The sequence below is a fragment of the Magnolia sinica genome, chromosome 8, assembly GCF_029962835.1.
Source record: "Magnolia sinica isolate HGM2019 chromosome 8, MsV1, whole genome shotgun sequence".
Taxonomy (NCBI): Eukaryota; Viridiplantae; Streptophyta; class Magnoliopsida; order Magnoliales; family Magnoliaceae; genus Magnolia; species Magnolia sinica.
The window spans coordinates 57885623-57957711 of NC_080580.1; the positions used below are offsets into that span (position 1 = coordinate 57885623).

The 72089-nt window shown below is 39.5% G+C and overlaps 1 protein-coding gene and 1 long non-coding RNA gene across 7 annotated transcripts in view; one reads left to right on the forward strand and one right to left on the reverse strand.

Annotated features, from left to right (window-relative positions):
• LOC131253344 (mitochondrial succinate-fumarate transporter 1) overlaps positions 1-4559 on the forward strand; it is a 6215-nt gene extending 1656 nt beyond the window's left edge. The window contains exon 2 of the mRNA XM_058254314.1: positions 3949-4559. Within this exon, the coding sequence (XP_058110297.1) occupies positions 3949-4485 (537 nt within the window). The 3' untranslated portion in view covers positions 4486-4559. The remainder of the gene's footprint in view (positions 1-3948) is intronic.
• A 9038-nt stretch (positions 4560-13597) lies between these two features.
• On the reverse strand, positions 13598-27486 carry LOC131253345 (uncharacterized). Of its 6 annotated transcripts, XR_009175099.1 has the most exons (8): positions 27344-27486; positions 18976-19141; positions 18293-18407; positions 18122-18181; positions 17905-17982; positions 16258-16324; positions 14685-15025; positions 13598-13977 (listed from the first exon to the last, which is right to left on the reverse strand). It is a non-coding gene; the product is annotated as an uncharacterized LOC131253345 (long non-coding RNA). The 6 variants fall into 6 exon arrangements; XR_009175098.1 differs by lacking the exon at positions 18976-19141; XR_009175102.1 differs by lacking the exon at positions 18293-18407.
• Positions 27487-72089: the final 44603 nt, after the last annotated feature.

Here is a 72089-nt window from a genome sequence, read left to right on the forward strand (position 1 = left end):
TCTTTCCAAACTTCTTCATTTGTAGTTATGAACTTATATTCCCCATTCCAACGAAATCCATTTTTATTTAATGCTTCCTTCGGAAATTGGAAATGTTTGCAATCATCTACATATACAGGGATGTGGAACATCTCTCCCACCACCTTTGCTATCACATTCATTATAGTAGCCCTAAAACCATGATTGTTCTTGGCCCCTAAATATTAACACATAGAGGCAAGATAAAACATGAGAAAGAATTACTTGCAAGCAAGAGAAGATAACATCTTATTCAAATATTGAGACGTCCCTAAAAAACTATGTATTGATATTCGAAAAATAATCACTCAATACAACATAATCAATATTCCACTCATAATGAAAAAAGATATTGGAATACAATCATTCGGCACATTGTCCAAGATCCCAGCTGTCCCATATTTGCTTTTATGATGCTTTACCTAAACTTGTTCCATCTTGGTCTCTCCTTCCTGGCTCTTGCTATTTTGCTCTCAATAGTATACTAGCTTGGTCTAGCCCTTCTTCGACACTTTCATCCAAGTCGTCATTGCCATCCTTTTTTCTTTTTTGCATGCCTATAGACATCTTCATCCTAACCACTATCCTGTTCCTCCTCATTGTCTTCATTTATTATTTCTAACTCAAGGTTAATACCTTGATTTTCGTTCACAATATGATTATATAAGATACAACATGCAAACTACTATCCTCACTTGTGTAAGTAATGGATAAGATGCGATTGTCTTCAATATATGAAATCATGCTTTCAATACTCCAAGGAAATGTTCTATAATGTTTTGTAATAACGAATGCCAAAGATTAAACAACTCCATATCCCCAAGTTAACAACCTTGCCTAAATTTCTTAAGATGACATCATACCCCACAAAAGGATGCTAGGAAACCAACGGTGTTTGGAAAGTTAACATCTACTAGGTAATATTTACCTACAAGGAGCATAGAGTAGATATTATTAAATATTAAATATTACTCATTTATTTATTACATATTAGTATTAGTCAGTAAATTCCTTTCGGAACAATGAGCTTGTTAATTTGTAGCTGACCATTCCCACCCAACATAAACGTATTGAAATTTTAAACTAAAAGAGCAACTTGGCAATACATTTTGGAAAACGAATCCTTTTTCATTACTTCTTGGCTTGCTTTTTTAAGGGGACCATTGCTGGAATGTGTGCCATCTACGACTCCAATATAGCCCTAAAAAATTTAAATCCTACAAGTTATTGTATTAGTTTATTTTTAAAAGAAGGTAATTATGAAATAGAAAAGACATGCACTAACTTGAAAATACGGTAAAAACCTCATATTGTTCATTATTTCAAGAGGCACACCAATACCTGGTGGTTTAAAAAAGTCATGATGTAGTTTGATGATTATGTCAAGTACTTTATTGAAGTGGTGGCTAATTGTTTTACCTGAATGATTGAAATGATGTTGTAGCACACGATTCTTGACCTGAATCTACATGTAGAAATATCACTCATTCTTCTTCCAAAGATACTCCAAATGTACCATGCATGTCACATTTCTCTTTTATAATGTCTTGCAGACAAAAAAAAAAAAGTCTCTTTACGCATAGAAACATAATCACAACATGTGTACCCCAGATCATAAATAATTGCATGTGCGGATTGTGTCTAACCAATCTTGTCAATGTTGTTTTGCATCTTCTACTATATAGTTTTCCTTATGCCAAGCAGTGTTTTAAATAGCAAATAGCGTATAGCATAGCGTTTACCCCTTTGAAGCGTGAGGCATAAGCTACACACTACTAGATTTTTAATTAAGGTTGTGCTTGGTTACGCCAATTCATGATATTCAACACCAAATTATAATGATTAATAATGAAAGTTAATAAAATTTCATAATATTTGGTGCAACCGAACGCAACCTAAAGTAATAGGAAAGGGCAATGATTAAGTATAAAGGTAAAGAAATAGCAATGAAATTGATTTAATATTGTTACTTATATTCTTTTACTAAAAGGCTAAAAGCATTGAAAAGATTAACTAACTTTTATTGAAAATATTAAAATGTAACAAATCATTGAACAAATTAATTAATTTTAATCTTGAAGCGAAAATAACTCATAATGTGAGCTATGTAGCATATAGCGTAGTCTATATAGCGTGTAGCATATGCAAATTATCATATAGCATAGGCTACACGTGACTTAAGCTATTCATGAGCTATGTAGCATTAAGGTTAAAATACGCTAAACAGCGTAGCTATTTAAAACATTGATACCAAGATGCTATAATCATACCAGTGACGACTGCCGCAATTAATACATTAAATCCAATATTTGCCCCATCCAAAATGTTGAAGACTTCGAGACGATGCAATTTGTGCTAGAAATGTCTTTGTCCAACTTGTTGACCTAATGTTGGAGATCTGTTATTGTGCCTTGAGATCCTAAATTACGTTAATTATTAAATAAAAGTGATGGTGATATGATCTTAAATAAAAATCATTTAGTTGTGAATTGAATCAACAACAACAATTCTGTGTAATGGCATGTAAGTAAAACCCCATGTGAGGGGTGCAACTTAAGCCCAAAAACCCATCTCTACTTGATGTCCTACCATGTCAGGTGGCTTCAAAGACTCAAATGATCTTTACCCGACTCAACTCGATGTATAAATAAATATAACTATAAATTATTTTGCTTGGTGGTTAATATTAATCTCATTGCATCTATGAAAATAAAAAATAAAAAATAAAAGCAGTTTTTAATGCAAGTGAAATGCTTGCATTCTTTATAATTTGTTGTGAATTCGATTTCTGACAGACTCGGCTCAAAATCTGGTAAAGTCTATTAACTACAAATTTTTGGTAATTTTCTTATAGGTAAGTTGATCAACGAGTGATATTTATAAGCAATGTTGTCATAATCGCTATCGTATCATAAATCATAAAGGGGTTTGAATTGTATCGTCGATTGCAAGATATTTTCATATTTAAAACAAAAGTCATAAAAATATAAAAATTGAAAATAAATAAAACACGTCAATCATCCATTTTGTCACGAATATGAAAAAAAAAGTTAATTTAATCTAAAATTGTGATAAAATGTATACTAAATGTATCATTGATTCATTGTCAATGTCTTGTATTATTAAAAGAAAGAAAAGAGGTGATATTATAATGTATGTGGGGCATAAATAATTTTTAAACATAGAAGCCCTAAACAAAAATTGTAAAAAACCGAAAAAAAATTGAAAAAACTCGAAATATACTATTTTTATTTTATTTTTCCCGAAAAATGCATATTTACATCAATATATGAAAGAAATTAGATAGAAAAGAATAAATGCATATTTTATATGTATTCTTACCTATTTTAACAAAGAAATCGAACACAACAAGCGGCTTTCGATTCTGTTGAGCGACGAAAAAGATATGTTGATTTCTTTTTTTAGGTTTCCTATGGTCCACAACCTCTAAAAGTCCTCGAAATCTCTCAAAGGTAGCAAAATATGTGTTATTCTAATGTGTTTGGGGCCTAAATAGCTTTTAAAATCAAAAGCCCTAAAAATTTTGTAAAAAATCTAAAAATAAAATCGAATTTTGGACCCGACATCGTCTTTTCTTTTTTTTTTTTGCAAAGAATATCGAATAGTACGTATCACGATAAAATCATACGATAATACCCATTTTACGATTTGTATGTACAATTCAGATCGTACATATGTACAATATGATTCAAATCGAACGATTTTAACAACATTGTTTATAGGTGATATTAATTAATGATAGTATCTGATTATTGATACAAAACAAATAGTTGTTTGGTTCAAAATAGTCATGCTTGCAACTAAAGCCAAAGCCCAACCCCAATTATAATACCCACAATACCTATGTCATTTATGCACTTGAAAGCATAATTTTCTCATGTACTCTGTGGTATGGTGCAATGATTGCAGGTGGTGAAGATTAGATTGCAACAACAGAAGGGACTAAGTACGGAGCTTTTGAAGTACAAGGGCCCCATACATTGTGCACGCGTGATTATTCGTGAAGAAGGCATCCTTGGACTCTGGGCTGGGGCGGCACCTACTGTGATGCGGAATGGTACAAACCAAGCTGCTATGTTCACAGCTAAAAATGCATTTGACGGCTTCCTATGGAAGAAACAGGAAGGTGACGGGAAAGTCCTCCAGCCATGGCAGTCAATGGTATCTGGGTTCCTGGCAGGGACTGCCGGCCCTGTGTGCACGGGCCCATTTGATGTTGTCAAGACAAGGCTGATGGCCCAGAGCCGCTCAGGTGGCGATGTTAAGTACAAGGGTATGGTCCATGCAATCAGGACGATATTTGCAGAGGAGGGCTTGGTTGCTTTGTGGAAGGGGCTGCTGCCTAGGCTCATGAGGATTCCTCCTGGCCAGGCGATCATGTGGGCTGTGGCTGATCAGGTGATGGGCTTCTATGAGAGAAGATACATTCATAACGCACTCATATAACTAACATTGATTGCTTGTGCTCATTCAAATTCAAGCACAAAACCCATATATATATATATATATTATTTTTTATTTTCTTTTCTTCATTTTTACATGCATTGGTGCCTCTAATTCTTTCATGTCAGCGATCAAAAGGGAAGGTGTAGGAAGGAAGACCCAAGCTAGTTTGGCGGTTTTTTGTTGTTGTTGTTGCCAGTACCATTGATGTGCTTTAATACACTGTTTTAAAAGCTAAGTTGTCTAATGGGGACAGGGCCTTGGAAAAAAGAACTCTCTGTCGCACGGTCAGCCCATCCACTGTGATGTGCCTTACAGTGGATGGACCATGATGTTATGATTGGCTTCTTTTTTCTTTTTCTTTTTTTGTTTTTCCAGTTGAAGGATGTGGCTATTGTTGAGCCTACCTTAAAAACCAAGGGACTGTTTTGTAAATGCTGAATTCATCTCATTTTTGTTAACAGTAATTATGTATTAGTGATCTTAATCTCTAATACATAGCTATTGTTAACATGTAACTCATTATTTATTAGAGATCAAGTACTTCAACTAAAATGAGATTTAAAAAAAAAAATTAGTTGCATACCAAACAGGGTCAAAGGTGTTTTCAATTCATGCACATACAAATAATAATACAGTGAGAAGAACATGCATCAAGATTGAAATGAGCAATATAAAGTAGGGACCAAAATGAAGTGCTCGACTCTTTTCATGCAACCTCTTAACTATGGTAACATGAATCTCGATTTGCTTGCATGATGATTTCATCATTCTTAGTTATGTAAAAGATGTTGTTTCAGCATGTCGAGTGTAAAACAACAGAGATCATTGTAACAATTCATCAAGTTCCCAAAGGGATCGGTGTTTGGGTGACTTGAATATTTCAATTACTATTGTTGGTAATAGTGATTCGTGGAAATGGTATTATTTGCATTTGCATGGCCTGTGATTAGGAAATCACAATAGGCTATTTGTTTTTTAACAAGGGTTCAAATTGAAAACACTAAGCGTGGCCTACTATTTCTCATGATCAAACCTAACTTCTAACTACAAATTATAAATTGCGGGGATCAAAATTACGAGTGGACTGGGTATTGCGCACGTGTGAAATTTGAACAAATGTAGTGAACTAGTACAAATAAACCAATGGAAGGTTATGAATCAAATCAATGGTGTCTAGATGGATAGTTATGGATGGTTATGAATTAATGGCATCCAAACCAGCTTATACGTTTATATTGTTAATTTTAGTTGTTGATCTAATGGCCCCCATCTGGCTTTGTGTACATATCTTTCATGAGTGGCCGTGGTTATTCAATTTTGGTAATTTTATGTACCATCCATGAGTGGTTTTTCCATATCCAATGGTCTTTGCTTTTTTATGTGTGGACTTGAATGGCCCCATCACACACGTATTCCATATTGGCATGTTTGTCAGCATGTGTATATACAGGTCTAACATCCATGTGAAAGGACGTGAAGATGATAAGGGAGCCCGTGCAAGAACAAGCTCAATGGAGCCCAATGTGATACGCGCGTGAAATTTGCTCGGTTCATCTATTGTGCCGGTTCATATTAAAGACATGATTTTAGAAATCAGGCAACTTCTAAGTGGGCCACACCACAAGAAACTGTTTGAACTGGGATGTTGTAGACATCTCACTGTATATGGAAAAACCTACTTCACCGGTAACTAAAAGTGACTTCTGGAGCATCCAAATCATGTCCCTAACAGAATGCCAACGGCTTGGACTATTATAACATAATTTAAATTCGTTCTTCTAATATATTTCTAATATATTGATTGGTCTTGGCTCGAGGAAGATGGTTCATAATTGGAATCCTCCAATCATCTTCATCTATCTTGGCTGAACTGATTTCTAAGGTTAGTTTTCTCTGAAAGACCAAAGGTAAAGACTTTCTTTGTATGGTAATAGTTTTCTCATCCCTTGGGCAATTTGGAATCAAGCCATTAGTTGTGTCATCTCGTTGGAATTAATAGTGTGCTCTTGAGTCACGTGCCTGATTTCGACCTCATCGAAATTGTCCATCAACTAAGTTGCCAATGCGTAGTATGTGTTGTTAACAAATGTCTTAAATCTGAGGAAATTCAACTAGCCCAAGAAAGTTTAGGTGAAAGTCCAACAACAATGTATTCTGGAATTTCCGAGAAATTCGACCAGTTGGAGGACAGGTTTGACTAGTCGAAGTGCCCTTCGACTAGCCTGAGCTTTAGTTTGACTAGTCGAAGGTCACGCAAATTGTGCGCGGACTACGTAAATTTGAGACGGTTTCCGGACTATTCCAAGTCGGTGCAAAAGCTGAGATTTCCCAATTATAAATAGGAGTCCCTGGGGCCATTTTAAGATATTCTAAGGCTTCTTAAAAGTACTCCAAGGGTTTCTAAAGTGGGTTATAGGGTTTCAAAGGGTGTAGAAAGGGATGAGATTCGAGGTTATTCGAATCGGGTAAGTCCTTTCTCTTTGTAATTTCTGCTTTCACAATAAAGATCTGTCACTTTATGTCGTGGTTTTTTCCTAAAAGGGTTTTCCACGTTAAATTATTGTGTTCTCTTTGTGTTTGCTTGGTGCTCTTGGATTGCTATCTTAGATTTACCTCTGTGTAATTCCGCAGAACAATCCCCGGCAAGTGGTATCAGAGCAATCGTTGGGAGACAGATTTGAATTTGCAGAATTAGCATCAATGGCAAGCACTAGGTATGATATTGAGAAGTATTCAGGGAAAAATAATTTTAAGTTATGGAAGTTCAAGATGATCAATTCCTTAACCAAGTAAGGTGAGGATTGTGCTCTTGAGGACAGAAAGTCTACTATGACTAATGATGAATGAAATACTCTTGATAAGAAAACCTTATCCTCGATCCGTTCATGTCTCACAGATAAGGTCCTCTATAATGTTTTGAGGGAGAAAACTGTAGCTGGTTTATGGGCGAAGTTAGAGGATATTTATACTAAAAAATTCACTGAGAATCGCCTACACTTGAATCTACAGTTGTTCACCTTCATATTAGCAGAGGGTGGAGATGTGGAGGCCCATATCAGTAATTTTAATAAACTGATTTGCAAACATGGAGGAAGTGATCAACGATGAAGATCAGGCATATATTGTTGAATACTCTACCGTCATCATATTAGTCATTCACGGACTTATTGTGCACCGAAAATAAAACCCTAAGTGTGGACACCGTTATCTCAGCCCTTCAAGGGAAGGTTATGAGAAAGATGAACGGTGGCTTGGGGTCATCTTTTGATGCACTCTTTACAATGGAAATAAATATTGAGTGAGGTACAGGATCTTCAAGACCTAGATCCAAATCCAAGGGCAAGGGCAAAGATAAACTAAAGTGCTGGAACTGTGGGATGAATAGACACATGAAGAAGGATTGCACAAATTCTAAAGTGAACAAAGAAAACTTAGAGACTTCTTCCAGGAAGGCCAATGTTGTCACATCTGATGAAGAAACAAGTGAGAGTGTTGTTCTATCTGTGTCTATGGTTCGACACTTACATGACAATCTTAGAGATGAGTGGATCCTTGACATAGGAGCATCATATCACATGACTCCTCATCGAAGTTGATTCGCCAGTTACAAGGAATGCGATGGTGGACAGGTCTTTATGAGCAATGACAATGCCTGTAATGTTGTGGCTATTGGTACGGTGAACATCAAGATGTTTGATGGGATGGAACGTACCTTGACTAATGTCAGGCACGTTCCTAATATGAAGAAAAATCTGATTTCTCTCGGTGCATTCGAGGCTGTAGGGTGCAAGTTTACTGCTATTTATGGTGTCCTTAAAGTTTCAAAAGGGGCACTTGTGGTTATGAGAGCACAAATGTATAGAAACCTTTACAGGTTGATCGGGAGCACTTCAGCAGGCAGAGCGGCAACGACTGTTGCAGATTCCACGTCTGTACGTATGTGACATGCTCATCTGGGCCACACGACTGAGCGGGGCATGAAAGTACTATCTGATCGTTGTTTAATTCCAGCTTTTAAGAATTCTAATTTAAATATATGCGAGCATTGTATATATGGTAAACAATCTAAATTATCATTTAAATTTGGAAAACATGAATGTAAGGGAGTGCTTGATTATGTGCACTCTGACGTATGGGAGCCATCGCCAGAGGTTTTCATTGGGGGGTCGTCATGATTTGTTTCATTCATTGACGACTACTCCAGGAAAGTTTGGGTTTACTTCATGAAATATAAATCCGAAGTTTTCACAATATTCAAACAATGGAAGACAATATGGAAAAACAATCAGGGCAAAAAATAAAAGTTTTAAAGACTGACAATGGTGGAGAATTCATTTCCATTGAGTTTAATGAATATTGCAAAGATGAAGGGATCATTAAGCACAACACAGTGCGTCACATGCCCGAACAAAACGGTGACTGAGCGGATAAATCGGACTCTCTTGGAGAGAGCCCGATGCATGTTAAGTAATGTTGCGTTGGGAAAAGACTTATGGACTGAGGCTGTTAATTCGACTTGCTACTTGGTAAACCAATGCCCATCTACTGCAACCAAATGTAAAATCTCAGAGGAAGTATGGAGTGGTCATAAGCTGGACTACTCAAATTTGCGCATATTTGGTTATGAGGCTTACTCTCATGTACCATCAGTTGAGAGAGATAAGATAGACTATAGAGCCAAAAAGTACATCTTTGCTGGCTATAGTATTGGTGTGAAAGGTTACAAGTTATTCGATAAGGTCACACGCAAGGTCATCACTAGCCGTGACATCAGATTTGATGAAAGCTCCCTATTTCGCAAGAATAATCAAGAGAAGCAAGAGGAACCAGAAAGGTTGATCGCAGACGTCCGGATTGACACAGATGATACTCATGCAGAGACAGATGTGCAAACAGAGGTACAGGATTAGGTGGAGCACCCACCTATGAGAAGAAACCCACCACGTGATTGCAGGTTACCGACAAGATACAGGATCGACTCTAATATCGCATATGCCCTCATTATAGATGAGGGAGACTCGTCAACTATTCAGGAGGCTCTTGATGAGCCTGATGTAAAAAAGCGGAAGGTGGTTATGGATAATGAGATGAACTCGTTGCACAAAAACCACACATGGGAGCTGGTGGAGATTCCGGTGGGTCGAAAAATAATCAAATGCAAGTGGTTATTCAAAAAGAAACAGGATAGATACAAAGCGAGGCTGGTAATGAAAATATATGCTCAGAAAGAAAGAATCGACTTCACAGAGATATTTGCACCGGTGGTTAAACAAGTATCCATCAGATTCGTGTTAGCGCTGGTTGCCCAATATGATCTCGAGCTGGAACGGATGGATGTCAAGACTGCATTCCTGCACGGGGAGTTGAAAGAGCAAATCTATATGAAGTAACTAGAGGGTTACGAAGTTAAAGGGGCAAAGAAAAAAGTTTGCGGGTTAATGAGGTCATTGTACAGCCTGAAACAGTCGCCTAGGCAGTGGTATAAGAAATTTGATTCTTTCATATTGAGTCAGAAATTTATTAAGAATGAATATGATCACTGTGTCTATTACAAGACACAAAGGGATGGCAAGTTCATCATCATAATATTATATGTTGATAATATGTTGATCGCCAGTCATGATACGTTTGAAATCAACGTACCGAAGACTCGATTATCAGGGACATTCGAGATAAAAGATCTGGGGGTTGCAAAGAGGGTTTTCGACATAGATATTCATAGAGACAGGAAAAGGAGCAGACTTTGGTTATCATAGGTAGAATACCTTGAAAATATGTTGATCAAGTATGGGATGGACTAGGCAAAGCCGGTGAGTGTTCCCCACGCGACTCACTTCAAGATTTTCTCAAAACAATGTCATAAATCAATTGAGGAAAAACAGGTTATGTCTCATGTTCCTTATTCGAATGCAGATGGCAATTTAATGTATGTTATGGTCTATAAGAGACTACATATTTCACAGGTAGTCAGTGTTATGAGCAGATACATGTCAAACCTCGACAAGCAACATTGGGAGGCGGTGAAATGGCTACTTTGATACATTCGAGGTATAAAAGATTACGTTTTAACTTTTGGGAAGACAGGGACAAAGTTTGTAGGCTATGTGGATTTAAATTATACAGGAAGTGCGGACTTCAAGAAGTTGACTTTTGGTTACTCGTTTGTACTAGTGGGTGGAGCAATTAGTTGGATGTCGAAGCTTCAATCCATGGTGGTTCTTCTACGACCGAAGCAGAATATATGTAAGTGACAGAAGCGTTTAAGGAAGGTGTTTGGTTGAGAGGCATGATAAATCAGTTGGGGCTTCAGTAGGTAGCCGTGCCGGTTAATTGTGATAGTGAAAGTGCTATAAATTTGGCTAAAATTTTCATTTATCACTCTCGTACTAAACACATTGATGTTTGTCACCACTTTATCCGATAGGTGCTTGAAGAAGGAGGTGTGACTCTAGAGAATTCGCACCAGCATGAATCCAGCAGACATGCTCACCAAGGCCGTTCTTACAGAGAAGTTCAAGTTCTGTGCAACTTCTCTAAGCTTGGCGGTGACGTAAAAGGAAGACGGAGTGTGCACGAGAAGCATTGATGAAGTTATGATGCAAGGCAGAAATAAGAGAAGAGGTTAAGAAGCTACACGTGAATAAAGATATGGTGGAGATTGTTGTTAATAGATGTCTTAAATCTGAGGAAATTCGACTAGCCCGAGAAAGTTTGGGTGAAAGTCCAGCAACAGTGTATTTTAGAACTTCCGAGAAATTCGACCAATCAGAGGACAGATTCGACTAGTCGAAGTGCCCTTCGACTAGTTGAAAGTCACGCAAATTGTGCGCGGACTCCGTAAATTTGAGGCGGTTTCCGACTATTCCAAGTCGGTGCGAAAGCTGTAATTTTTCAACTATAAATAGGAGTCCCTAGGGCCATTCTAAGATATTCTAAGGCTTCTTAAAAGTACTACAAGGGTTTCTAAAAGGGGTTCTAGGGTTTCAAAGGGTATAGCAAAGGGTGAGATTCGAGGTTGTTCGAATTAGGTAAGTCTTTTCTCTTTGTAATTTCTGCTTTCATAGTGAAGATCTGTCGCTTTGTGCCATGGTTTTTTTCCGAAAGGGTTTTACATGTTTAATTGTCGTGTTCTCTTTGTGTTTGCTTGGTGCTCTTGGATTGCTATCCTAGATCCATCTCTGTGTGATTCCGCAGAACAATCCCTAACAGTATGGTAGTTATGTAGTCCTGGTATATTTGAACAAACTCATTACTTGGTTTATTACCAATTGTGAATCACCCCTTACTAATATATTTCTAGCACCGAATTCCATTAACATTTTCAAACTGATTATTAAAGTCTCATATTCAGCTCGGTTATTAATGCATTTGAACTCTAATTGGAATGCAAATTCTTACTTCTTACCGTATGAGATAATTAGGATAATTCATGCACCTAAAGTTTTGTCGATTTTTAAATCGTCAAATATCAATCTCCAGGGTGATAGATATGCTATGTATAGGTCCAATACTTCCGGAATAAGTTGACTTTCAATGTCATAAGGATGGTCGGCCAAGAAATTTTCTATGGCATGCCCCTTTACTGCTCTTTGACACACGTACTTAAGATCAAATTCAGACGATGCTAACACCTATTTGTCAATTCGGCCATTCAAAATGAGCCAATCTAATAGCTATAATTGGAGGATTAAGATCGTCTGAGCAGTCTCATTTTTTGGGTCGTCTATGTCCACAACCAGGTCTGTGAGTTAGGCTTCCTCAATTGGCATCGATTAGCAATGAAAACTATCTCAATACTATTAAGAGATCTAACATTTGCAAACCAACGAACATTGTGACCATTCGCTTACTAATTGTTACAAAATGTAATTATCATAAATTTATAATCTAAGTCCGTTGTAGTCAAAAGACTCCACCCCCGGCAAAAAAAAAAAAAAAGGATTTTTACAAAAATGCAAGTTAGAGTCACCCAATGACAATCGATCAAAGGTCACGCATCCTGCTGAAAATGATAGGATATGGAGCTTCAAAAGAGCCCTCTTTTTTGTTTATTTGTTTTTTGAGAATTCTTCAAAAGAGCCCCTAGAATTAAAATTCCAAGATATTAGAGATAGCCAAAATCTTGTGTAATTAAGGTCCGACGTGTCCATGTCAGTCATTCACTGCATGCCCATATGCATGTCCAATGAAATCTCTGACATCCATACAGTATGGGTAGCATGCCTTATTAAGAACTGTGTATCATAGGCTAGAGAAGTACTATCGTGTTGAATTGCTATCTTCAAGTTGAGTTTACTAAGTTAAAATCTTAATTGTTCTATAGACTATCCAGCATATCTCATGCGTCGATTCTTAGACACGGCATTGCAGTTTCTTCTATGACTAAGGAAGTGCCAGTCCCACTAATAGAACATTAATGATACATGATAAGTCACACGGGACCATCACCTATCTGTCCAAACCATGGTGTGTCGTAAAGGCCATTACGTAAAGCTAACGGTCATAAAGGCTATCATGGCCATTACATAAAAAATTACCCGTAAAGGTTGTTACAACCCCTGTAATGGCCCGTTACGCTCCCCATAAAGGCTATAACAACTTCGTAATAGTCCATTACAAGGCCAATACAGATTTTTGTTTTTTTTTTTTCAATTAAATAAAAAAGAGATACCGTAACGGCTGTTATAGCCCCCGTATTGTAAAGGTAATAGTGGTGGCCGTTACAGCCATTGTTATCGTTACAGAATGCCTTGGTCTACTAGAAAAAAGTGCCAAAGGCTACGGATAAAAGCCGTAACTAAATAACTATGGCTACGGTTATAGTTCGTAGTAAGATCGTAGCCATTGCTTATGAAAAAGCGATTGGATTATTATTTTTAGTCATGATCCAATCCGTAGCCATAATTTCTGTAGCGAAATGTATATACAACTACGGATAATATTTATAACTGAGTAGAATGGTATCCTTAGCAATAGGCTTAAGTTGAAAACAGCTACGGTTGTGAGATCAACAGCTACAGGTAATAGCCGTAGTAATTTCCTATTTCAAAAAAAATTTACATGAATGGCATCTGTCACCGAAATAGTATAGATCAACTCATCTATGCTAATAAAAATAAAGACTTCATGACTTCCAAATCCATCTGCCCATCTAAACTAAAACAGATAAAGAATAATATAATAAATACATCACACTTAATTACGTGCATAACGAGAGATTATTCTGTCTTACAAGCTCTGACGAGGGCATGTCTCTCACATATGGTTACACAATTCTATTGGAAGGGTAGAAAGAACTTTAAAAAATAAAAACAAAAAACCAAAAAGAGAAACAAAAAAATAATAAAAAATATATATATATATATAAGATAAGATAGAAACAAAGAAAAGTTCATCTCTACTCCTTGCAAATCATCCCCAACCACATATGAGCAGAAAGAGCTCCATATAATTATAATTGTTCTACTCGTGAATTGCCATCAACCAACAAGCCTGTCAAAAGAAAAGTAAAAGAAGGAAACGAAAGAACTTAGAAACCTCATTTTCCAATTTGAGCAAACAAAAGTACACATCAAGAACAGAGCAAAAGAAAAAGAAAAGTAAAGAACTTCTTAGAAACCTCCTTCCAATTTGAACAAAAAACTTTACATCAAGAAGAGAGCTTTGCTAAGCGCACATACATGTGCAATAAAGCTTGTGTACACCATCAACAGTGAAAGAACTTATTGCAAAAGTAGGAAATGAAAGAACTTATAAACCTCATTTCCAATTGAAGCAAACAAAAGCATACATCAAGAACAGAGCAAAAGAAAAAGAAAGGAAAGAACTTAGAAACCTCCTTCCAATTTGAACAAAAAATTTTACATCAAGAACAGAGTTTCCAAACTCAAAACAGAATGATCAAATTTTGGATATTTGAATCTCATCTAGGACAAAAATGTAACCAGAAATGGAAAAGAATTATAAAAACTAAAAAGATAACCAATTGAAGCCGAATGACAGCATAAAAATTCATTTTTAAAATAAATGACTACAAAGAGTTTAATCAGTCAACAAAGAAAGGCATGCATGTGTATCTTAAAACAGAAAGTAAGACCCGCAAGAGGAGAACAAAGGCCATAAGCTATAAAATAGAAAAAATTTAAGCAGTGGAGGAGAATACAGAGGAAAGGTCAAAAAAACGGAATCTCCTTATTTACCTCGAAGTTCCTAGATAAATCTTTCACCTGCTCAGTCAGTTCTTGCATTTTCTTTACAGCTGCAACCAACAAGAACTATTGTTAACACTCTAGATAAGAATGCCTGTGAGAAAAGAAATAGCACAAATATCGCATTAAAGGACCAAAGCACCCTCAGCAAATGGACCTAACTTCAGGAAAAAGAAACTGCTGACCGATAATTCAGATTTCCTGGGTAATGATTGTATTCTTGTAGAACTACAAAAATGGCAACAGATATATAAGATTACCAAGCTCAAACCTTTTGCTGGATTATGATCAAACTACAGAAGAGTCAAGGCAAAGAAGCCTTAATGTCTGACCTACAAGAATACAACGGCAAGAATATTAGTTCACATGACCATCATCAGAGCCTTGTCCCACCTATTTACAAACAGCTGGAACAAAATACAAGAGAAGTGATGAATGCAGAAAAAGAAAATCATACTGTAAATGGAAGTTGCCCAAGTTCTCATCACTGCCTCTTATTTAAAAGGATCACCAAAAAATTCATCTCCTAGAATAATTGTGAAAACAAGAACCAAAACACCCTGCAAAAGTTTGCTCTCCTAGATTACCACCATTACCATTTGTGAGGCAGCAAACTGTCCAACAATACATGCAGCATGCATGTATGTCAATCCAGACCATTCAAATGGCGAACCTGCTTTCAGATGGAACATAGCCACAAAACACACTAATAGGAACAATCCCCACCTGCCAATTACTGGCCCATCAACTGGATGGTTTGGAATAAAAATGGTCTACAGCACAAATTCTATTGGGAAAAAACAATGGTTAAGAATATCCCATTCGTGTACCTCAAATGGATCCACCTGCATGAATGACACGAGCACTGTGGAATAGATTGCTATCATTTCAAAAACAGGAGCAAACTCATACCACAATGTACCTCTACCTCACATGCAAGAATCTCAAAACTTCCAAAGAACTCAAACAAAACAAACTTGGACTCCTATTTCCATTAAAAAAAAAAAAATTACAAATAAACATAAAGATTACAGCTTATAAGAGCAGATACATTCCAAATTGAGGGAAAATTAGCAACAGGGAAAAAAAAAAAACACATTTCACGCACTAACTAGCAGACAGTAAGATCCCTACCGCTTTCATTGGAAGAAACAGAAGGATCCTGCAAAAAAAATTAGCAGCACTGAGATTTACTTTCAAAGTTAACAAGACAAGTGATAATAATTGTAAACACTTAAGTGCTGGGAACATCCAAACTTGTACTGCTGATGAAAGTGTGAGATTCATTCCTATTAAGAAGACAGTCCTAGCAACATGAGGAAGTAATATACCAACCAACCCTAGTAAAGACAATGATACAAAATTCAATCATACCACTTAATCTAATGCCATTTGAGAATTGAGATTCAAAGAAGTTGCATTTTAGAATTTAGCAATACAACAGTGATTATCTCAGTAGAATCAAATTGATGCTAGTTTTAAGGGGTACCTGTTCCTGCACGAGTTCTAATGCAACAATGTTGTTGAAATCAGATGAATAAGAGAGAAACCATCATTAAGTTACCAGTAATCCAACACTAGGAATGGTTGATGTGATCTCATGTTGGATACTCCACAATTGATGAATGTTTCTGCAATGCAGAAAATGAAAAATAAAAAATAAAAAAAATCTGATGCAGGACAATTAACCACTTGCTCTAAAAGCTCGAATTGATAAAGCATGACGAATTAATACATTTATCTCATAGCCCAGGCCCCAAATCCTTAGGTTAGGTCCTCAGTCGAACACTCCCCGTGGGCCCCAAATCCATGGGTTGCACCCCCTCGTGGGCCCCAAATCCATGGGCTCTGCCTCACACGAGCCACCCGCCTCACACGGGCCCCAAATCCATTGGTTCTGCGGGCCACCCACCCCGAGTGTGCCCTTGCATCCCTCAAGCCACCCCACTCAAGCCCAGCGTGAAAATGTCCTCACATTAATCACCCCTGGTGAGGAGTCTTGAACACGAGATCTCCCGCTTTGATACCAATTTGATGCAGGACAATTAACCATTTGCTCTAAAAGCTTGAACTGATAGAGCATGGTGAATTAATCCCTTTATCTCATAGCCCAGGCCCCAAATCCATGGGTTAGGTCCTCAGCCGAACCCTCCTTGTGGGCCCCAAATCCATGGGTTCTGCCCCCTCGTAGGCCCCAAATCCACGGGCCACCCACCTCACACGGGCCCTGAATCCATGGGTTCTATAGGCCACCCATCCCGAGTGTGCCCCTGCATCCCACAGGCCACCCCACTCGAGCCCGGTGTGAAAATGCCCCTGCATTAAAATCCCAAATGAAGGCTCCTCAATTATGTTCATCAAGTCAGCAAAACCAAGAAAAACCTGCATTCCGACTTGTCACAATGTACGATTTACTCAAAATTGTCAAGATGGACAGATTCATGAAAATTAAAATCATCTAGTATAATAGACCCTGCTCCAGCTGAACTACGATAATCTATTAGAAATACATTAATTCCCTGGAGGATATACAACGCAAGTCTCGTGATGTTTGCTAAGCCCACATGCATGGACAAGGCACTCAATCTATTCACCACCAACCATGCCAGCATGGCAGACTGATGCAATATCCAAGCTGTCTATCAGGTGGGTCTGACTACCTGATAGATTTGGATTTTTGGTTGGATTTGGGTATTCTAGGGTTTTATATAAACCATGACAAGATATTTAGGGATTGGATTTGATGATGAGATGTGCCTGATTGTTCGTGTAAACAAAGGGTTGTGTATGTGGATTTTAGGGACCGTTTTCAGGGTTTGGTTAAAAGAAAAGGAAGAAGAAAATTATGCAGTTTTAGGTTTGGGGAAAAGTAAAAAAGAAAAAAAGAGAGGAAAAAAGAAGAAAGGAAAACAGAAGGAAAGAACTTGCTTTGATGTCAAATGGATGGGAAAAATTGTAGGAAACCAAACTGAATTGAAGATGAGAGCACAAGTACCACCTTTATGATATCAGTCTGTCCTCTAGTGGCCATAAAATTAATATTCAAGACAAATATGGAATGTGGGATGATGCAACAACCTTCTATTATAAACTGGAACAAAAGAAAGGTTCACTAATCTAAAAGTTATTTATTGCATGGAAGTGGCACACATGAGAGTTATTTACTGCAAATATTATATCGCAAGTAAAGATTGGAATGAGCTACACACACCGTTACAAGTTGATCCACCAGGTAATTAGCATGCAAAAGTGTATGCACGATTTCATTAATTGCTTGCACTCCAGCACTCTGCACCATCATACTCCATAATTAGCACTTGCCAAGCATGTTGTTATCAAAAACATAACCATAGGGAGTTTTCCATATATATATATATATATATATATGAGGTGGAAATAGTGGAAAAACAAAAGAAGACATAGGGAACCTATCACAGAGGGCTATTCAAGTTAAGTTCTTCAGTCTTATGGTGACCATTCTCCATATTCTGTACATAAAGAAACCTTTCATATATATATATATTTTTTTAAAAATCCCAAGATTAATATGTAGATTTTTTTATTTTTTATATTTTGCATTTTTATAGAAAGTTGGGCACCTTAGTTTTTGGAATTGCTAAATGCTCTGATATGTGTTTTACAGTTGAATTCAACAAGGCCTGCTGGCAGAGAATTTGATAGTCAGATTTCACGTCAGGGAGCTTTTCTTTAAGTCTGAGATAAAAATAAACAAGTATTTTCAAATGAAAATACAAAGACTACCAATGAAGATAAAATAGTTTTCATAAGTTAATCGAGGCAGTGGTAATGAAAAATCCCAATAAATTTATCATGATTAACTAGTAGAACTCATATAAATTTGAAGTTTTAGGCTATAAGTTAGAAACAGTGGTTCCACAAGTTAGTTGGATTAATTTGAGTTGATGCCATGTGTACCATTTAAAATGTCTGTGTATCAAGTGTCAAACGATGGCTAGAGTATCAAATAACTTGGCCAATAGCATATCAGTCTATATGAGGTCTATCAAAAGTGATAGTCTAACAATGGAGGTTTACTATTCATCCAAGTAATGTTTCGACACTGCAAACTTCTCTAATTTTGGTTTGGGCAGGTTTTGTGTGCATCTTCTTTCCATTAAGCACTAAATTCACATCATGCATTAAAATGTATGTTTAGTTAAGGACAACAATTTTAATGTTCATGTAAAATAGTTTTAATTATCATAATTTTTTCTATTTTTTTTATTCTTTTCATTTTTTTCTTGGAAGAGATAGAAAATACCTAGATGAGCACATTGAGCAAAGCAGCAAAATGTATCATATTGGATAGCCCAAGGCACTGATGTAATGCACGAAAACAATATTTGAACACTGGTTTTGTTGGTATTGGATGTTTTCTAAGATCACCTCGAATTTTCGGTCATTAACGATCTCATCTTGCTGATTACCTGGACAAAACATTAGTGCAAATGCATATTTTGTGTTACAGAAAATCAGAGCAGCTAAAATCAGACTTTAGTAATTAGGATAAAAAAAAGCTGAACAATAGACAATCCAATCGACTGCCGTCTCATGGCTGTCAATTTTATAGAGATTGGGATCATTTCTGTTTTGGGACTTTCCATCACTATTGGAGAAACCGTTACAGGACAGAGAGATGTTTTTTGTTCATTATGGTTAGAGATGGGGCGTTTCAACCATTACGGGAGAAAGAGAGGGAGCCATTATGGGAGAAGGCCATCAATGGCCACACGTTTCAATAGTATGGAAGCGTGAGATACGAGCCAATCATAAGATAGGCCCCACCTGTACAATCAGTGGCAAGCAGACAAGTCCAACATGAGGCAAGCTAAAATGGGTGTGTTAAATGTGTCTTTGTCAAGCTAGTTGGACAGAGTAGAATTCATATAGTTACTCTCAAAAGTAGCCATCAGATTTTTCTAGCTACAAGATCCAGCCTAAGATATCAAATCTTATATACAAACATGCATAGTTCTCCTCAAGATGATTAGTAGAATACTTTTTCCCTTTCTCCTTTTCCTCAAGCTCTAGGAACCACATAAGTAGACCAACCTAGTAGTTTTTTTATAAGATCAACAAGAAATATAAATGTCCTTAATTGACATCTCCAATGGTTATTGGCTTAAACAAGAAAAGTTGAAACCCCCTATTGTCAAATTCCATCTATTTAACTTTGAACTTCATCCAAAAAAATTGAGAGATCATACTCTTCAGGGGTGAGAATGTTACCACATTTGCTTTCAGGGGAATGTCTATCATACTAAATTCAGCTGCCAAAACTTGTAGTTCACCTGCCATTTCAGACCTGTTCAACAGACGTCTCCCATTGAGCAGGCTCCATGATGTAGCAAAATTGAAATAATGGACTATGGGATGACCCAAGTCCCAACAACCTTCTAGTACAAAACTTTAAACCGCATAAGACTGAGACTCTCAGTCATATGAAAACTAACTCAATCTTTTCATACAATAATTGATCTCATAGCGCAGCCATATGTATGGCCTATGTCGACCTCACAATCTGAAGAATCTCCTAAACAAAACTTTCTAGAATAAAATCCCATACTCTAGTGCCATTGGCCCACATGTATTGGGCCCAATTTAGTCTCAATTAGCTTGTAATTGAAAAAAAAAAAAGCAATGCAAACATGGAAACCAAACTTCACCATCATCATCATCATCATCATCTAAGCCTCATCCCAAATTGGGGTCAGCTACATGAATCCTTTTCTACCATTCCACTATATCAAGGGCCATAACTTCAGTTAGACCATAGGTATGTGTGTGGGGTGCGGGTGTGTGTTTAAAAAAAAAAAAAAAAAAACCCAAAAGGCAATTAAAGTTTCTCCCTACGTAAAAAGATCATTGACATCAATCTGCCTATCAAACTTCAAAACGAAGATAGAACAAGACTTAATTTTAAAGGTATAAGAGACAAACGAAAACAGAATGGCAGGATCTCAATCATTAATGATGTAAGACAGACCGTTGCATCAACAATTTGGGTCCATGACAAAAGGAAGGACGTGAGGTCGAGCACCGTCTTCCTCGAGAGGATAACTATTCCAAATCCACGGAACTTCTCTGGACTCCTCACAGAGACTTCTCGAATCCAAGAGGAAAGAAAGCAGAAAATAGAAATAATTTCTAATAAATTCGAAATTGATTAATGAATGAATAAAAACGAGTTCACAACCTTTTAAATAGGGGTACCAAGCAAGAGGAAAGAAATCAGAATCAAACTACAACTAAAACTCCTAGAATTCGCAACTTACTATAAATAGTAAACTTACTATTTATAGACGGTCGTGATGTCTACTAGTGCGTAAGGTTTTTGGCCAAAAATAGTAAGTGTCCTATTTGGCTTCACCAAACCGTTCTCCTAATTTTTCTAAGCTCTTTTCACGCTGGACGCAACTCCTAAAGCCCAACGGATGAAGAGTTATAATCAAACTAAAACTTACTATTTATAGTAAAAACAAAATTAAAATAGGGAAACGACCGTCGATTTAGCGGTATTTCGCAAATCTGGCTTGGGCAACCCAGTGTAGCTGGGTTGGTTGGCTAAAGTAGCTTGTTCTACTCCAAAATCATATATTTTACGTCAGATAACTCATTCCGGATTGCGAGATACGCCCGATTTAAGGTCCGATGGTCTGGATCATTTCTGTCGTCGACCGGGCCTTTTCTGATCCATCTTGGCCATGTAACTGCCCATGACCCACTCTACATCAGTCTTCTCTACCTCAAAAGAACTCGTCCTCGAGTTCTCATCTTGCTATGGTTCATGATACTCGGTCAGGTCCGTGACGTTGAAAGTCTGTGAGATCGCCACATCATCTGGAAGATCAACAACATAAGCGTTGTCATTGATCTTTCGGATGATTGGTACCGGTCCAATCTTTTTATTCTTCAACTGGTTGTATATCTCGGTCGGAAATCTTCCTTTGCGCTAATGGACCATTACTTGGTCACCCACCTCGAACACTTTTTGTCACCGATGCTTGTCTGCTTGCTCCTTTTACTTTTCGTTTGAAGCATGTAGCTTGGTCTGTACCTCCGCACGAATGCCTATGATCCTGTCTACCATATGTTCTGCTGCGATGCTCATGCCTGGGAGCTTGGGCAGAGGGACCAAGTCTAGTGTGTGGCGAGGTACTCGTTCGTAAATAACCTGGAACGGGGATTTCCCTGTCAAGCGATTCACCATGTTGTTGAATGCAAACTCCGCTTGAGACAAGGCCAAATCTCACTGCTTCGGTCTTTCTCCTGAAATACATCGAAGGAGGTTTCCCAATGTGCGATTCACAACCTCGGTTTGCCCGTCAGTCTGTAGGTGGTAGGCGCTGCTGAACTGAAGTCGTGTATCGAATCGAGTCCACAAAGTCCGCCAAAAGCGACTTATTAACTTCGTGTCACGGTCAGAAGTAATAGTCTTGGGAACCTCATGTAGGCGCACAATTTCTCTGAAGAATAGATTCGCCACGTGTGTTGCATTGAGAGTCTTCTTGCATAAAATAAAGTGCGTCATCTTGGAGAAACGATCTACTACCATGAACACCGAATCCATGCCGTGTTGTGTTCGTGGGAGATCAAGCACAAAATCCATAGATAAATCCTCCCAAGGGCCGTCAGGTATGGGTAACGGGGTATAGAAGCCCATATTATGAGATTGCCTCTTAGAGGTCTAACAAATATAACAACGTTGGACTGTCTTTCCCACATCACGTACCAATTGCGGCCAGTAATACCGTTCTTCCACAAGACCTCGCGTCTTGTCTTGCCCAAGGTGTCTACTAAGGCCACATCCATGTAGCTCTTGGATTATCTGTTCCCTTAGCGAACTGTTGGGGATGCACAGTCGATTTCCTTTGAAAAGGAACCTGTCTCGCATATGTAAGTCACTGGAGTGACCTTCTTGACATCTAACTCATGCGTCCTTAAAGTCATCGTCGTTGACATATATGTCTTTGAGGCACTCGAACCCAACAACCTCATTACTCATAGTGACTAACAAAGTTGCGCGGCGACTCAGCGCATCGGTTACTTTGTTTTGTTGTCCTGACTTATGTTTTAGCACGAACGTGAATTCCTGCAAAAACGAGATCCATCTAGCATGCACACGATTAATGTTAGCTTGGTTATTAATTAATTTGAGAGCTTGATGGTCCGTGTAAAGTATGAATTCCCTTTGAATCAAATAACGTCGCTAATGTCGCAGTGCCTGGACTACCGCGTACAACTCGATCTCATATGTAGACCACTTCTTGGGTGCATCGCTAAGTTTCTCACTGTAGAAGGCTACCGGCCTACCTTCTTGAGACAAAACTCCCCCAACCCCAACATATGAGGCATCACATTCTACTTCAAACAATTTGTCGAAGTTAGAAAGTACAAGAACCGGGGTCGTGGATAATCTGCGCTTGATTTCGGCAAAGCTCCTGTCGACTTCGTCAACCTACTGAAACTGTCCTTTTTTCATGCAATCTGTGATTGGTGACACAATGGTACTGAAATTTTTCACAAACCGACAATAGAATGTCGCCAGTCCATGAAAACTTCGCATTTCGTGAATATTTGAAGGAACCGGCCATTTTCTGATTGCCTTCACCTTTTCCTCATCCATCCGAATGCCCGTGGATGTTATGACAAAACCCAGAAACAATAGGCTATCAATCATGAAGCTGCACTTTTTAAAATTAATATACAGTTTACTTTCAGTGAGCACTTAAAGGACTTTCTTGAGGTGTTCCATATGGGTGATTTCGTCTTTACTGTATATCAAAATATCATCGAAATAAACTACAACGAACCGCCTAATGAAAGGTTTCAAAACTTGGTTCATCAATCTCATGAATGTGCTAGGCGCATTCGAAAGACCGAAGGGCATGACCATCCATTCGTACAATCCTTCCTTGGTCTTAAAGGCCGTTTTCCACTCATCACCCGGCCGTATTCGAATCTGATGGTAGCCGCTCCTTAGGTCCAATTTAGAGAATATTTTTGCATCCTCTAGCATGTCCAGTATATCGTCCAACCGTGGTATAGGAAACATGTATTTTATGGTGATTTTGTTGATGGCCCGGCTGTCGACACAAATGCGCTAACTCCCATATTTCTTTGGAGTTAATAGAGCTGGTACGGCACATGGGCTCATGCTTTCTCGAATAAGACCCTTACGGATCAGCTTCTCCACTTGTCATTGCAGAATCTCACACTCATTCGGACTCATTCGATAATGAGGACAATTGGGTAAACTGGACCCGGAGACAGTCGATATGGTGTTGGATATGCCGCATGGGGGGTAACTCATCGGGAAGGTCATCGGGCCAGATTTCTTTGAATTCATGTAACAAGAGTCTTAGTCTTTTAGGGATGATGGTAGGCTCGAGTTCTTCCCCTTTTACAATTAATGCATAAGTCTGTCCTGTTTCTTTAGATTCTTCCACGAAGTCCCGTATGGTTAAGAGAAAACGGCCCTCCACTTTAGAAGTTTCAGGTGGTCCCTCTGGATCCATAGGGGCCAATATGGTCTTCCGACCATTTTTGACGAAGATATATATGTTATCTCGCCCTTTATAAGTGGCATCAAGGTCAGATTGTCAGGGTCGACCGAGTAGTATGTGACATGCTTCCATGTCAACCGCATCGCATACTACTTCATCCTTATAATGTTTATCAATTGAAAAGGATATATGGTGCACCGTTCAGTTACCTTTGTTTCGCTGACCTTCTTGATCCAACCGATTGTATATGGGGAGGGATGACGTTCCGTTTTCATTTATAATTTTTCCACCATGACCTTAGAAACGATGTTCTCGCTGCTTTCACTGTCAATGATCACGTCACAAACCTTTCGATTTACCGTACACCTAGTGCGGAAGATGTTATGCCGTTGTGGATGCACTTATTTTCTTGGCGCATATAATAGCCGCCTCACGACGAGTGACTCGCCGCGATCTTACTGAACCCAACTTGAATCATCTGCATCGTCCTCGGTGGTATGCTCCTGTTCTTCAACATCTAGATCTTCATAGGCGTTATCAGCACTACCATCATTGATGGCGAGATTCGTCACTTTTCGCTGGGGACAAGTATTTGATAGATGACCCGGTTGGCCACAACGATAGTAGTTGTCGGGCCTTAATCAAGCATAGGGTTTCGAGATTCTACTTGGACTAGCAACAGTTGATACGCCCCTTTGGGGTCTAGCTTGCTCGCTTCCCTAATCTCAGCTCTCAGACGTAGGAGGTTGAGTGCGTGTTCCCACGGACTCCTTCCCCTAGGGTTGTGGAGCTCCCTGGGGTGGACCTGCCGCAGCGATCCTTGCGGTAGGATAGGCCCATGTGTTAGAATGTTCAAGTTGCGCTTCCGCCTGAGTAGCCAAATTGATTTCATCATTCATCGTCCAGACGGACTGCATCTGGACCCGATCCTGGATCGTCATACGCAATTCACCGTTGAATCAAGCAACTTACTGCAATTTAGTGTCGACCAAATCGTTACGCGCCGCCAGGCGGTAAAATTCTTCTGTGTATTCTCTCACCGACCGACTACCCTGTCGACAATTTTAGTATTGTTGGAATAATACCTGATCGTTGCTAGGGAGGAATCGGGCACGTACTAGCTGCTTCATCCGTTGCTAGGGAGGAATCGGGCACATACTAGCTGCTTCATCCGCTGCTATGTGCAGACTGGTGCTTTCATCTGCCTGGTTCGTGCGAGTTGCAGTTGTTCCCACCAAGCTGAAGCTCCACCTTTCAATTTGTAGGTCATAAGCTTGACCTTTTTTGCTTCAGGGATGTCCATATAGTCGAAAAATTGCTCAACTTCAGAAAGCCAATCGAGGAAATCCTCAATGTGTAGTTGGCCATTGAAGTTAGGAATATCAACCCGCATCTTGAATTCTCGATCTGTTTGATCTACTCGATCGCCGCCTTATCTAGGATATTGGAAGATTATGTCGTCGATCTCTTCCTTACTGGAGCTCTCGTCCTTAAGAATGACCCTTGGATGCACTGCCGGTATTAGCCAACGACCAGGGCGATTACGAGTTTCAGCAATGGAGGTGGTGGATTACCACCAGGAACATGGAGTTGCCCTAGGGTTTCCGCCAAGAGATCCACTATGCGGTCCATGGAAGCTTACAGCCCTTGCGTGGCTTGCCGATTCTCTTGCTGCACTGCTTCGAAAGTTGCCACCATTAAAGGTAAATTCCCTAAACCACCGCCCACGGGATTGTTGCCCGACCCGTCGTTAGAAGCCATCTATCCAAGGAAAAACTTCGCTTTGATACCAAATTGACGCAGGGAAGGACGTGAGGTCGAGCACCGTCTTCCTCAAGAGGATAACTATTCCGAATCCACGGAACTTCTCTGGACTCCTCACAGAGACTTTTCGAATCCACGAGGAAAGAAAGCAGAAAATAGAAATAATTTCTAATAAATTCGAAATTGATTAATGAATTAATAAAAACAAGTTCATAGCCTTTTAAATAGAGGTACCAAGCAAGAGGAAAGAAATCAGAATCAAACTAAAACTAAAACTCCTAGAATTTGCAACTTACTATAAATAGTAAACTTACTATTTATAGACGGTCGTGATGTCTACTAGTGCGCAAGGTTTTCGGCCAAAAATAGTAAGTGTCCTATTTGGCTTCACCAAACCGTTCTCCTAATTTTTCTAAGCTCTTTTCACGTTGGACGCAACTCCTAAAGCCCAATGGATGAAGAGTTATAATCAAACTAAAACTTACTATTTATAGTAAAAACGAAATTAAAATAGGGAAACGACCATCGATCTGGCAGTATTTCGCAAATCCGGCTTGGGGAACCTAGCGTAGCTGGGTTGGTTGGCTAAAGTAGCTCGTTCTACCCCAAAATCATATATTTTACGTCAGATAACTCATTCCGGATTGTGAGATACGCCTCATTCTGGATTGCGAGATACTCCCGATTTAAGGTCTGATGGTCTGGATCACTTCTGTCATCGATTGGGCCTTTTCTAATCCATCTTGGCCATGTAACTGCCCGCGACCCGCTCTACATCAGTCCACCATTGGACCCAACTGCTGTTGAGAAAGATCAGGCCATTATGTATAGTCCCATTGGACTCTGAAGTCCACAGATCCAATGGGATGGACCATCCAATTGTTTGTAAGGCACACGGGTAAACCAGATGGCCAAAACCATGGATTGTGAAGGCCCACAAGTCCAACTGGTAGATTTCCTTTTCTTTTTTTTTTTGTACAACCATATGAAGCAGAGTAAGTTTTGAGTGAAGAAAGAACCCATGTATATACACGTACAACTTACATATAATCATCGTTGTTGTCATCATCATCATCATCACCACCACAACACACATATCGTCATTGTTATGATCATCATCTCACACGTGCACATGCACGGCCCCCATCATCATCATCATCTAAGGTCGGATACAACTCAGTAACACTCCCCCACCCACAAAAAAAAAACCCCCCCCCCCCCCCCCCCCGTTTTGGTAGTCGGATACTGTTAGGATTCTTTATTTAGTAACAGGAAAATCAAATTGAGAGGCAATTACTAAGAATCAAAAGCAGTAACAAGGAAATCAACCGAACCCTAGAAATGCAGGGGAGAGGGAACCTTTGAAGAGGAAGAGGCCTCATGCTTAGGAACGCAAAAGGAGAGGCGATGGAGGCAGCGGCTGCTGAAGAGCGGGTGCTGTTGAAGAGCGAGTGAGGGCGCGGGAGCGCGAGAGAACAAGAGGGCGAGGGCGAGGGAGCTCGAGAGAGGGAGAGGGAGAGGCAGGTGAGGGCACAGGTTTTTTTCGAAGGGGGAATTCGTGCGGTGAGTTTTGGGTTCTGGGGACCGCACGAGAGGAAGTGAGAGAGGGCAAACGGTCCTGTCGGCAGCTCGTGGGGCCCACCGTGATGTATGTGATTTATCCACTCCGTCCATTTATTTTAAAATTTAATTTTATAATCGCACCCAAAAATCAGGCAGATCTAAGGCCTAAGTGGACCACAATAAAAATTAGCGGTAGCCACTTAAGTCTCTTATGGTGTGGCCCACTTAAGCCTTCGTTCTCCCTATTTTTTGGGTTTGTGCCCTAAACTGAGCTGTAAAAATGGATGGACAGCTTACATAAAATAAACACATTGTGACAGGGCCTATGAAGTCTCTTTATTGGACCGTCAAACTCTACATGGTTAAAGTTTCTAAAATGAGCATCTCTTTTTAGCTACGGATTAAAGCCTTAGTAGAATTGCTAAAATCCTTAGTAGAAATTAAGAGTATTCATTGGGTGTGATATGCATCAGTGTCTGTTGGACAATATGCGTTATATATTTCTTGATTTGATTTTGATACCGTCACATAAAATCATGAAATATACCGTATTGCGACATTAGGGTCGGCTAGCCAATGTGGATTGGTTGATAGGTATCTTATTGTACAATACTCCAATTCAGTGTTTTAAAACCTGGAATGCAGTTCAGTTGAATTGGCCAATAAATTATTCAAAATATGGGTACGCTGTATGCATGTGCTAGGAAAGTGGAAGAGAGAGCAATCAAAGATATTTTTGGAGGGCAAAAAGCTTGCAGACCTGGCCAGGTACCTACAGGGCTTAGGTTCTCTAAGGTGGGGAAATGACTTGGCATGCATGAGATCCACTCATCATCCGGTAGGCAGATCCATGTTTAGCCTTAATGCCAAAAATCTGGCTGATTCAACACATAGGTGGGCCACCCCATAAAATAATTCCTAAAACCTCTAAATTCATGTGGTATTGCCCACAGGAGACATGGAATGTTATGATTGTTTTGGGTAATTGTTTCATCGTAATGAGGCACTTCAGATGAATGGATTGTATGGCGTATTATAAATACCACAGAGGGCCCAACAAAAAGTGAATGGTGGTTGTCCCATCCCAGTTATTTCTTATGGTGTGGCCCACCTGAGTGTTGGATTATCATTGGTTCCTTGGTGAACATGAAGCAGCATACTTGATGAACATGGTGAATCATATGAAAGTTCCACCCATGTGGCTCTCAGTTAGCGGAAGTAACCGATTGCCCTAACACTGTTATTTAGGAGGAAAGTACACTGCTGATAGAGATGCTTTATTCGGTGAAATCTGAGCCATCAAGTAGCCTTTTGAGAATAAAATCCTAACCATACCACTAACATCAGCCACATTTTCACATTCCAAAATAACCATGTCTTTGTTGAAAATGCCTTTCAATGTTCTTCAAACGTCAGATGTTGGACTCTCTAGAAAAACTAATCTTAGGGCAAAATTGTCCCCCACTACTGGCATTATATATAGTAGAGATACCTCTAAAAAAAAAAAAAGCTAAATATAGTAGAGATACCTCTAAAAAACAGTTAAATATAGTAGAGATAGAAGGCGTTAAAAAGTAAATTGACCTACTAAAGTTGCATTTTTTAGCAAAACAGCTATCCACCAAATTGATCCTGGTTTATAGTGAGTGAGCCTGATTTGGTGGCCAGTTCCAGTCCAAACCAGTTCGACCACCTGGTCCTACCTGGGTTTAAAAGCACTTGTTTGATCCATTGGCTAGATGCCCGGAGGACCATATCCTTGAAAGATATCTCTACTTCTGTATTCTCCTACACTGATTCTTTGTCACGATGAGGGGTCTCTATGTTGCTCGTGGACTTCTGTTTTTCTTTAGATCTCTATGCTCCCCAGCTTGGTAATTGTCTTCATCTGATTGCAACATCCAAATTTTTACTTATCACTTCTTTATTTTCAATCTTATTTTGAATGTTAGATTACATTTTCAATATTCTACATCTCGCCAACTCCCCGAGTTGTGGCAACTCATACACTGGATGCTTGGTATACCTGCATTGCCAATCCATACTGTCGAGGTAATAGGCCTGTCTTTGGATGAGTCGTGACCTGAAAAAATCACACTAGTCAAGAGATCTTAACCATCTCATTTTGTCTATTGAATTCCAACTGCCAATCATTTTCTTTTTTAACTGTCCCTGGACAAATGGGATATGGGATCGTGCAATTTATTTAGGGCTATGCTCCATCCAGAGTGGAGCTTGAGATTTAATGGCTTGGATTGACATGAATGTATGCCATGCATACAGCACAAGAATTGCAAACTTGCAACACCTTACCGATTTGTGGCAATTTACAATTTGGTTTGCCCATTTTGAAATTTTCTTTTCCTTTTTTCTACCCCCACAGTTTCATCTTTGTTGTTCTTGTTCTAGCCACCCATTCCCTTTAGTGATAGTTAGAGGTGAATTTGGATGCAGTATGAAATTGCACTGCAATTTATTACTCTAATGAAGTCAAACTATGAAAATAATTAAATGCAATTTCCTTATATTGAGGCTCCATGCTTCAAGTTATAACTACATTACTTCCATGTTGTACTTGGAAAGAATGGAACTGCGATATGAGATCTACTTGATCATGATTAGGAGGAAACATCATTAGCTCCTGTCATTTCCAAACGTGTTCAGTCATTGCTTTTTGTTAGTCTTGTAGATAACCGGGGTGTAGTATAACTGCATATATGTCCTGTAATCAAACATGACAGGCGTAGTTCCACATTAAGCTTGCCTCTGATTAGATTTGTTTTGACCAATGGATTAAAAAACAGTTATATAACAGCCGTTACATAACATTAAGAGGGTTTTTTTTTTTTTTTGTTCTTCGATCCCCGCCAGGGATTGATACCAAGACCTCAAGTGTTGAGACAAGGTATCTCCACTCAGTCCGCCAGTTGAGCTATGGATCTGGGTGTAACATTAAGAGGTAGATGAGGTGCCTGTCAAATCCGTAAGTTGTAAATTAATTGGATGTAATTGGATTACAGGTGTGAAGTATTTACAAACCTATCCTATTTCATTTTAAGCTGTAATTTGTTTACTGGTAAAATGTTATCCTAATCTGGAAAACTGTAAATTGTTTACAGCTTGTAATTGGGCATCCACACCCGAAAGAACATGGAAATGTAAATTCGTATAAAATCTTCAAAGGACATATAAGGGCTTCATTATGATCGTAGGGAATTCAATCATCCACCATGCCATAGACGATAGTAAACAACAACTTTTACAGATCACATAATTCCAAAGCCAATAAGATCATATCAAAGCTTTCACTGCATTTATTGTAATTTTAATCATAATAAATGATAGAAAACTGAAAATATATTTTTATTTAAACTAAAACTTAGTAGAAGTTCAACATATATTTAAATGAAAGCAAACTAAACATCCAAATAAACTACAGGTTTCATCACTTAGCCTTAGCTAAGAGATCAATCTAAGAAGACTAACATCCTAGAAGAAAAGCAAAAGTATTAACCAAAACGTGTGAAGAAAACGAAGTGGAAGAACGTTGTCGGTGCTCCATATAGGCACTCTCTCCCTTTATAAACCTTAGAAGATGATTTTGAATAGCATAGGGCCTCCTTTAAATAGTTTTACAATTCAAACTTTCACACCGCTCGGAAAAGTTCGCAAACTGCTTCAAATTTATGCACTCTACGCATCCTCGATGGCAAACTTCGATGTTATCGAGGAGGTCTTCGATGTCATCAAATTATCTTCGATATCATCGAAACTCGTCCAAAACTGTCTAGCGAATTGAGCCCGAAATTCCTAAATTGTCGATGACATCGAAGACAGTATATATTTAGAATTATTTCCAGACTTTCCCTTTTTAAACCCGGAATTTCATAATATGATTTTTCTGGCCAATTTTCAAGATTCACTTACTTCACTTTAAATCTTCGATTCTCTTCATTCCTCACTTAGTCTCCTTATATATTTGGCATATAAATTCTTCATTAATTAATGACTTTCAATTCTTTAATTCTTCATTATCTTCTTTTAGGCTCTAAATCCATCATCATTTTAGACTTCCAAATCATCTCGCATGACAAAAACGTATATAGTTAAATCGAATTAACACTTAAATGTTAGGAAAACTAATGTGATTGGAGGGTTAAATATGAAATATTTGAGTCTCAACACTGGCCGACTAGAAAGAAAAATGAATGGAGCAATAGAGATCGACCTGATTGGCAATTGGCCGAGAGAAAGGGGGTTGATTACAAGTTCTTTAGGTGAATGGACAGGGGATGCATTAAATGAGACTAAATTGATAAGTGATGAAATTCGGACAATAATGCTTGATTCCAACCTTGGCATTCTTGTCAATATCTACTATACCACCATAGGGAAGATCCCTGCAAATGATATAACTCTCCCAAGTGAGGTGCATTTGAGTTACCAACTGATTATCATTATTTTTTTATCGGCCGGTGAACCAAGCGAGGCTAAATTCTTTGAGATGGAAATGGGCGAAGGTTTGGCTACATTTACATTTATTATGAGGAAAAAATAAGGAGTTTATATAGATTAAAAAAAAAAGGTGCAAATCTCCTTAAGAGAATGAATAACATGGTGACCGTAAGAAGTATAAACAACATCAGAATGAACGAGAGCATATACAAGGGAGGAATGAAAATATTTATAAATCCACATAAAGAGAAGCCATAGTGGTCATCCTCAAAGATACAGACCTTTGGTAGTGATCTCATAGATACCTTTATACAAGTAGCCGAGTACAAAAGGTGCAGAGCAAGTTTTCAACCTTATGCAAGCGCCTCGGCCAATTGGACATACTCATCCAAGATTGTTATACTCATAGGGATTCATCTAAAGAAAAACATGTTGGTGGATGAGCTTTAGAATATCGATATTATTCTAAGAAGAGTAAATGTAACGTCCTGATTCATGTAGCCAATACGCGCACCTAGACATGTGTATATACCTATCTCACGAACAATACATTGAAGACTTAAGCATAATGAATCGGTGAAAATGATAAAAGTGATTAAATTTCAAACAGTGCATTAGATAATTAGAGCACACAATGAAAGCATAATGGACCACATAGACTTATCCCTTACAAGAATATAAGACTTTACGATATCCTCTATGAAGTTAGAATGATCGAGATTATATACAGATAGAACCATGTTTACACGAAACTGCACGGTTTGATTCAAATTCTAAGTCCTAGAAAATCTCAAATGATCCCAGTGCCCTAATCAAACAAAGGATTAAGATTTAACAGGATCATAAATTAATACTAGTAAATCCTCTATACTACGCAGGCAAAGGATCTGTGTATTGGGCGCAAATCTACTACAACCATCTATTCATATTACCTCGAACACAGGAAGCAGGGAATCCTTAGAGGTATGGAAAATGGCTTGTATAATAGAAGTACTAAATTTCGGAGGCGAAATTATGTTTAGGGGGGGGGTAGATTGTAACACCCCGAACATTTCAATACCCGAGTATTGAAAGTTCTCAAATGTTACCATGAAATTTAACATAATATGTACCTATATACAATATCGATCTAACTATCCTAACCTCATATCTATTCCCTGACATGAATCTAACCCTCGAGAACAGTCCCCACCCACAAATCAAGTCATCCAACCATTGATCACGTAGTTTGATATGTACATTCCATTAACTAAATCAATGAATAACTCTTGATCCATAATGATATAAACATAAATCCTTTTATAAGAATTACTTAAAAACGTGCCTACAACTATATACAATCATCAGATTTCACAAAACTCCTAGATCAATACTAATTACGAAAATGCCATTAACTTAGACCCGTGAATTCTAAATCACATGGTTCTAATGACCCGTTTAATATGAAATAATACACCATGTATATGTATCATAAATTAGCCATACACGTTGAATTTCAGCCCTTAAATCATTGTAAAAGTGGCCTAGTTGACAAATCAACCTATAACCGTTGATTTTGGTGTCCATCGAGTGAAGAAACTTTGTAAGTAGTTGTAGTTAGACATTTCTAGTCATATGGACGGAGTAGATCCGCTGAAATTTCTAAGGTGGACCCCACTTTAGATGGTGCATGTGCACAGTAGGAGAATGCTTGCATTATACCGAATTGAGGGAGTGGTCAATCATGGCTTAACCCACAAGAAGAGGAGTCTCTCTCCTTCCCGAAATTTCCGCCGCAAGAAACGCGAACGGAAGGCCAACAGACGATTGATTGTGGCCCACCAACCTGACCCACTTGATCAATCTAAACCGTCCACTGGATGCGGCCCACACTCCCGACCTTAGAACAAGTTGGATCGCACTAAGGGAGAGTGATCTTCACGCTCCTTCAATCGAACAGGGTACCACCTAAAACAATCAATGGAAACAAGGACTCTCCATGATTCCCCACCAACGGTCCATGCCAATTAGCACCGTCCAAAAACAAAGGATGAGAATTCTGACCCCTCCCAAGTCGACAGAAAAGGAAAGAAAGGAGTCGAGGGAATGTGAGATGTTCCGTCGTTTCTCACAAAGGCGAACAACAGCACGGTGAAGCTGCGTTTGTGTAAGCCATCCCACGGGAGCTTCTGGATCACATATCCGGTGGGCCAGAGAAGATCAGACAGTGATCTCAGACCGTCCAGAAGAACCGGGTTAGAGAAGGATGGTAGGAAAAGTGATACGCCATTGAAGAGGAGTCATCTTCCTCGTAACAGGTTACGATCTACATTGTGATCGCTAATTCCATTTGAAGATCTAAGTCACCCAGACGGTAATACTTGCAAATCCGACTTGATCTCCAAAATAAAAGGAGAGACCAGCAAGGAAGTTTTGGAAATAGGGCAGTTGTGAACAACAATCGTGATCGCGCCATCCCGTTCTTGCGCAACAAGAAGAGCATAGGAGATACACACGAACATCCTATAAATCCTCTCACGCCTAAGAAGACACAACAAGAAAAAGAGAGAGAAAGAAGGAGAAGAAAGAAACTGAGAGAGAAAAGAGAGAGAAGGGAGTCTTGTTGTCGACTCACTACTACACCAAGTTGCGAACTCGGTCGAGTAGAGAGGGAACTCAGCATCAAACCAAGTTAACTTGGTTATGGTTCTGGTTGTCCAGATCCTATGTCCAACCTTCCAAAAAGAAAGGGAAAAGAAGAAGAAGAAGAAGAGAAAGAGTTCGAGTTGAACTGAGTTGACTGAGTAAAAGAAAATCACTGAATCTTGGGATTTGCTAGTTGAACCTAATTTCTACAAAGGTAAGTCGACACACAGTTTTCCTTGTAGTCCTCCATAGATGGTAAACTACCATCTAAATTTGATCTCAAACATGTGTGGATTACTTAAATACCAAGTCAAACTGAATCCATGGTTCAAGGTGAGTTGATTCTTCATTATTGTCACGCCCCAAACTCGGAAATCGGGCTCACAAAATTCTTGATCGTTGAATCCGGTGCCAACAGCCTCCGTAGTACCCCATTCTCGGCTTCCGACACCCATACACCAGGTTCCAATCCTGGGATTCTACGAGGATTTCTAACATGATTTTAATTCATAATGAGCATAACCATAAGCATAACCTACGAACAACAACCACAAGAACACTATCCCAAAATCCACTATGATAAAAAACTTTGAGTACAATGCATATGAAGGGAAATACAAGATAATGATAATAACGAAAACTCCTGAAGCTCGACTGCACACTCCTTCTGCGACTAAGTTACGGCTGGGTCCTGGCATCACCTGCACGCATCAATCGTGCATAAGCTTATAGGAAGCTTAGAGGGTGGTGTAAGTGTGTGCGCAATACGAGCGTGCTCAGAATGCAATATCAGAGTAAAGCGGAATCATACTGATGAGTCCATGAATGCGATCCGCCGTACCAAGGCTATGCGATGCAAGGCATGAGTGTTATCGGTCATATTAAGACCATGCGATGCAAGGAGTGAATGATGTCGGCCATACCAAGGCCATGCGATGCAAGATTTAACTCAAGCATACCAGTCCTCATTCGAATCCATATGTCAATGCAGCTCATTGCTAGAGCATCAAATATCAGTATAGTTCTCACTCTGGATAATCACTGGGGTCTAGTACACTCTACGCCAGCTTGTCACCCCTATCCGAGCGCACAACTAGGTCAGTGGAAGAGATCTCATTATCCGCCTGCCAATATCAAGCCCGACTTGTCGATAGAGAACCTATTCCTCAAGCTGGTCAAACTCAACCTAGAAATTGCTCCCTCACTCAAGCGGGTAAGGTCACACCCCTTTCCAACCAACCACGACACAGTGGGAGACATGGTCTACTGGTATACGGCCCTCGCACGCTCATGTATCCACTCGGTCTCGACGTTGGAGTCATCCTCTGGTACCATCGGGTTTAGAAATTTTCACCCAGGGACATCTATGGCGCCCCGATGCTAGAAACAGTATTTTCGGTATCCAATCTGGCCATCCACGATGTGCCTGTGGAGGCCACGACCCTAATGTCGCTAGGGCGTATAGTAATCACAATCGCACAAATGTAAAGTGCATGAGTCACATAGTCCAATCATGCATCAATCTTGCGCAAGTCATGCGCTCATGTGGGATAACTCCGCCTATCAAGGAGTCCCATAAACCGCCTGCACTATGGTGTATGCAATGACCAATCACTTCTCATAACAAACATGCAGATGATGCGTATAGGCATGTATCATGGTGATATGCTGTCGCAAACTCATAATCAGCAATGGTAGCCGCTATCAGCAATCGACACCGATAATCAGCATCGTTAATCAACCTCGATGCAAGGCGGGGTCCATAGATAGACGGCCGATGATGGATCAATTAAAATCAATGGGCCCCAAACGTTTGGGTTAACCCATTAGAGAATGATGAGAATGAACTTAACAAGGCCTAAGGGAAGGTCACAATGTGGACGTCTAACCATCATTGCCCATCAATGTGGACCTTTAACCGACATTGCTTCCAAGGAATGGCGCTCATAGGGCCAATCGTATAATGGGCCCACGGCCTCATACAAGGGCCTAATACACATCATCATGAGCTTCGCTTATGGGGCGTATACGCATTATATTGGACCTCACTCATGGGCCAATATATATATCACATCGGGTCGAATTAAATGGGCAAAGTCAAATGGGTCGAATCAAATGGACTGGTTCAAATGAGCCGAATCAAATAGGCCGATTCAAATGGGCCGAATCAAGTGGGCCAAGTTGAATGGGTCAAATCAAATGGGCCGAATCAAGTGGACCAAGTTAAATGGGCCGAATCAAGTGGGTCAACTCGAATGGGCCGAATCAAATGGCCGAATCAAATGGGCCAATTCAAATGGGCGGAATCAAGTGGGCCAAGTCAAATGGGCCGAATCAACACAATTCATTTTATTGTTAGAGATTATATTAGAACATTATTTTAAAAAAAAAGAAAAAAGAATCATATCCAAAGGATCATCTGGACCATACCACAATTGGCAGTGGTGATAATGATTTCCACAGTTAAATTTTCAGTGGGCCTCACCATATTACTTATTTCCATCCAGTAGTCTGTTCATAAGGTCACAAGGACCTGAATTTAGAGGAAAAACAAATATCACATTGGTTCAAAACTTCTGTAAACCCAAAAGAGTATTCAATTGTGGGCCTTCAATCCACCGTTTTCTGTGGTGTGGTCCACTGATAACTAGATTTGTCTTATTTTTAGTCTTAAGCCTTGAGACGAGCTTGCCAAATGAATGGACGGTTTGGATGAAATATAGACATCATATGGTGGGCCTTACACCACAGATGGACAGCGTGGAGTACAAATATACATCACGGTGGGCTCCACCCGTCCAAATTGGTGGACGGTGTGGATGAGGCCCACACATCTGGTGCGGCCCATCTAGCACCGTCCAGAAATGGACGGTTTGAATACAACACATACGTCAGCGGTGGGTTCCACGTAGGTGGTTCCTGCACTATATATATATATATATATATATATATATATATATATATATATATATATATATATATATATATACATCATTAAGGTGGGCCACCCCACACGTGAATACAACACGTACGTCCAGCGCCCAGGCCTAGACAAACGACCTGCACGTGAAGCACATATATCATGATAGCCCCTGCCGTCCAGGCCATGAACGGTGCAGAAATGCATCGCGTGTGGGCTCCCACCATTTGAAGGGCTGGATGTACATATACATCACGTGGGGCCCATAGGACTTGCTGACTTCAAGAAGGGCAGCGTCCTGCTGCTGGCCGTCCAACAGATGGACGGCCTAGCTGAAATTGGATGGACGGCATGCGCATGCATCTTAGTTGGGCATGGCTGCTGATCAGCGCACGCCAGCCCTTCAAATTCCCAAAAGGGTGGGTCCCACATGGGGCCCCACATGTACAGGTAAGCCCTGATATGAGTATATACATACAGTGTGTATATATATACCATATTATAGCATTATAATATATATACATATATGAGTATATACATACAGTGTGTATATATATACCATATTATAGCATTATAATATATATACATACCATATACATATATAAATATATATTTAATATACAACATCTATCCAGCGTCCAGCCACCGTTCAGCAAGCTGGACGGTGCTGGATGATGCTCATACATCATGGTGGTCCCATGTAGTGGGCCACGAGATTTGGACCAAGCTGATATTTATTTGTCCCTTTCATCCAGGCCTACGTGACCGTCCGGTCATGTAGGCCCCAACCGGGATTAAGGTGGCCCACTTGTTGGACGCCATGAATATAGTACACACATCATAGGTGGGCCATCAATCATAGAGAAAGAGAGAGAGGGAGAGAGAGAGAAGGAGAGAGATCAGCGATGACAGAGGGGCCCTGCCACTATGGGCTCCTCTTGGATACAAAGCATACATCAAGGTGGGTCCTATCATAGGTGGGCCCTTAAATCACAAAAAAAATTATGAAAATGAAGATGTGGATTCAAGATAACCCACCGTCCACTTCTTCTTGGCTCTTTAGAAAGGTAATCGTCTTGGCTTTGATTTCAATAGAAGGTGATGAAGTTTTGATGGTTGAGATGGGGCATGAGAGGGTAGGAAGTGAGTCACACTAGAGCTTCTCCATGAGAGTTTGGGAAGTCCATATGTTGGAGCTTGGGTTACTTGGGAGTGAAGAGAGAAATGAGAGGGAGAGAGAAGTGATGGGTGAAAAGGGATGGGATGGGTGATAGGTGTAAGGAAGGGATGGGTGGAGAGAGAGAGAGAGAGAGAGAGAGAGAGAGAGAGAGAGAGGGAGTTGACTTTGGGAATGGGAGAGAGATGGGTTGCTTGTACTTGTGGTATGGTGTGTACTTGACTTGATTGATTGATTGATTGATGAGATAGGTAGTAGAGATTCTCTCGGAATTCGCACACACGGCGTTTTTCTCGAAATGAATGTGGGCCCACATCTTTTGGCCGGGGCATCGGATCGGTTCATGAGACGTGGTGTTAGAATTGTAGCAATGGTGCGGTCGCTAGGGTACAAGTTTCGGGTCGAGCCGACTTCGGTATGCAGGATTGGCTTAGGATCACGCGCAAACGTCGGATACAGGTCAAGGGTTGTCGGAATTCGACCGGGAGGACTGTGGAAGCCAACGGAACGATACGGTCTAGGATACGAGTCTTACAATTATGATTCAGTTTTAAGCAAGTTATCTTTTCTTACCAATTAAGGAATTTAAATCCTTAAAAATCTAAACTTAGACTACGACCTAGATCCATAAGATCAAAACCCTCAAGTCTTGATCTTAACCTTACAAACCATATAGTATTGATATTTAATTGCACTAATTATGCTAAACATGATAAAATCTGACCCTGCGACATATACCTCAAGTTCCAACAACCCCACGAAGTGATCTGATTCAAAAGGTGAGGGTTTTATTCCTTTAAACTTACTTTGATTTAAGTTGATATGCTCTATCTTGCCTTTTACATATTATGTTTTCATCTCTGCGATTATTAATTTACCATCAACACATATTTATTCTCTATCATTGCAAGTGATATGTTTAAGGTATCATAACTAGTGAATCATATATTTATCGTGAACATAATGCGTTATGAGTACCAACCCTCTTGGTCGACACGTAATTCCGTGGGTTGGTGTGGTACACAATCGATGTAAGTAAATCGCCATGCATGTTACATCACTTCTCGGGATTGGATGTCGTAAATAGTCGCTCCATGAACACATCATGTTATATAAATTCTCTAATCTCGTCGTTGTGTTGCCTTAAGATGTTCGTATAAAGCCACGTTAACGTGGGACACGCCATTGAATATCTATATAATGAGAGTGCGGGTCGAGCCGGATATCATAAACTATTTTCCACATTGTGATAGTGATCATTATGTATCATGAGCCGCACGCACTTTGTTAGGCATACATTCATGTATATTGTTTATGCATACTGATATCTCTCGTAGTGGTGGAGTACGCGACGTATCATAACCCTTACGTTATTTTTATGAATCTCTTGAATCATTTTAATCTTAATGGATAACCATCACAATGAGTAGGGCGTTAACCCTCTCCAACTGTATAGATGATGCGGGTGAAGTATAGATTGAAGACCTAGAGGACAATTTCCATGTGGAAGATTATGTTGAAAGAATAAGAAGATAGTTTTATGATTTAGTTTTATACTTCCAGTGCGAACTCGATAAATGTAACAAGCTCCCATTGAGAGGGCATTTGATTATTTACTGAATTCTTTTACTCTAATTAAATAATCAATACAGTCAATTTTATTCTCGTGAATGTTACCTTCATGAATGTATCTGGATGTAATCAAATGAAGAACAAAATTTAGGATGAGATTCTTAAAGTATCCAAATTACACATTATTAACACCCGGTTTTCTCGGGCATGAGTATAAATTCTCTGAGTTGACCACCATAAACTTTACGCGATTAGGACATATAATGAATTGGATACATATACCTAATTGAATTTCTAAAGGAACTAGAGAGTTGAGGAATTAGAAACCCATTTTCAGGTTCCCCATAGGAAATATCAAGTTAGATAAGGAATTTAGAAACTACTAATCTAGGTACATGTTCATAACCACAAGTGTAGGATAATTGTCAGGCCCTAAACTCAGAAATCGGGCTCACAAAATTTTCGATTGCCGAATCTGGCACCAACAGCCTCCATAGTACCCCATTCTCCGCTCCCGGCACCCATACACCAGGTTCCGATTATGAGATTCTACAAGGAGGATTTCTAACATGATTTTGATTCGTAATGAGCATAATCATAAGCATAACTCAAGCAACAATAACTACAAGAACACCATCACAAAATCCACTATAATTAAAAACTTTAAGTACAATGCATATGAAAGGAAATACAAGATAATGATAATAACAGAAACTCCTGAAGCTCGACTGCATGCTCCAACTGTGGCGAGGCTACGGCTGCGTCCAGGCGTTACCTGCACGTATCAATCGTGCATAAGCTTATAGAAAGCTTAGAGGGTGGTGTATGTGTGTGTGCAATATGAGCGTGCTCAAAATGCAATGTCAAAGTAATGTGGAATCATGTACATGAATGAAATCAGCCGTACCAAGGCTATGAGGTGCAAAACATGAATGTTATCGGCCATGTCAAGACCATGCGATGCGAGATGCAAATCAAGTATGCCAATCCTCATCTAAATCCACCTATCAATACAGCTCATCAAATATCAGTATAGTTCTTATTCTGGATAATCACTGGGGTCTAGTACTATATGCCAGCTTGTCGTCCCTATCTGAACGCACAACTGGGTGAGTGGAAGAGACCTCACTATTCACCTGCCAATATCGAGCCCGACTCGTCAATAGTAGACCTATTCCTCAAGCTGGTTAAACTCTACCTAGAAATTAACCCCTCACTCAGGCGGGTAAGGTCATACCCCTTTCCAACCAACCACGACACAGTGGGAGACGCGACCTACTGGTATACAGCCCTCGCGCGCTCATGTATTTACTCGGTCTCGACGTTGGAGTCATCCTCTGGTACTATCGGGTTTAAGAATTTTCACCCAGGGACATCTATGGCGCCCCAATGCTAGAAACAGTATTTTCAGTATCCAATATGCCACGATGTGTCTGTGGAGGCTATGGCCCTGATGTTGCCAGGGCATACAGTAATCACAATCACATAAATGCAAAGTGCATGAGTCATGCAGTCCAATCATGCATCAATCCTACGTATACCATGCGCTCATGTGGGATAACTCCGCCTATTAGGGAGTCCCATAAACCACTACACTATGGCATATGTAATGGCCAGTCACATCTCATAACATACAAATGATGCGTATGGGCATGTATCATGATGTTATGCTGTTACAAACTCATAATCGATAACAGTAGCCGGTATCGGTAATCGGCACCGATAATCGGCATCAGTAATTAACCTTGACGCAAGGCGAGGTCCATAGATGGACGGCCGATGATGGATCAATTAAAATCAATGGGGCCCAAGCATTTGGGTTAACCCACGAGAGAATGATGAGGAAGGGCCTAACCAGGCCTAAGGGAAGGTCACAATGTGGACGTTCAACCATCATTGCCCATCAATGTGGTCCTTTAACCAACATTACACCCAAGGAGTGGCGCTCATAGGGCCAATCGTATAATGGGTCCATGGTCTCATATAAGGGTCTAATACACATTGTCATGGGCCTCGCTTATGGGGCATATACGCATCACATTGGGCCTCACCCATGGGCTAATGTATATAACATCGGCCGTATCAAATTGTAATGACCCAGAAAATTTCATGCAAAGACCTGAGTACTACCTCAAGTTCTTTAGAAGTTAATGTGGGTTAACTAGCGCTAAACTCGATTACTTGTGAAATTAGCACCAATCACTTTAAATTTGATCTGCAAGACTCAAAACCTGTAGAATCGTTAGCGCTATGTTACCCTGAAATCTAGGATTCAACGCTAAATCTAGTTGCTCTCGGGAGAACTTGGAAACTTTGTATCGGACCTGGACCGCGCGTCGAAAGTCCGATAGCGATGATCTTAGACAATTATGATCACCTTGTTGGGCTTGACAATCACCTCAAAAATTAAGTCCAGATGATGTCTTGAGTTGATTTGCTTGAGTTTGGAGTAAAAAGTGTGAGAAAGGTGAGAAATTAAATATGAATTTATGAAATCTGAATCGTGTCGCTTGCGCACCGATTTTAAGCAATTTGACCGTTGGATTCTGACCCAAATTTACCCTCGGATCAGGAAAGATGGCCCAGGCATGTCATAGTGCCGGTGGACCTGATTGAGTTTCGTAAGCGATCTGGAAACCCGATCGGACTGAAAACTTAACTTGCTTAATATCCAATATTAGTGAGCTTAAGTTCGACCACACTCAGGAAAAGAGACCACCAGAAGTGCTCCGTTGGATCGAAATAGACCCGATTTGGTTATAACCTAAGTATACCTTGGCCTTGGGGCTATTTTCATCAATTTTAGGCCTACATAAAGACCTTAAACCCTCACTCTCAAATTCCATACGAATTTTCTAAACCCTAGCTAGAGAGAGAGGAAAAGAGAGAGAAAGTGAGAGAAGTTGGTGAATCATCTTGAGATTCTTCCCTGTTATTCTGCGTCGCTAAACCATCACTTCTGAATCATTATTCCGGCGATTCTAAGTTCATTCTTGGGTAAGTCAATAAAACCATAGCCTATTTTGGAGCTTAGAATAGTCTAAGTGTTGATGTAGCTCTTTTTATTCATGCCTTAGGTTATCTAGTCGCCGTTGACGAAGACTTATCGTCTGAATCAGATCTGTTGCGCACTTCCTGGTTTAAGGTGCGGACTATATTCATATAGGTTATGGTTTTTAAGGCTTCAAATGTCGGTTAATGGTTTATTATTGTTGTGGGTGTAATTTCACATGCCAAATGCGATGTTTATATTGCGTTCCTGATATATATGAGCTATATCGAGATTTGTGTATTCCTTGTATATGTAGACAGTATCGTATACGTATGAAATACGAACATGTGTTTGCCCTAATTAATTGTCGTGTATTCGTGCTAGTTGTTTGTGTGTCAACTCCTTGGTGAAAGGAATTGTCCAAATATGTGTTATCACCAACATACGTCATGTATGTTGGAATATGTAGTCTAAGTGTTTGTAGAAATGTCTGAATGATCAAGTGTGTAATATATTATCCTATTTATGGGCGTTGAGAAGAGATTCTCAACTATCTTATTGATGTGTATGATTTCCTACATGCAATTTACATTCTTTGTTGTTTAAATTCAGGCACTACTTATGTGTATATCCATGTTAAGTTGATATTCATCAAATGCTCACATATTGTATGATTAGAATTGTTAATCCATTACTGTTCTGAATTGTTGGTATGAATATCTGTTATACTTGAATGTGTTTGGGGCTATGAAATAGTCTAGGGAATCGGTAACAAACCTTGAGTTTGTGGCCGAGGTTGTTTTCGCCACGTAGGACGTGTTTGACGAACCCGAGTCGTATTAGGGTTATCGGCAGTGGTTTGGCCACAGGGAGTGTTTGCGCACTCTATGTCGTTCAACTCAACGTGTGCTCGTGCTAGTCGAGCTCGTCAAGTAACCCGATTGTCTCGGTGGATATGCACCATGTATGGACGCTACTGTTTGAATCTAGGGTACCAAACTTACCAGTGCAATCCTGTTAACCATTATACCTCGATCTGCTAAGACTCATGAGCCGGGCATGGTGATATGGGACACCGTGGTCGAGCTGTCGGCCTACGCTGGGGCGACGAGCCTCCCCGTAGTGACCAGTGAGCAATTCAGACTCGTGAGCCGATTATGGTGGTATGGGACATTATATTCGTACTGTCGGCCTACATTAATTGGTGACGAACCCTTTGTAGTGGCCTCGAGCATACCTTAATACTGCATTGAGGCAACGAGCCTTATTGTAGCAATTAATGTATGATTAGGCATGCATTGATTGGTGACGAGCCCTTTACAGTGACCTAGAACCATAATATCGTATGAGATTGTCTAGGACTGACGACCCTAGAATGGATCACTGTTTGGGAACTGATACAAGGAAGGTACCTTAGCTTCCCAATCCTGCTATATGAAAAGGACTAATAACAACTTGGTAATCATGTTCATGCACCGCATTGCATGTGCTTTGGCGTCGTGGGCACTGCGAGAGGTTGTCATGCATACCGTAAGATGAAGACGCTGAGGGAGTGCAGGCGAGAGCATGCATCATTTCTATATACATCCTTGCATTAACAAGAGTAATTAGGACGTGTTTGATTGTATTGCCTTATCATTACTGCTTGATTGATTTGATAACATGTTAACTTTTACTGTATAGTTCCACTGAGTTGATCACTCACTCCCACATTCTGGGACGGTGTTTCACACCAACCAAACTCTGTCTCAGATGCAGATGATGATGTGACCCCTGAGGCAGAGCAGGAGTATGAGGATGACAAGGACGCATTTTCTTTTATGCAGTTCTCAGGCGGGTTCATGTGAGCCGTGTCCTGATCTACGGGGATTCTGGGTTTTCTTTGTAATAGATGATTTCATTTTGATACTTATATTTTGAAAACAAACACTTGTAATTATGACCTGGCAGAGCATACATATCTCAGGGACTTACATATATATACATATATGTTTCTTTAAGTCTTCCGCTTGTAGATTTCACCTATCCCTGGATTATGTTTGCAGTTTGGCTTAATTTACTCCATGTTTAATGCACTCATACAGACAACATACATCCATCATTACATATATTGCATAAGTGATGTTTTGAAACTCGGGAGCTGAGTTATGCTCGACCCCCAAATTTCAGGGCGTTACACAAATGGGCCTAATCAAATGGGCCGAATCAAATGGGCTGAATCAATGGGCCGATTCAAATGGGCTGATCAAATGGGCCCAATACACATTACTATAGGCCTCTTCCCATGGGCTCCAAATACATCACAATGGGCCTCAACCCATGGGCCCCGAATACGTCATATTAGGCCTCTCAAATACAACAAGTAGGCCGCATAAATTGGGTCGCACCATTCATCCATCTATAGAGATCATTTTAGAGCATTATCCAAACAATGAATCAGATCAAAAGATCATCTGGACCATACCACATTAACAGTGGTGATAATGAGTCCCACAGTTAAAAATTTAGAGGGTCCACCATAGCATTTATTTCCCATCCAGACTATTCATAAGGTCACCAAAAAGCTGGACGAGGGAAAAACAAATATCATATTGATCCAAAACTTCTATTATAACCCAAAATGGGGTTTCAATGGTAGACGTTCAACACCACTGCTTTCTATAGTGTGGTCCACTTGATACCAGATCTGTCTTATTTTTAGTCTCAAGCCTTGAGACGAGCCTGCCCAATGGTTGGACGGTTTATATGTAACACATATATCAGTGGGCCCAACAGAATTTGCTGACATTACTTACAGTAGCAAGCTGTTATTGGAGCTGGGCCATCCATCAAATGAACGGCGTGGACACAATATGTACATCATCGTGTGGCCCAGCTGCTGCTGCTGCACGTACAACAGCTGTATGTGGGGGTCCCACCATCCTGTGGTGTGGACGGTGTGGATTACACCACATATATAAGGCCCCTCATGGCACCATCCAGATGGATCTGGACGGTGCATATACACATACATTAAAGGTGGGTCCCACGCAGATGGGCCACCCCACCATCCAGATATAATATTGTAACGCCTGAAATTTGGGGGTCGAGCATAACTCAGCTCCCGAGTTTCAAAACATCACTTATGCAACATATTGAATGATGGATGTATGTTGTCTGTATGAGTGCATAAAACATGGAATAGATTAAGCTAAACTGCAAACATAATTCAGGGATAAGTGAAGAACGCAAGCGGAAGACTTAAAGAAATATATGTGTACATGTGCAAATCCCTGAAATACATATACATACCAGGTCATACTTACGAGTGTTACTATCAAAATATTACAAGTATCAAATGACATCATCTATTCCCAAAAAGAAATTCCAGAATCCCACGCATCAGAACAAGGCTCACTAGAACCTGCCTGAAAACTGCATGAAAGAAAATGCAGCCTCATCATCCTCGAACTCCTGCTCTGCCTCAGAGGTCGCATCAACATCTGCAACTAAGACAGAGTCTGGTGGGTGTTTAAACACCGCCCCAGAACGTGGGAGTGAGTGATCAACTCAGTGGAACAATAAAGCAAAGGTTAACATGTTATCAATTCAATCAAGTAGTAATGATAAAGCAAAACAATCAAACATGTCCTAAGTACTCTTATTAGTGCAAGGATGTATGTAGAATGATGCGTGCACCTCGCTTGTACACCCTCAGCGTCTTCATCTTACGTTACGCATGACATCACCTCAAGTGCTCTACCTCTTCCAGGCACATGCAATGCGATGCATGAACATGATTACCAAGTTGTTATTAGTCCTTTTCATACAGCAGGATTGGAAAGCTAAGGTACCTTCCTCATATCAATTTTCAAACAGTGATCCATTCTAGGGTCGTCAGTCCTAGACAATCTCATACGATCATATGGTTTTAGGTCATTGCAAAGGGCTCATCACCAATCAATGCACGCCTATCATACCTTTGTTACTACAATAAGGCTCGTCACCTCTGCGGTATCCAGGTATGCTCGAGGTCACTACAAAGGGCTCGTCACCAATCAATGTAGGCCGACATCACGAATATAGTGTCCCATACCACCATAATCGGCTCACAAGTTTGGTTGCTCACTGGTCACTAAGGGGAGGCTCGTCACCCCATCATAGGCCGACAACTCGACCACGGTGTCCCATACCACCATGTCCAGCTCATGAGTCTTAACGGATTCAGGTACAATGGTTAACATGATTTCATTGGTAAGTTTGGTACCTTAGATTCAAGCAATAGCGTCCATACATGGTGAACATACATCGGACAATCGGGTTACTTGACGAACTCGACTAGCATGAGCGCACGTTGGGTTGAACGACATAGAGTGCGCAAACACTCCGTGTGGCCAAACCACTGCCGACAACTCTAGTACGACTCAGGTTCGTCTAATCACGTCCTACGTGGCGAAAGCAACCTCAGTCACGAACTCAAGGCCGATTACCGATTTTCTGAACTATTTCCTAGTCCCAAACACATTCCACTACAACAATATTGATATCAACAATTTAGAATAGTAATGGAACAACAACTCAAATCATGTAGTATATGAGCATTTGAAGAATGTCAACTTAACATGGATTTAAACATAAGTAATACTTGAACTTAAACAACAAGGAATATGACTTGCATGTGGTAAATCATACACATCACTAGGAGTGTTGAGAATCGCTTCTCAACGCTCGCAATTAGATTAATAAGTTGCACTTTAGATCATTCAGACATTTCTACAAACACTTAGAATACATAATACAACATACATGACGTATGTTGAAATACAAGCATTTGGACAATTCCTTTTGCCAAGGAGTTGACACACATACATCTAGCATAAATACACGACTGATAATCATGGCAAACACATGTGCATATTTTATACGTATACGGTAGTTCCTACATATACATAGAATACACAAATCTCAATATAACACATGCATATCAGGAACGCAAAATAAACATAGCATTTAGCATGTGAAATCTCATCCATAACAAGAATAAACCATTAACTGGCATTGAAAGCCTTGAAAACCATAACCTATACGATTAAAGTCTGCACCTTAAACTAGAAGTAAAACACCGAACTGATTCAGATGATATGTCTTCGTCAACGGCGACAAGATAACCTAAAGCAAGAATAGAAATGAGCTACAACAACACATAGACTCTTTGAAGCTCTAAAATAGATTAGTGTTAGGTTAACTTACCCAATGATGAACTTAGAATTGCCGGAATAACGATTCAAAAGTGATGGCTTAAGGATGAAGAAGAACAGGAAAGAATCTAAGATGATTCACCAACTTCTCTCTCACTTTCTCTCTCTTTTCCTCTCTCTTTCTTAGCTAGGGTTAGAAAATTTGTACGGAAAAGAGAGTTAGGGTTATAAGGTCTATATATAGGCCTAACATTGATGAAAATAGCCCCAGGGCCAAGGTATACTTAGGTTATAACCAAAACAGGCCTCTCTCGATCCAATGGAACACTTCTGGTGGGCCTTTTTCCACGTGCGGTCGGACTTAAGCTCACTGACCATGGATCTTGGTTAGGCTGAGTTTTCGTACCGATTGGATCTACAGATCAGCCGTGGCGGACTACACTCAATTCAACGGTATTGCTTAAAATCGTCGCGCAAGCGACACGACTCAGATTTCATAAAATCACATTTAATTTCTCACCGTTCTCACACTCTCCACTCCGGACTCAATCAAATTGACCCAGAACATCATCTAGACTTAATTTTTGAAGTGATGGCCAAGTCTAATATGGTGACTATAACAGCCTAAGATCATCGCTATTGGACTTTCGACGCGCAGTCTAGGTCCGATCCAGAACTTCCAAAAATTCTCAAGAGCAACTGGATTTAGCGATGAATTCCAGATTTCAGAGTAACATAGCGCTAATGATTCTACATGTTTTGAGTCATGCAGATCAAATTTAAAGTGATTGATGCTAATTTCACAAGCAATTGAGTTTAGCGCTAATTACCCACAAATAGCTTCTAAGGAAATTAGAGGTAGTACTCGGGTCTTGGCACAAAATTTTTCGGGTCATTACAAATATATATATATATAACAAAAAGGTCCAGCGTACTGGACGCAATCCTCAGTGGGATCCCACCGTCCCTGATGGACGATGTGGATGCAACCAACATCTTAGTCGGCCCCACTTGGCCTGTTGACGCCAGGGCAGCCACATGGCTGGTGTGGGGCCCACGTCCAGGTAGATGGATGGCTGGACAGAGGTGCATACATCATGTTGGGGTCCCCTACACCGTCCAGACATTTCTGGACGGTGGGGATATAGGATACTTGCATCAAGGTGGGTCCCACATGGGGCCCACCACATGAAATATAATAATAATAATATTATTATAAGTATATTACATATATGTATATATTTATATTTATATTTATATTATTATTATTACAAAGCCAATGCAGCAGTTAACGTTGCTGGCCATCCAGCAATGGATGGCCCTCATTCAAGAATGCAAAGGTGGGTTCACAGGTGTGGGACCCACCAGCCCTGGAATAAGTTAATACTTGTGTTTTTCTCTTCGTCCAGGTCTGATGGATGCTGACATGGTGGGCTCGCTTGGACAGCAGTGCGGTCCATGTGGTGGACGATTCATGCCCCAAACCTAGAAATCGGATTCACAGGAATCCCGATCGCCGAATCCGGTGCCGACAGCCTCCTTAGTACACCATTATCAGCTCCTAGCGTCCATACGCTAGATTCCGATCCTGGGATCCTACAAGAAAGATTTTTTTTTTCAGTGTACATTTAACTCGTAATAAGCATAACCACAAGATTACCAAATTCACAAAGGCAATATCATCATCACATATCCACTAATATAATCATTGAGTACAATACTGAAAAGAAATACATAAATTGAAAGTCAAGCTTCAGAAGACCGTTGCACGCTCCAAGCTCAACACTACTGCAACCTAACATCACCTGCACGCATCTATCGTGCATAAGCTTATAAAAAGCTTAGAGGGTGGTGTAAGTGTGTGCACAAGGTAAGTGTCAAGTATTCAACACAATGCCATCATCATACAATATCGGAAATACTGGTAATCCATAAATCACACATAATCGGAGTAAGGAGAAATACTGACAAGATCATGAATTATCAGAGTAAGCAGAAATACTGACAAGATCATAAATCATACGATAATAAAGTAAACGGAAATACAGACAAGTCCATGAGTCAATCAATATCAGAATACGTAATATAAAATAACTATGCAAATGAGGAGTCATAAAGAGCCAAATATCAGATGCCGAGGATGCGATGCAATATACAACTCCTAATGAGTTCACGAATAACATCAGCCGTATCTAGACCATATAAATGCAGAAACATAGTAACCCAAAATGCCATTTGTCGCAGATGTAATGCAATATACGGTGAAAATGGAATGACCATGCTAGAGTGTGAAGCCGGGATGATAGTACGTAGTATCGCAAGCTATGGGGTCCATCACAAGGGACTTCTATCCAAACCATTCCCATACCTAAATTTGGATAGTCAGACCTAATGTGGTAAACTCCTGATCTCAGGTTAGTCGCGCGCTCAACCGAAATCCTGGCCATGCGAAGGTACACGTAATAAATAGTTGCGCACCACCAGCCCGAGTGGATAGTGAATGAATGAATGAATGAGTATGCAATTCCTGCTCAATAAGTCCACATATCAGTATAGTTCCTCTCTAAGAAATCACCGGGGTCTATTACACTCCAAACCAGATTGATGTCCCATCGCGCGCAACAAGGTGAGTGGAAGAGACCTCACTATCCGCCTGCCAATATCAGGCTCGGCTCGTCGATAGCGAACCCATTCCTCAAGCTGGTTAGACTCAGCTTAGCATTGCCCCCTCCTCTCAAGCAAGTAAGGCCGCAGCCCCTTCCAACCGACCACGACACAGTGGGAGACGCGGTCTAATGGTATACGGCCCTCATGCTCTCATACATCCACTCGGTCTAGACGTTGGAGCAACCTCTGGAACCAAGAGGGTTTAAAGACTTTCACCTAGGGATATCTATAGCACCCCATGTAGAACAGATTTTTGGTGTCCCATCTGGCCATCCACGAAATACCTGTGGAGGCTATGACCCTGATGTCACTAGGGCGTATGGTGGTCATGTCACACAAATGCGAGATGCATGAGTCACATAGTCCAATCATGCATCAATCCTGTGCATGTCATGCTCTTATGTGGGGTAACTCCGCCTATCAGGGAGCCCTATGAACAACCTGCCCTATGGCATATGCAATTGTCAATCACATCTCATAACAAACATGCAGATGATGCGTATGGGCATGTATTATGATGTTATACTGTCACATACTCATAATAGGTATCATCAACTAGCATCGACAATCGACCTCGACAATGTGGACATCAACTAACATTGTCCCCAAGGAATGTCCCTCATGGATCCTAACACATAGTGGACCTATGACCTCACATAAGGGCCAAATATACAACACCATGGGCCTCACTCATAAGTTTAATATACGTCACGATGGGCCTCTCACATGGGCCTAACATACATCATAATGGGCTCATCGCCTAGCTCTCAAATGTGTCACAATAGGCCTCATCACATGGGCCTCATATACATCACATTGGGCCTTAAACACGAGCAGAATACACATCATAACAAGCCTCAAATACGAGCCGCATATACATCACATTGGGCCTCAAACACAAGCAGAATATACATCACAATCGGAATCCACAATCGGTCACGATGATTGGCCTCGATCGATAATCGGCCAATCGGCCATGACAATCATAATCGGCAATCAATCACGATAATCGGCCTCGATCGATAATTGGTCAATTGGCCTCGACAAATCAGAATCGGCCTTGATACTTGGCCTCGACAATCGGAATCGATCGATAATCAGAATCGACAAATCGGTTATGTCAATTAGAGTCGGCAATCGGTCACGACAATTGGGATCGATCGATAGTCAGAATCGACAAATCAGTCACATCAATCATCAATCGGTCACGGTAATCGAAATCGATCGATAATCAGAATCGGCAGATTGGTCATGTTAATCAGAGTCGGCAATCGATCACGATAATCGGGATTGATCGATAGTCAGAATCGACAAATCGGTCACGTCAATTGACAATCGGTCACAGCAATCGAAATCGATCGATAATCAGAATCGGCAAATCGATCATGTCAATCAGAGTCGGCAATCGACCACGACAATCGGAATCAATTAATAATCAGAATCGGTAAATCAGTCACGTCGATCGGAATCAGCAATTGGTCATGACAATCGAAATCAATCGATAATCAAAATCGACAAATCAGCCACGTCATTCGGAATCAACAGTTGGTCATGACAATCGGAACCAATCGATAATCAGAATCGGTAAATCGGTCACATCAATCAAAATCGGCAATCGGTCACGATAATTGAAATTAATCGATAATCAGAATCGACAAGTCAGTCACGACAATCGGAATCGGCAATCGGTCACGACAATCAAAATCGATAATCAGCATCGATAATCGGCATCGATAATCGCATCTGGTGAATGAACAAAGCGGGGTCCATAAATGATCAGCCGATCAACCATAGTATAAAGATCGACACTCAACCGTGGTTATATCAAATCTGATAGCACGAAGTCATCCATCTATGGTGAATGGGGCCCACTTATTTGGGTTAACCCACAAGACAATGGGCCTAACCAGGCCAAGGGAAGGTCACAATGTGGACATCCAACCATCATTGCCCATCAATGTGGACGTCTAACAACATTACTCCCAAGGAGTGGCCTACATAGGGCCAAACATATAGTGGGCCCATGGCCTTATGTACAATTACGATGGCCTCATTTACGTCACATAAGCCTCTTCATATGGGCCAACATACATCTCATCGAGCCTCGAATACACAACAAGTGGGCCTCGCACCTGGGCCTCAAACATATCACAATGGGCCTCTTATGTCAAGCGGGCCAGGCCGCATTATATGGGCCACACCAATAGGCTTCATGTGTATCAAATAGGCTGCACCGATGGGCCTCATTTAATTCAAGTCGGGCCCAACCTTATGTATATTTGAGATCCGACATATTCATAAGTTAGCATAGAGGTAAATGAAGTGAAAACATTATCAACTTATTTGGAACCTACCATGGTCCTTAGAAGTTTGAACGGTGGATGCCGCTATCTACTATTTAAATGGTGAGGTCCACTTGAACTTTAGATCTCACTCTTTCTTTTGCCCATGCCATAAAATGATATCTCAAATGGTTGGATGGTTTGTATACAACACATGCATCATGGTGGGTCCCATAGATGCGTGAATGGAACAGGTGGGACCTACTAAACTCGATGCTATGTACAGCCGCTGGCGGTGGGGTCCACCTGCTGCCGTGCACAGCAGAAATAGGGCAGTTGTGTTGCCTGAAAGAGGCAGAGGTGGGTCCATGTAGGGCCCACCGTCTTATACATATAAAGTATATAATATATAATATATATTTATTTATTTCATAAAAAGTTGTTGCTGCTGAGCAGCTTTAAGCATTTAAAGACAGAGGTGGGTCCCATGTAGGGCCCACCCTCATGTATTAGTAATATATATATACAAAATATTGTATTATAATATCTAATATATAATATATAATATTATATATTAAATATAATATAATATAATATATTAATATATATATAACACACCCAACGTCTAGGCCGTCCATGGCTTGGACATGCACGTACATCAGGGTGCTGCCCACACGTGGCACAACACATGCGTGAGGGGCGGCCCACCCCAATGGATGGACGACGTAGGTGGGTCCCATGGACCCCATGCCAGCTGGCACTTCACTGTTGCCATCGCCACAAGGATGGATGCCAAGACCTCAGCGTGAAACGAGGTATCTTTCACTCGGTCTGCCAGTGAGCTATGGATGTGGGTGTGTACATGCACCAAGGAGGGCCCCACAGGGACGTGGGTCCCACAGTCAGACGGTTAAGATATAATACATGCACTAAGGGGGCCGACCAAAATGGATGGATGACGTGGGTGGGTCCCATGGACCCCACCGTCAGGTCACACCCATGTCAGTACACACACACATGCTAGCCACCTCCCCACGTCAGTCCACACTTCACTGCTGGCCGCACCTATTGCCAGTACACACCTCATTATCAGTTTACATTTCACCGTTGGCCACCCCACTATCAAATACGTCCAGCGTCTCTGGACGGATGGTGTGGACGTACACCTCATCAAGGTGGGTACCACATGGCCCACCTGCTTTGAATCAGCCTGATATTTGTGTTTGCTCATCATCCAGGCCCACTGGATGGCCTGGATAAAACAGATGGATGGCGTGGGCTAAAAGGGTAAGATCAAGGCGGGCCACACCATTTTGGATGGGTGGACCAGGTCGATGATATCATACATCAAGGTGGGCCACAAGCCATCATACACAAGAGAGAGAGAGAAAGAGAGAGAGACATCGGTAAGGATGGAGGGCCCCGCCACTATGGGCCCCTCTTTGATACAAAGGCTACATCAAGATGGGTCCCACATATGTGGACCATTAAATAAAAAAAGATAAAAGATAAACATCCAAGATCACCCACCGGCTTCTTCTTGCACCTTAAGCCTCCTTAGCTCCTTAGCTTTGGTTCCAACGGAGGAGATGAGGTTTGGATGGTTGAGATGGGAGATGAAAGGGTAGGAAAGGTGGGCCACATTTGTTGCTTGGGAGAGCTTGGATAGGCTTGGACGTATGATGCTTGGTTGCTTGGAATGAGTTGAAGAAAAAAAAAAGAGAGAGGTTGTAAAGAGAGAGGGATGGGTGATGGATGTGGTGGTGATGGGTGTGTAAGAGCTTTTTGACTTTAGGGGTAAATGTTGTAAGAAAAGCATGGGTTTGTAAGAAACTTTTTGACTTTGGGGATTGCTTGAGGATGGGTGAGAGGTGATGTGTACTTGACATGATGAGATTGATTGATTGAGGTGACATCTCGTAGAGATTCTCTTGAAATTTGCACGCGCGGCGTTTTCCTCGCACCGAACGCTGGCCCACATCTTCTGGCCAGAGTATCACCTCAGCGCGCGAGACGTGGTATCGGAACCACGGCGACGGCGCGGTCGTTAGGGTACAAGTCTCGGTTTGAGTCGACTCGGAAATACGGGATACGACTCGAGGTCGCGCGCAACTACCGATAAAAGATCGCAGGTCATCGGAATTCTACCGGAAGGACCGCGGAAGCCTACGGGACGGTACGGGCTTGGATACAGGTCTTACAGACGACATGGATAAAAAAAATACATCAAGATGGGCCATGGAATATGGGGGAGAGAGAGAGAGATACATGAAGGGGAGGGACCCCGTCACTATTGGGCCCTCCCAAATACAATGCATAATCAAGTGGGTCTCACAATAAGTGAGCCCTTAAAAATTGAGATCAACGGCGGATCACTCACCTATTGGCCTTCTCCTTGATCCCTTGGACTCCTATGCTCCTTACCTTCAATTTTGATGGAGGTAGATGATGAATGAATGGTTGAGATGGGAGATAAGAGAGTGGGAAAGTGGGCCACACTTGACTTTGGGAGAGAGAGAGCTTGGATGTTGGAATTTTTTTGTTGCTTGGGAGATTTTTTTGAGAAATGAGGGAGAGAGAGAAGTGATGGGATGATAAGAGATGGAGTGATGGGTGGAGTGATGGATGAAGTGATGTAAGGGTTGACTTTGGGGTAGTTGTATAAGAGAGAGGTAAGGGTAGGGTATGGGTTGCTTGTACTTGACTTGAGGTGTGATATAATATGTACTTGACATTGATTGATTGATTGATTGATTGATGGGATAGGTTGTAGAGATTCTCTTGAAATTTGTAACACGCGACATTTCTTCGGAATGAATGCGGGCCCACATCTCTTGGCCCGGGTATCGGATCAGTGCGCGAGTCGCGGCGTTGGAACTGTGGCGACGGCGCGGTAGCTAGAATACAAGTTTTGAGTCGAGCCGACTTCGGTATGCGGGACTCGACTTATGATCGCACGTAAACATCGAAGACAGGTTGAGGGTTGTCGAAATTCGACCGGAAGGACCGCGGAAGCCTACGGAATGGTACCAACTATGATACGGGCCTTACAATAATGATGGAGTAATAATCTCGGTAAGACAGAGTTCAAATCCATAGGGACTGATCTTGTACGTTTCTAAAATTAACTAGAAGTAGAACTAAAAGAAGATGTAAAACTATTTCTAAAGTGATTGAGAGAGTAATTGTGAATTAAGTAATTAAAACTAAGAATTTAAAGGTGGAAACTAGGGTACCAAGGATCCACATGTAGTGATCAGGGAGCCCTCTTGCTTGATTCAAGTAACACAATTAGAATTGGAGTTCTATCCTATCCAATTGGAAAATATATTAATTAAACTAAATCTAAACTTTCATTGACCTAATTCTCAATAAAGGAGAACTATGATACTTGGCAAGGATTCTATCACCAAACCATGCCCAAGAGGCAATGGTAAACAATAGGACTTACCAATCTCATAATCTCAAAGCAGGGGAATTGTGAAGATCAGGAAGGATTCCATCACCCTACCATGCCCAAGGAACAATGGTGAACAATAGGACTTACTAATTTCACAATCCCAAATCAGGAAAAGAAGATACTCAAAGCTATTGTAGATCTATTGTAATTTGAGTCACAATAAACAATTGAAAACTGAAAGTATTCCTTAAGTTTCAAATTAGAATCCATGGAATTCAACATAAACATGAATCAAAGCAATAGAAACATCCTATCATGCTACAAGCTTTACCTCTTAGCCCTAACTAAGAGGTTTAGCCAACCATAAACATGATTGGATCTAAAACCCTAGAAGAAAACATGAAAACAACTAAGGAAGAAGAAGAAAAACTATTTGTGACAGCTTCTCCACGCTTTTGCTCCACTCCTTAAACCCTATACCATGCCTAAGAACATCCTAGTGAGTCCTATTTATAGTTGTGAAACTCCAACTTTTGTACCTAGTTGGAAAACTTTAGAAACTGCCTCAAATTTACGCAGTTTGCTAAAATGGACTTGATTTTACGCAGTTTCCCAAAATAGACTTCACTTTGCGCAATTTCACAAAATGATCCAGAGTTTCAAAATATGTTTTTTCAGAACGATTTTAGGATTCCTTTTTTTCACTTAAAATCTCTGATAATCTTCATTCCTTTTTTTTCTTGAATCTTTTGCATTTGAATTCTTCAATCTTGGCCTCCTAAGATCCATCCCTTGCTTTGGTGATTCTTGAGCATCAAATCCATGCTTTTAGTACCCTTTTCAATCCAAGCTCTTAAATTCACCTTACAACACAAACATGAGTAAAATAGAACATTAAGCATTATCATGTTCATAAAACCAAGATACAAATGGGGGATAATATGCAATATTTGACCCTCAACACAATCCCCAACTAGCATTTTGCTAGTCCTGAGCAAAGTATGTGAAAAATATTTCAAGAACCATAGGATAATTTCTATAAGCTCAAGTGGTTTTAGAAAAATAATCTAGATAATAAAATTCGAAAATGCATCAATGTTGTGCATTACCTTATCCTAAACTCTAGCACTCGGTAAATTTCATAATCAAGTTTATAGCATTAATCCTCCAATTAGAACAATTCCAAACATTGAGTTCCATGGGTATATAGTGAAGTCTAGACTTATCACAATCCAAGGTTCAGTTCTTCACTTTCATGATAATATTGATAGTTAAAAGAGCATTCACGACAACCAAAACTTAAACCGAAACTTGCTTTACAGTTCATCTTTTAATTTTCTCTTTTATTCCTCCAGCTTTTGATTTTTTCATTAATGGCTTTCACATTATGTTAACCTTTTTTAAGATCTTTAATAGGTAGCCCTTTTCGACGACAATTATTTTTTCAGTTGTGTATTTTCTTTTTCTTTCTTTTCAATTCTTCTTATTGAACATGATGGACAAATTCCATAGGTTGGTTCCTTCCATGCTTAATAATCATCAAGTTAACAATTCAATATCAAACCGATACTTTAATATGTAAGCTGGATGTGACATGTGAAATCATGACTCAATCAATGTTTAAAACTTCTAATCGAGGATCAATGACTTAATTTTAAGATCTCCCAAGTAACTAAAATCCAAGAGACATAAGACATCAACATTAAGTATCTTCTAATTTTAATTCATGGATCAATTTTGAGATCACTTAAATTTACAAAAAAAATTCTTAATTTTTCACAACTTCGTCTAAAAACTAAGAAAACAATTGATTTTCCTGCCTAATCCACACCCCCAACCTAAAATCTACATTATCCTCAATGTAAAAAAGATAAGCACTCAATGCAAATGAGGCAAGAAAAGAAAAGGGAAGTGGTAGAAAGGTAGTACCTGAAGAAGGAATTCTAAAGTTTTTTTTTTTTTTTGAAAATATTTCAATATGAAGATGGGTTAGTACAAGAATTGAACCATCAGAAAGCAAACCTTCCTAAACAGAAAAAGCAAACTATCCTAAATGGAGATAAGCAAACTATCCTAAATTGCGAAAAGCAAACTATCCTAATCTTAAATTCTTTAAAAGCAATAAGCCTAACTAGGAAAATAGGGGAAAGCTACTTAGTCATGACACAAGGTTCCTCCTCCGGCCAATATTTTGATAAATTTCTCAATAGATTTCGTAACATGATCATCTAAAAGCCCTTTTTGCAATAGGCTTGAATGTCCTGGAGCATGATTTTCCAGAGAAATTTGTGGACCTCAGCATAAAGTTTCCTTTTAATCTCCTGAGGTGTCCAAAGTACATATGATTCACCTGAGATAGAGAAAGTTTCAAAGTTAGCGCAACATGGTAAATCAGAGACTACAAGTAGATAAAATTAAAAAAAATTCTCAATAGGTGATATAGTCTCAACATATTCCGAAGTTTTAGACATCGGTTCAACTTTCAGCTCCTCCTCCCTTAATGGTAAACATTCAAGATCTATGGAAGGAGGGGCTTCAGAATAAGGATTCTCTTGATCAGTAATAACCACAGAGATATTATTTTGTAAGGTATCCATTATTTCTTTTATCATAGGATCATTTGAATCTATAAAATATGTCAAATAATTTTTTAGATGGTTGAGATAGTCAGTTGAGAGAGGCTCATTTTTCATATTGAGGTCTGTGATGATATGTCCAATGATTCATTTGTCTTCTCTTATAATAGAGGGAAACATGATCTCTTGCCCTTCACCTTTATGAGAGCCAATTGTCACCGAATACATCTCGCCCTGCCCTGTATAGACAAATTGTGGATTAGTAGGTGCATTGATGTGAAGATTATGTTCATTATTACTATTCAGTAGAGACATTATATCATCAAGGGTTGACAACTCAAATGATGGCTTTAACTGGGTGGTTTCAAATTACAGAGTCATATTGAGCGACTCATCTATCTCCCTAATTATATTATAATCTAAATCAGGGAGTGGTCTACACTCAAAAGAGCTGGAAGGGTCGATTGAAAGAGGCTCATCCTCCACATTTAAATCAGGTGTGTTAGATGGGTGGAGTAGATCATTATGGTCGACAACTTCCTATACCTCGTGATCACTTTCCTGAACCATACTTGAGATCGATTCCAGGGGAATTTGGGCTGTAAACTCATGACTATCATCTCAATACTCACCATCTTCTAATTCATTGTAGTTCACAAGTGGGATGGGATCGCTTTCCTCACATTCTGTTTCTAGGTTGGGTTGAGGCTCGAATAAACTAGCTTCTTCCTCCTCATTAAAGCCAAGTGTATCATGTGAGTAAAGTATGTCAATATCATTATATTTAAAAGATACTCATGTCTCTTGATCTTTATTTTGGACAGTCATCAAGATTGAATCTTTAGGAAATTAAACCATATGATCATTAACAGAATCCAACTCCTCATTCTCAATTTCAGTATTTTCCATAATCGCATCACGTGAACCTAACTATTATATATCTTTTATAAGTTCTTGTAATCTTTAAAGTGTGTTTTGCTGGATGAGCTCTAGAGTTTGTGTGGAATTCTGAAGTGAATTCTCTTAGATCATTTCTTGTTGGATCCCAGAGGTATAGGACCCAAGAGAATTGTCACTACGATGCATTGTTGATTCAACATCCCAATCTTAATGTTTTCACTGATCATAAGTAGGGAGTTGGGAATGAAGAATTGGATTGGGTTGAGGCTGAGGTGAATTAGCCTCCATTAGCTTATCGAGGCACGATGCAAGAGCTTCTATCGTTTTTCTAATGCCAGCAAAATCGTTTGTGTAACCCTGAAGTGAATCCTCTTGGATCATTTCTAGTTGGATTTCAAAGGTAGAAGACCCAAAGAGAATTGTCACTATGATGTATTGTTGGTTCATCTTTCCAATATTGATGTTTCCACTAATTATAGTCATATGAGTCATAGGTGGGAGAATCTTATGGTTGTTAATATATATTATCACCCATAATATAATCTCTCATTATTTTCTTCTTGTCTGATGGGTGATAATAAATCTCTCTCCCATAGTTATGATAACCCCAACACTCACGCACTGTTTTCTTAATCTGTGGGGTGTAATTATTCTCTCGCATATGATCGCGTAAGCATTTCTTAACCGGTAGAGCATTGTATTCCGTTTGGTTCTTGATGATGTTTCCAGAAAAAATTTGAAACGTAGGTTATTATCTAACATAATCATCTGACAGCCCTTCACAATTTCTTGCATTCTCTAAAACTAGCTCAGCATGTTGACGTTTCCACTCTTGCATATACATGGTGAAACCCTAATCCTCAACCTGATCCTAAAATATAATAAAAGAAAATTCCTACAGCAATATAGAAAGTAAGTAGAGGAGAAGTTAGAAGGAGTTTACCGGTTTGGAGAGTTCTATGTTAGGATCCTATAAATCGGAAAATAATGTTAGTTTCTAAAAATAAATCAGAAAAAACCCTAGCCTAAAAACAAAACAAAAATTTAGTCCTAAAAATAAATTAGTTCCTAAAAAAAAGATTAGTTTTCAAAAACAAATTAGGAAAGTTTCCAAATCTAGAAATAAAAAGAAAAAAAAAAGAATTAGTTTTTAAAAACAAATGAGGAAAGTTTCTAAATCTAGAAATAGAAAGAAAAATTAATTTCTAAAAACAAATTAGAAAAGTTTCTAAATCTAGAAATAGAAAGAAAAGTTAGTTTCCCAAAAAAAATTACGAAAGTTTCTAAATCTAGAAATAGAAAGGAAAGTTAGTTTCTAAAAAAAATTAAGAAAGTTTCTAAATCTAGAAATAAAAAGAATGACAATTAGAAAGAAGTTACCAAATTAGAAGTTTCTATTTTGGAATCTTGCAAAGAAAAAGGAAAGTGAATTAATTTCTAAAAAATAACTAAGAAAGCAACCTAGTTTCTAAAGAAATTTTTTTTTTTTAAAAAAAGAAAGTAAGTTAGTTTCTAAAAACAGAAAAACGAAAGGAAATTTGTTTTTAAAAATAGATTAGGAAAGTCTTTAAAAATAAAAAATTAGTTTCTAAAAACAAATTAGGAAAGTTTCTATCCTATAATTAGAAAGTAAATTAGTTTCTAAAAATAAACAAGGAAAGTTTTTTAAACCTAGAAATATAAAGCTAATTTAGTTTCTAAAATAATTCTGAAAAAAACCCAACCTAAAAATAGAAAGTATAAAAATCCTAATCATAACCTAATTCCAAAACTAATCAAATCTAGAAAACGCAACCGTTAATCCCTGGTAACGGTGCCAAAAACTTGTTCACAACCCCAAGTGTAGGGTCACGATGTAGTAATAATCTTGGTAAGATGGAGATCGAATCCACTAGGACTGATCTTGTGCATTTCTGAAATTAACTATAAGTAGAACTGGAAGAAGATGTAAAGCTAATTCTGAAGTGATTGAGAGAGTAATTGTGAATTAAGTAATTAAAACTAAAAATTTAAAGGTGGGAACTAGGGTTCCAAAGATCCATTTGTAGTGATCAAGGAACCCTCTTGCTTGATTCAAGTAACACAATTAGAATTGGAGTCCTATCCTATCCAATTGGAAAATATACTAATAAAACTACATCTGAACTTCTATTGACCTAATTCTCAATGAAGGAGAACTATGATAATTGGCAGGGATTCCATCACCAAACCATGCCCAGGAGACAATGATAAGCAACAGGATTTACCAATCACATAATCTTAAAGCAGGAGAATTGTGAAGATTAGGAAGGATTCCATCACCCTATTATGCCCAAGGGACGTTGGTGAACAACAAGACTTACTAATTTTACAATCTTAAATCAGAAAAAGAAGATACTCAAAGTTATTGTAGATTTACTGCAATTTGAGTCACAATAAACCATTAAAAACTGAAAGTATTCCTTAAATATCAAATTAGAATCCATGGAGTTCAACTATGAATCAAAGCAAGAGAAACATCCCATCATGCTAAAAGCTTCACCTCTTAGCCTTAGCTAAGAGTTTAGCCAATTATAGACATGATTGGATCTAAAACCCTATAAGAAAGCATGAAAACAACTAAGGAAGAAGTAGAAAAACTCTTAGTGATGGCTTATCCACCCTTTTGCTCCACTCCTTAAACCCTAAAAGATACCTAAGAACATCCTAGGGAGTCCTATTTATAGTTGTGGAACTCCAACTTTCGCACCTAGTTGGAAAACTCTAGAAACTGTCTCAAATTTACGTAGTTTGCTAAAATAGACTTCACTCTACGCAGTTTCTCAAAATAGACTTCACTATGAGCAATTTCACAAAACGACCCAGAGTTTCAGAATATGCTTTTTTAGGACGATTTTAGGATTCCTTTTCTTCACTTCAAATCTTTGATTTTTTTCATTCCTCACTTAGTTTTCTTGGATCTTTGGCATGTGAATTATTCAATCTTAGTCTCCTAAGATCCATCCCTTGCCTTGGTGATTCTTGAGAATCAAATCCATACTTTTAACACCCTTTTCAATCTAAGCTTTTAAATTCACCTTGCAACACAAACATGAGTAAAATAGAACATTAAATATTATCGTGTTTATAAAACCAAGATATAAATGGGGGTAATATGCAATATTTGACCCTCAACAACACCCTTAGAATAAATCCCCAAAATTCTAAATAAATATTTTCTGAATTAAAAGTCTTCCTTAAATAGAGTCACAATCAAGAAGAATAAATTTCCCTTATGGGAATAGATATTTTCTAATTATTCCAGAATTTTTGACTATCTCGACAAAATTCTGACACGTTGTGAAAGCCCTAGTGATTACAGAAAGAAACATCGCGAAATTTTAAAAATTTTCCAACATATCACTTAGGTCTCAATCAACCTTCATCTAAAATTTCATCTCAACTGGGTCTGTACAAAATTTCATAAAAATCCGATAGTAGTAAGAATCAACAAGAATTATTGCTAGATAGTAAGCTTTTATACACCTCACAAGGGTGAAACAACCCTCAAACCGTTGAATCTTGCCTTATGAAATTTTCTGGAGTCTCAAGAAAAAGTCAGGGTATGGATCAAAAGTTAAAATTCTTGAAGTGACAAACTGTCAATGTAAAACAATTTTCGGCATTTACAATGACGACACTAAAGCTTAGGTTCAACAATAAATGGATGATTTGGCCTACCCCTTGTTGTCTAGTCCGGGTAAGATATTTGGCTTTTGGGGTTAAACGAGAATTTTTCTAAGGATTTAAAATGATCAAGGCCATGGATTTACAGAACCATATCCAAGTAAGGTGTAAGCAATTTAAGCCAATTAACAAATCTCGGGGTTGAGATTTTTGTTTAAGGGGGGTAGGCTGTAACGTCCCGATTCATGTAGCCAATATGCGCACCTAGACATGTATATATACCTACCTCACAAATAATACATTGAAGACTTAAGCATAATGAATCGGTGAGAATGATAGAAGCGATTAAATTTTCGATAGTGCATTAGATAATTAGAGCACACAATAAAAGCATAATGGACCACATAGACTTATCCCTTACAAGAATATAAGACTTTGTGATATCCTCTATGAACTTAGAATGATCGAGATTATATACAGATGGAACCATGTTTACACGAAACTGCACGGTTTGACTCAAATTCTAAGTCCTAGATATTCTCAAATGATCCCAGTGCCCTAATCAAGCAAAGGATTGAGATTTCTTAGGATCAAGAATTAATCCCAGTAAATCCTCTATACTGCGCAGGCAAAGGATCTGTGTATCGGGTGGAAACCCACTACAACCATCGATTCATATTACCTCGAACACAAGAAGTAGGGAATCCTTAGAGGCATGGAAAATGGCTTGTATAATAGAAGTACTAAATTTTGGGGGTAAAATTATGTTTAAGGGGGGTAGATTGTAACACCCTGAACATTTCAATGCCCAAGTATTAAAAGTTCTCGAGTGTTACCGTGAAATTTAACGTAATATGTACCTATGTACAATACCGATCTAACTATCCTAACCTTATATCTATTCCCTAACACGAATTTAACCCTTGAGAACAGTCCCCACCCACAAATCAAGTCATCCGATCGTTGATGATGTAGTTTGATATGTACATTCCATTAACTAAATCAACGAATAACCCTTGATCCATAATGATTTAAATATAAATCCTTTTGTAAGAATTATTTAGAAACATGCCTACAACCATGTAGAACCATTAGATTTCACAAAACTCCTATATCAACAATAATTACGAAAATGTCATTAACACCCTTGAATTGTAAATCACATGGTTCTCATGACCCGTTTAATGTGAAATCATACACCATGCATATGTATCATAAATTAGTCATACACATAGAATTTCAGCCCTTAGATCATTGTAAAAGTGGCCTAATTGACAAATCAGCCTATAACCGTTGATTTTAGTGTCCATCGAGTGAAGAAACATTGTAAGTAGTTGTAGTTGGACATTTGTGGTCATATGGATGGAGTAAATCCGCTGAAATTTCTAAGGTGGACCCCACTTCAGATGGCACATGTGCACAACAAGAGAATGCTTACGTTATATTGAACTGAGGGAGTGGTCAAACATGGCTTGACCTGCAAGAAGAGGAGTCTCTCTCCTTCCCGAAAATTTTGCCGTAAGAAACATGAACGGAAGGCCAACAGACGATTGATTGTGGCTCACCAACCTAACCCACTTGATCAATCCGAACAGTCCACTGGATACAGTCCACACTCCTGACATTAGAACACGTCTGATCGTACCAAGTAAGGGAGAGTGTTGTGCACGCTCCTTCAATCGAACAGGGTACCACCTGAAACGATCAATGGTAAAAAGGACTCTCCATGATTCCCCACCAACGGTCCATGCCGATATGGACCATCCAAAAACAAGGGATGAGAATTCCGACCCCTCCCAAGTCGATAGAAAAGGAAGGAAATGAATCGAGGGAATGTGAGACGTTTCGCCGTTTCTCACGGAGGCGAACAACAACACGGTGAAGCTGTGTTTGCGTAAGCCATCCCACGAGAGCTTCCGGATCATAAATTTAGTGGGCCAGAGAAGATTGGACAAGGATCTCAGACTGTCCAGAAGAATCGAGTTGGAGAAGGATGGTAGGAAAAATGATATACCATTGAAGAGGAGTCATCTTCCTTATACAAGGTTACGATATACATAGTGATCGCTAATTCCATTTGAAGATCTAAGTTGCCTAGACGGTAATAATTGCAAATCCAACTTGATCTTCAAAAGAAAATGAGAGAAAAGCAAGGAAGTTTTGGAAACAGGGCAGCTGCGAATAGCGATCGCGATCGCACCATCCCATTCTTGCACAACAAGAAGAGCGTAGGAGATACGCACGGACGTCCTATAAATCCTCTCACGCCTGAGAAGACACAACAAGAAAAAGATAGAGAAAGAAGGAGAAGGAAGAAACCGAGAGAGAAAAGAGAGAGAAGTAAGGGAGTCCTGTTGTCAACTCGCTGCTACACCGAGTTGCGAACTCGGTCTAGTAGAGAGGGAACTCAACATCAAACCAAGTTAACTTGGTTATGGTTCTGATTATTTAGATCCTATGTCCCACCTTCCAGAAAGAAAGGGGAAACAAGAAGAAGAAGAAGAGAAAGAGTTCGAGTTGAACCGAGTTGACTGAGTAAAAGAAAATCGCTAAATCTCGGGATTTGCTAGTGGAACCTAATTTCTACAGAGGTAATTCGACACACAGTTTTCCATGTAGTCCTCCATAGATGGTAAAATACCATCTAAATTTGATCTCAAACATGTGTAGATTACTTAAATACCAAGTCAAACTGAATCCATGGTTCAAGGTGAGTTGATTCTTTATTATGATTCAGTTTTAAGCAAGTTATCTTATCTTACCAATTAAGGAATTTAAATACTTAAAAATCTAAACTTATACTGCGACCTAGATCTATAAGATCAAAACCCTCAAGTCTTGATCTTAACCATACAAACTGTATAGTATTGATATTTAGTTGCATTAATTATGTTAAACATGATAGAATCTGACCCTGTGACGTATACCTCAAGTTCCAACAACCCTACAAAGTGATTTGACTTAAAAGGTGAGGGTTTTATTCCTTTAAGCTTACTTTGATTTATATTGATATGTTCTATCTTGCCTTTTACATATTATGTTTTCATCTCTACAATTGTTAATTTACCATCAACACATATTCATTCTCTATCATTGCAAGTGATATGTTTAAGGTATTATAACTAGTGAATCATATATTTATCGTGGGCATAATGCGTAACGGGTAGTAGCCCTCTTGGTCGGCACGTAATTCCGTGGGTTGGTTGGCGTGGTACACAATTGATGTAAGCAAATCGTCATGCATGTTACATCACTTCTCGGGATTGGATGTCGCAAATAGTCGCTCCATGAACACATCGTGTTATGTAAATCCCCCAATCGTGTCATTGTATGACCTTGAGATGTTCGCAAAAAGCCACGTTAACGTGGGACACATTGTTAAATATCCATATAGTGAGAGTGCAGGCCGAACTGGATATCATAAACTATTTTCTACATTGTGATAGTGATCACTACGTATGATGAGCTGCATACACTTTGTTAAGTATACATTCATGTAGATTGTTTGTGCATACTGATATCTCTCATAGTGGTAGAATACGTGACGTATCAAAACCCTTACGTTACTTTTATGAATCTCTTGAATCATTGTTAATCTTAAAGGATAACCATCATTATGAGTAGGGCGTTAACCTTTTCCAATCGTACAGATGGTGTGGGTGAAGTACAGATTGAAGACCTAGAGGACAATCTCCCCATAGAAGATTATGCTAAAATAATAAGAAGATAGTTTTATGATTTAGTTTTATATTCCGTTGATAACTCGATAAATGTAATAAGCTCTCATTGAGAGGACATTTGATTATTTACTGAATTCTTTTACTCTGATGAAATAATTAATACAGTCAATTTTATTCTCGTGAATATTACCTTCATGAATATATCTGGATGTAATCAAATGAAAAAAAAAGGTGTGATTCTTAAAGCATCCAAATTATACATTATTAACACCCGATTTTCTTTGAAATGAGTATAAACTCTGGCCATCAAAATTCGGGGCGTTAAAGCCGGATCTGATGGATAGTCATAAAGGGAGAGTTTAATGCATTCATAGATGTCAGAATCTCTCCATAATGATTTACATTGAGTAGTGACACGGTTGAACCAGTAATCCCAATCTAGTAGAAGTTTCGGCTAAGACCGTGAATTCTTCAGAACATTAAATTGCTCTAGGACAGATTCAGATCTAATTAGTATTGTTTCACCCGGACAGTTAGGGAACGGGGGATCCGATATGCTGATTTCTTCAGGTTCAATTCCAGGAAGGAATGCCGGTCTCATACAGTGATAATCTTTGATCAGTGATTTGAAGATTATTTCATTGGAAAGCATTTTTTAGAGTGCGTCCAGGGCATTAATCAGATCGTCTTGATGAAAGGATGGAGTAGAAGACAAAGAAACAACCATCGCTAAGATCAGATGAAGGATTTAGGGTTTGAAAGAGGAGTAATATGGAGAAGAAAGTGTGGAATGAGGAAGAATGTTTGAAATGATGGATATGTTGGCCGAGAATATAGCGCATTAATTAAAGCATCATTGAATTCTAGTTTGGTAAGATAGTTATACACCATTGCCACAAGGTTAGCTCTTTATTCAAAAAAGGATAGTGGAGCTGACATGTAGGATCACCTCAATCAAAGGCCGTAGCCATAGCATCGCCACGTATATTGAATGACGACTGCATTTTTAAGGGGTCACACGTCGCTTTCACCTTTTTTTTTTCCAAACGTGAAGTGACATAGAGGGGCAATGTTCATCCCTGTTGTCATCAATCCCTACGAGAGCCAATTAGAATGGATTATGTGTAATCAGAAGAGATTTGCGTGGTATATTTGAAAATCTTTGAAATATACAGAGGGGATTCTACGATAATACAGTTGGTGTTTATCAGGTAATGCCACGTCATCCACTAAGCAGTCGAGTGAGAGTGATTGTGTTAAAGTGATTACAAGATAGATGGCAGGTTTAAGCAAAGAATATCAAGTTGTGCTGAAACGGTTATAGCAACCATCATAATGTGAGAAGCATCCGGTGACCAGATTAAGGTTATAAATAACAAAGGAATTCAGCAAAGCGAATCATCTCATACCAACCAAACCAAACTTATCTTTCAAATTATTCTTTCAATTATTAGTTATTTACATTCTTTAGTGTAATCATTTTATCTTTACTTATTATTTAAATTCCTTAATGTAATTCATAACATTAATCAAGTAGTTATTAAACTTTACATGTAATTCGAGTCTATGCTAATACATTGGATTCAATTTAAGTATTAAGTAGAGTTCTTCATCTAAAAAGGTATTTTGCACCTATTCTTTGTAATCGATTGTATAACCTTTTATATAGAAAGCAAATGTATAACCTATTCTTGAGAGGACAATCCCCATCTTATTTAATCTTTATCTTGGTGCTTAGGGTTGTTTGGTTTGAATTAAGCCACACATTCAATTTCAACGGGCACGCATTTACCACGTGAACATGACAAAATATGTAAATCAAACCACATCAAATATCATTTTAGCTTGAGTTCCTTGTCATAGCCCGTGTAGCATCAGAGTAAGTGTTCATATCATCGGAAGGGACCCCAAGGGCAACACATGTTGGGATCGTGAGGGAGACGCAAACATAAATAAATCCACGTGGGACTCGTTTTGGTGATCCACGAGGGAGACACAAACATAAAAACTGCTAAAATCTGATTTTATTTTATTTTTGGACAGATTTTTTCTTGAAATCTGATTTTTTTTTTTTGGCTGAAAAAATTGCTGGCAACTTCAACCAGGAAAAAAACTTGGCTTTGCAATCTGATTTTTGAACAAATTTTTTTCTTCAGAAAAAATCTGTACTTAGCTGAAAAAACCTGCTGGAAACTTCTTCTGGAAAAACAACTAGGCTCTAATACCAATTTGTTGGCTGTATAAGCCAGAGCTTTTCTTGGCTTTACAAAGCCTTAGTATAACTCAGAAATATGATGCAGAAGGAAGAAAGAGAGAAGAAAAATAGAATTTTTTTTATTCTTTTAAACTGTTTTGCTGCTGCAAACTTCTCACACTTGCTATTGACTTGCTTGCTTTGCTTGCTACAACCGGATACACAAGATGCCAATTTATAGGCATTTGAATGTAGGGTGAAAAGACAAAATTGCTCCTGCTAGGAGCTTCTGACACTTAAATGTTCCTAGAAAATACACAAGCATTTTCATCTTCCAAGAGCATCTCCATGGGAAGTGTTGTTGTGCTTTGGAAGATGAACAGTCACAGTAAATGCAGGGCTTTGGTTTGCACTTCCAACACTCCCCTTCAAACCAAAACCGGCTTCATTCCGAGCATCGTTCTTAGTCGTTTAAATGCATCTGTCGGCAATGCCTTTGTGAAAATATCCGCCACCTGTTCCGTAGTATGACAATACTCTAATTTCATCATTTTTTGCTTCACATGATCTCTCAGAAAATGGTATCGGGTATCAATGTATTTGCTTCTTCCATGTTGCACTGAAATTTTGGCTAGCTCGATTGCCAACTTGTTATCTACATATATGACTGTGGATTCTTCTTGCGGATGCTTTAGCTCCTTTAGTAGGTTTCTCAACCAAATTCCTTCATAGACAATGGACGATGCTGCCACGTACTCTGTTTCACATGTGGACAGGGCGACCACACTCTGCTTCTTCGAATTCCATGTGAAAGTAGTCATTCCGAGATAGAATACATAGCCAGTGGTGCTCTTTCTTTCATCTTGGTCACCTCCTCAATCACTGTCTGAGTATCCATACAGTATTGCTTCATCATCGTATGGATAGAAAAGACCGAATTCCATTGTTCCTTTGACGTACTTGAGGATTCTTTTTGCGGCTAGCCATTGTGATTCTTTTGGTACTTCCATGTACCTACTTAGAAGCCCAACACTGTAGACGATATCGGGCATTGTGATTATGAGGTACCTTAGGCTTCCAATCAGACTCTTGAACATAGTCGAGTCAACGCTTCTTCCTTCTCTGTCCTTTGTCAGTTTTAAGCCCGTTGCTTTAGGCGTGTTTACGGCATTGCAATCGGCCATCTTGAACTTTTCAAGCAATTCCTTGGCATACTTCTTCTGAGATATAGATGCCACCATGTTGTTGTTTCACTTCAATGCCCAGAAAAAAAGACATCAGACCTCCGTCGGTCATTCGAACTCCTTAAACATGGCCTTCTTGAATTCATCGAACATCGGTTGGTTGTTTCGTGTAAATAGCAAATCATCAACATACAAGCATGCTATAAGCATATTGCCATGTGCATTCTTCTTGATGTAAACTGCGTGCTCATATGGACATTGAGCGAAGTCGTTCTCTTGAAGATAGTTGTCGATGCGTGCATTCCAAGCACGTGAAGCTTGTTTCAACCCATAGAAGGCTTTCTTCAGTTGATACACCTTGTGTTCCTCCCCTTGCATAACAAAGCCTTCAGGCTGGTCAACATATACCTCTTCTTCCAGAATTCCATTTAAGAATGCAGATTTCACATCCAATTGGTAGATCATCCAACTGTGATGGGCTGCAAGGGAGGTAATCATCCTCATAGTGTCAAGGCAAGCAACAGGAGGGAAGACTTCTTCATAGTCCACCCCATACTTCTATTTGTAGCCCTTTGTTACGAGCCTTACCTTGTAGCGATCAATCTCACCATTAGCATTTCGCTTGATCTTATACACCCATTTGACATCAATAGTTTTCTGGCCATTAGGGAGCGTAGTCAGCTCTCATGTGTCATTTTTCTCAATGGCATGAATTTCTTCTTTTATAGCAATTCTCCAACATTCTTCTCTTATGGCCTCCTAAAATGTCAAAGGCTCATGATCTCTGCATACAAGCAGAAAAGATTGAACTCTTCAGTTTGCTCATATATGTCACCTAAGCTTTTCATTTTTATAGGTGTCATGAGTGAGGATGAGCTGGCCGAATTTTAACTTGATGGAGTGCTTTCAGGAGTGATGGAATGTACTCCTGGACTTCTATGTACTGATGATGTGGCCGAAGAAGGTGTTGCGGGCGTTTACTCTTAACGGTCATGCCTTTCTTCATGTTCTTCTGTTTCGACTAGAATATCTTTGGTCGATTATTCATCGTTCCGTTTCCAAGCTTCTTCCTTACTAAAGACCACATCTCTACTCA